We start from the raw sequence: 72,089 nt of genomic DNA, 5'->3' as shown, positions 1-72,089 counted from the left end.
TGGCTTTGCTGATTTTGGTTATGGTCTCCTTTGTTTCTTTTGCATTTTTTTCTGCCCTAATTTTTATGATTTCTTTCCTTCTACTAACCCTGGGGTGCTTCGTTTCTTCTTTTCCTAGTTGCTTTAGGTGTAGAGTTAGGTTATTTATTGATTTCTCTCCTGTTTCTTGAGATAACCTTGTATTGCTCTGAGCCGTCCCCTTAGTACTGCTTTTACTGAATCCCATGGGTTTGGGGTTGTTGTGTTTTAATTTTTTGTTTCTATGCATATTTTGATTTCATTTTTGATTTCTCCTGTGATTTGTTGGTTATTCAGAAGGAGACACAATTATTGATATATATTTTGATGTGCGTCCCTGACAATGGGTCCTCAGGTCTCATTTCTGAAAACCACTCCTTGAGTCCCCATCCCAGACCTCTCTCTGCGAGGAAAGAAGAAGGAGCTGAGGGTAGAGATGGTAAAGGATGTATGGGGCTGTATGGTCATAGGAAGGAGGGCACAGATTTCCCTGCATTTCTTTGACAATTGGAGACTAGAAGGAAATGAGGATGCATCAGAATCTGAGCAGAGCTAGAAGATAAAGACTAGATAAATGGAGCCTTAATTGTCACAGTAGATTCCATCGTGGATAGATTCTGACATCTGGATATCAGTCACACAGTGGTCACCATGTCTTTTCTCCTGGACTGTGGTAGAACATTTTGGTGTCCCATATCACATTCTTTTGGCAATCTTCAGATTAATTGCAACTCCAGCGGATCGTTCTTGTATGCTCAGCAAAACTACCCCAAGCATGCACACAAGATTTATACTTTATTGTCTTTTTTTAATTGACATTTTCTGAAGATATAGGGGTTTTTTCAACCTGCATGCAAGGTAGTGCAGAAGTACATGGCAATTAATACCTCCAGGAAAAATTTTAAACCAATGAGGAGTGAGCATTGAAAGATAAGTGTTCAACACCCTATTTTCCAGAGGCAATTATGGGTTGCATTCTAACCACCTATTAAGGGGTCACAGTGGGATAGAACCCCAATTGCCAACAGCTCAATAAAAAAATTCTGTACTGATTTTTCTTCTTCCATGTCTCAGTCGTTTTGCTCTCTCATTGTTAGTTTCCAAAGATACACCTCATATAAACTATTGGAATCCAATTCTTCATCTCCGATGTTGCTTTTATGGCACCCAAACTAAGAAATGTGAAAAAGTGGTAAGGGAGAACTCTTTTTTGACCTAGAAAATCCTGAATTGAGTGACTTACCTTAAATTAACAAACTCTGACTTTTTGCTATCACCAGAATAAAGTTTCAAAATAGGGATTTAGTTCAGTTATAGAGAAATAAAATGTATATTTTTGCCTACCTCAATTCATAGTCTGTAACTATTTTATCCACTGTATGTGCTAGTTGTCGCAGACAAGCCCACTATCTCTCTCTCTCCTTTATTTATTTATTTTTGTATTTTTAATGACTGAAATAAAACTAAAACCACAGCTTCTGGAAGAACCATTTATTCTTGCCAGTCTTGTATCTCTCCTTGAACTTGACCTTGGCCTCTCATTGAGCCTTCCCATTTGAAAGCAGAGTCTCTGAAGACATCCCTGTTGACAACAGTTTTGTCCAAGGGGCTATTGATAGAAAACCTTTTGGGCATGAGGTGATGATACAGTTTCACAAAAGACTTGATCTTTGATCTCTTTGAGATTTTCTTCTTGCCCATGGAACTTTGTAGGGATAGCTACAATTCTAGCTACCAGAGCATGGCTGTAGGGTCAATCTGAAATGCCATCATCAATGTTCTTCACGATGATCACTTTGTGTCCAGAATAGCAACTGGCCAGGAAGAGCCTCACCAGCATCACCTGGGGTCAGAGAAACCGCAGTAAGATGGTAGGTGCTGGAGTGGCTTTGAAGAGATACCCCTTGTCCAAGGGCAAAGGAGAAGCCCCAGCAAGATGGTAGGAGGGGCGAATTCATGTTTAGAATCAAATCCCATTCCCGCCAGAGATACTCAGAGGGCTCAAACAAACCTTGTTCACACCAGGACCCAGGGACCCCACAGAGACTGAGACAGAACTGTGTTTGAGCATCTCCTGTGAAGGTATGGGTCAGCAGTGGACTGCCGCAGGGACGGTGCGCTTGGTGCAGCAGACTTGGGTATGGCATAAGCCCTCTTAGAGGAGGTCACCATTAACCCCAACATAGAGCTGCCAGAACTTACTCAGGACTGGGAAATAGACTCTTGAAGGGTACAAATAGAACCTTGTGCACCAAGACCCAGGAGAAAGGAGCCGTGGCCCCACAATAGACTGACCCAGACTTGCCTGTGAGTGTCCAGGACTCCAGCAGAGGTGTGGGTTGGTGGTGGCCTGCTGCAGGGTTGGGGGCACTAGTGCAGCAGTACATGCATGGGATCTTTTGAAGGAGGTCATGATTATCTTCATTATCTCCACCATAGTTTGGCCCCAGGTAAATAGCAGGGAGGGAACACAGCTCCACCCATCAACAGAAAATTGAATTAAAGATTTACTGAACATGCACCCCTCCCCCCCAATAAGAACAAGACTCAGTTTCCCCCTCAGTCAGTCTCTCCCATCAGGAAGCTTCCATAAGCCTCTTATCCTTCTCCATCAGAGGGTAGACAGACTGAAAACCATAATCACAGAAAACTAACCAATCTAATCACATGGACCACAGCCTTGTCTAACTCAGTGAAACTATGAGCCATGTCATGTAGGGCCACCCAAGACAGACGAGTCATGGTGGTGAGTCCTGATGAAATGTGGTCCACTAGAGAAGGGAATGGCAAACCACTTCAGTATTCTTGCCTTGAGAACCCCATGAACAGTATGAAAAGGCAAAAAGATAGGACACTGAAAGATGAACTTCCCAGGTCAGTAGGTGCCCAGTATGCTACTGGAGATCAGTGGAGAAATAACTCCAGAAAGAATGAAACGACGGACCCAAAGCAAAAACAACACCAGCTGTGGATGTGACTGGTGATGAAAGCAAGGTCCGATGCTGTAAAGAGCAGTATTACATAGGAACCTGGAATGTTAGGTCCATGAATCAAAGCAAATTGGAAGGGGTCAAACAGGAGATTGCAAGAAAGAATGTCAACATTTTAGAAATCAATGAACTAAAATGGACAGGAATGGGTGAATTTAACTCAGATGACCATTACATCTACTACTGTGGGCAAGAATCCCTTAGAAGAAATGGAGTAGCCATCATAGTCAACAAGAGAGTCTGAAATGCAGTACTTGGATTCAATCTCAAAAATGACAGAATGATCTCTGTTCGTTTCCAAGGCAAACCATTCAGTGTCACAGTAATCCAAGTCTATGCTCTGACCAGTAATGCTGAAAAGCTGAAGGCAAAGAAGAAAAGGAAAGATATACCCATCTGAATGCAGAGTTCCAAAGAATAGCAAGGAGAGATAACAAAGACTTCCTCAGTGATGAGTGCAAAGAAATAGAGGAAAACAATAGAATGGGAAAGACTAGAGATCTCTTCAAGAAAATCAGAGCTACTAGGGGAATATTTCATGCAAAGATGGGCACAATAAAGGACAGAAATGGTATGGACCTAACAGAAGCAGAAGATATTAAGAAGTGGCAACAATACGCAGAAAGTGAAAGTGAAAATGAAGTCGCTCAGTCGTGTCCGACTCTTTGCGACCCCATGGACAGTAGCCTGCACAGGCTCCTCCATCCATGGGATGTTCTAGGCAAGAATACTGGAGTGAGTTGCCATTTCCTTCTCCAGAAGAACTATACAAAAAAGATCTTCACCATCCAGATAATCACAATGGTGTGATTACTCACCTAGAGCCAGACATCCTGGAATGCAAATTCAAGTGGCCTTAGGAAGCATCACTATGAAAAAAACTAATGGAGGTGATGGAATTCCAGTTGAGCTATTTCAAATCCTGAAAGATGATGCCATGAAAGTGCTGTACTCAATATGCCAGCAAATTTGGAAAACTCAGTAGTGGCCACAGGACTATGGAAAAGTTAAGTTTTCATTCCAATCACAAAGAAAGTCAATGCCAAAGAATGCTCAAACTACTGCACAATTGCACTGATCTCACATGCTAGTAAAGTAATGCTCAAAATTCTCCAAGCCAGGCTTCAATAATATGTGAACTTCCAGATGTTCAACCTGGATTTACAAAAGGCAGAGGAACCAGAGATCAAATTGCCAACATCCGCTGGATCATCGAAAAAGCAAGAGAGTTCCAGAAAAACATCTACTTCTACATTATTGATTATGCCAAAGCCTTTGACTGTGTGGATCACAACAAACTGTGGTAAATTCTTCAAGTGATGGGAATACCAGACCACCTGACCCGCCTCCCAGGAAATTTGTATGCAGGTCAGGAAGAAACAGTTAGAACTGGACATGGAACAACAGACTGGTTCCAAATAGGAAAAGGAGTATGTCAAGGCTGTATATTGTCACCCTGCTTATTTAACTTCTATGCAGAGTACAGCATGAGAAACGCTGGACTGGAAGAAGCACAAGCTGGAATCAAGATTTCCGGGAGAAATATCAATAACCTCAGAAACACAGATGACACCACCCTTATGGCAGAAAGCGAAGAAGAACTAAAGAGCCTTTTGATGAAAGTGAAAGAGGAGAGTAAAATGTTGGCTTAAAGCTCAACATTCAGAAAACTAAGATCATGGCATCTCGTCCCATCATTTCCTGGAAAATAGATGGGAAAACAGTGGAAACATTGGCAGGCTTTAATTTGGGGGGCTCCAAAATCACTGTGGTTGGTGACTGCAGTCATGAAATTAAAAGATGCTTACTTTTTGGAAGAAAAGTTATGACCAACTTCGACAGCATATTAAAAAGGAGAGACATTACTTTGCCAGTGATAGTCCATCTAGTCAAGGCTATGGTTTTTCCAGTGGTCATGTATGAATGTGAGAGTTGGACTATAAAGAAAGCTGAGTGCCAAAGTGTTGATGCTTTTGAACTCTGGTGTTGGAGAAGACTCTTGAGAGTCCCTTTGACTGCAAGGAGATCTAACGAGTCCATCCTAAAGGAAATCAGTCCTGAATATTCACTGGAAGGACTGATGTTGAAGCTAAAAGTCCAATGCTTTGGCCACCTGATGTGAAGAGCTGACTCATTGGAAAAGACCCTGAACCTGGGAAATACTGAATGCAGGAGGAGAAGAGGAGAACATAGGATGAGATGGTTAGATGTCATCACCAACTCAATGGACATGAGTTTGAGTAAGCTCCGGGAGTTGGTGATGGACAGAGTGGCCTGGTGTACTGCAGTCCACAGGGTTGCAAAGAGTCGGACACAACTGAGTGACTGAACTGTCTGACTGAGTATCACCTTCCCAAGTTTTGTGAACTTGTCCATTTTGACAGCGACCACTCGGGCCTACAGCAGAAAGCCCATTATCTCTTTTTGAGGAGAATCGCCTAACTCAATCCTCCAGCCTGAGGAAAGGCATCTTGGTGAACATTAGCCACTTAATGGCTAGAAATGCCTCAAGAACTGACAACCCTGGTTGGCTGGCTAGTAATATATGAGGAAATTTGTGGCCCAAAACTGTGCCTAGAAAAGTAGTGACAATTAATTGTGTCAATCATCGACTGTACCTTTGGCATCTCAACAAAGTATGGAAAGTATCAAATAATTGCTAGTAGAAAGAGATGTAATACAGAAAGATAAAGATAGCATGGAGTGAAAAGAATAGTGTTAGAACACTATTGCAAAGTTCCATAGAATCTTGTTGCTTGATTCTATGGGTTGACCAAGTGTCTTGATGCCTTAGGTCCTGAGTGGCAGCTATTCCTAGTTTTGTGTGAGATTCTTTTCTGCTACAATAAAAGTTTTGCAACAACTCCAAATACCTTAGGTGGACAGAATTAGTCTCCGTTTCCTGTAATCTAAAGGGTCTAATTTTACCTGTGTCCAAGAAATTGCAAGTAGTTCAGTAAGGGACTGAAGTGAGAGATAAGAATTAAGACTGGAGACCTAGGCAGTTAGAATAACAGTCTTGAAAATAATAGGGAGGTAATGAAGAATTTTAAACAATTGAATGATTCCCTCCAAATTCCCAAGTGCTGAATTGAATGTTTGAAAGTTGCACAACTGGACGTGGAGAGGGTAGTTTGGATTTTTTTTCTATAATCAAAAGAGAAAATGAAGGCCTGATGCTGAAGTTATGCCATGTTTGGTTGGGAAAATCATGAGATCAGTTTTAGACTCTGTGAGTTTGAAGTCCTTCTGGTACTTTCAGATGAGGTGTCTAGAAGTTGTTGGATTTATGGGTCTGAAACACAGAAGAGATATTCTGATTGGTGACATAGATGTTAGTCATTTGTCATTAGTATTGGTGGAAGCCTTGGGTGAAGGTAGAACCTCCCCAAAAGATTATCCAGTGTAAAAAGAAAAGAGGACAGAATGTGAATTTGTGGCAGCAGCAAAATCAAAAAGGGAGGGGAGAGGAGGAGGTACTCGTAAGGTAGAGTGAAGAGTTGCCAGATAGGTAGAAGGAAAACCAAGAGGTACTCTCTCTATGAGTTATAGCAAATGCGTAATATGATGATTGAATAAATGTCCCCCACATATCCTTGGAAATTATCCTTTGTAATTTATAAGTATTTGCATTTATTTGGTTAAAATATATCAATTTACCTTTGTAATACTTGGTAAACCTGTTAAATGAATGCAATGCAAGACAGGAATGAAACACAAGGATTATTTTTCTACTCACACATAGCAGTAGATGTGCTATACTTTGACTCACAGCTCAAATGGTTGATTCATCATTACAGTTCATGGGCCCATTGTACTGTCTGTTGCCACATATTCACAGCATCCACTTATTCTTCCAGTATTTATTTTTTAAATAAAAACTAATTGTAAGCTTTCACATATTGATAAATTATAAAATGCTGCTTCTGTCTCCTCCGTTCTTATGTTTGCTCCCTCTTCTCTATTCATATTGGCGTGTGACATTGTTGCTCTCACCAAATGAGTCATTTGAAGTGGGAATGTGAATTTAAAAGGTTAAGCCATCTCAAAAAGAACTCCATTCCACTCTCTTATATTGATGACAAATATAACTGTAGAATCAAGTGTAAATTCACAACTCTTAGTAGTTTAGACTGGTAATACAGTTCCGCCATTATAATTTTACAAGTAGAATTTGTTGATAACACTTTGCTTTGTGTTTCTCTTGTAAGTATCATCATGTTTCAACGAGATCTATCCAGGTAGTATAACTGTCAATTGAAATGTACCTCTCAAAAGATATGAAGTGGAAGTTACTCTACTTTTCAGGATTGGTTAAATGGTTGGATGCACAGCAATATAATGAAAATTAGGTAAATTAAGGATGTATACAAACCTCATCAGGGATGGTGTTGAGGATTTTTTTCTCTTCCTATTTTCTTTTGACCTTGCTTTTAAATGTATAAACTTTTAGTTTTAAGTTAAAATCCTAATACATGTTCACTGTAGAAAACTTGGAAAATATAAAATAGCGTAAAGAAGCAAATGAAATTATCTATAATCTCACTACCCTCTTGCCATTTTCTTCATATACACACATGTAATTGAAACAACAGATATTGCAATGTATATACATACAGCTTTTATATTAAAATTAATATATTATGCACATTTCCCCTTACAATATATATTCTTAGATACTGTTTTAGTGGCCTTGTGATTTGCCATGACATTGATTTACCATCTTTTATCTTCTCAGGCTGTACTGTGCAAATGAGTATTTTAAATGACAATACAAAGTTGTTACTTAATTGTTCTAGTTGCATTACAAATGACTGACAGCACTACAGGGGATCAAATGGGGGTAATACACATGGAACACTTTGAAAAGGCATGAAAGCAATTCTGAAAATATTCTTATAATTGATTCAGGAAAGTAAACATATCAAAGGTAAGAAAGGCAAAGTGGAATAAAGCTCCAAATTAAGTGAAGTTTTAAAAAGGAATAGTTCTCTATAACATTCTGTAAGTGGAATAAACATCCACTGAGGTTTCTGAGAGGACTTTGTCTTTATATACTTTATCTTTCTGACCCCCCATTAATCATCAAATGTTCAAAATTTTCAGTATTTAAGCAATCAAACTATCTCTCAGACTGCTTTTTATATCTGGAAGCAGCACAAACACCAAAGAATCTTAACACTGGGATTAGAAAATATGATTTTCATATAGGTATGGAACACCCCAAAGTTTACTGTGCTTCTATTTTCCTTATCAGATTATAAGTCCTGTTTAACGTTAAAAAAGAATTTCTACCTATATGTATTCAAAATTTTCAGCACTGAGTATATTATTTGTGCAATTTAAAAAATGTATATTGTTGGAGACTATTTTCTAATGATGGCCATAACAATATCTCTCATTCTACATTCTCTTCTTAAAATGTACTTTGCCATTCTCTCATAGAGAGGTGGTCTATATTCCCTCCTCCTGAAACCAGGTGAATTTCTATGGCTATTTGGATCAGTAGAATATAGCAGAAGTTAAGCCATGTTACTTCCAAGATTAGGTTATAAAAGGTGGTAGAGCTTTCATCTGGCTTTTTCTCTCTGGGATGCTTGCTCTTGGAACCTAACTGCCATGCTGTGATGGAGTCTAGGCAACACAGAGGGGTCATATGTTCATGTTCTGGCAAACAATTCCAGCCAACTGAGGTCTTAGTCAACTGCCAGCACCACCGTGAGACATGGGAGTGAGGAAAACTTTGAGATGAGTCCAACTTCCTGCATGTAGCTGAACAAGACACCATGAGCAAGAAGTACCTAGGTGAATCCAGTCAACCTCAGAAATGTGAAATAATAATAGTAATAATAATAGGTGATTGTTGCTGGTTTATACCACTAAGTGTGGAGTTGTTGTTATGCAGTAATGGACAACCAGAACGTATATCAACAATTAAATTAGACAGAGGGCTATAAAACATTATCAGTTTGCTTGCATTGATGAAATGCTTGGACTAATCTAGTCCTACTATACAATGGTAGGCAATAAACACTCAAACCCCTATCAAATGGAGAACTGAAGTAACCATAAACTGAGAAAGCAAAAAAGGAACCTTTTAAAAACCACTTTTATCACAGCTATAAGAGAGGACAACATTGCTGGGCATGGCTGGGAAACACTAGCAGCTGTTGGACAGGGCTGGCAAACATCTGAAGGATGCAGGAGAGCCCAGTTAGAACAATAGCTTGAGGACAACAGTGTCTATGAGAGGCAGGGTAGAGAACCAAGTGACTCTGCATACAGTGGTCACAGCTGCAAATCAAAGAGCCATTTCACATTTGGATTTTGGCAATATAATGGTGATTTTTTTTTCAATACTCATGCATATGAGCATAAAGAGACAGATATCACTGCTTGAACCAGTACTTCGACTGTTAACATTCCATCATGCATATTTCAGTAGTAGAGTGGTTCTCTCTATAACTTTGTTGTTGTTTAGTCACTCAGTCGTGTCTGACTCTTTGCGACCCCATGGACTGTAGCCCCACAGGCTGCTCTGTCTCTGGGATTCTCCAGGCAAGAATATTTGACTGGGTTGCCATTTCCTTCTCCTCTATAACTTTATCCACACTTTATTTTTTCTTTGTAACTGATTAAACAAGAGCACAACCTAAAACAAGTCAAAACTACTCTTGAAGGATCATACAAGTATGAGGGAGATTATGAGAATTGGGTCACAAAGCATCTGTCACAGGAATACTAGTTTCCAGTGACAGTAGGCTATGAGGAGGAACTTAAGGGTCTGTGAAATCAAGGGCCACAGTTGAGAGTTGGGAAAGTAGATGGATCTGGAGAGTGAATAGGGTTGGGCCACAAACTACAGAGAGAAAACAAACAAGGGGAATTTGGAAACTACTTGAACATTTGTCCATCGCTTCATCCTCTTAAATTTGGCACTAAGTGTTTTGTAACGCTAGGGATTAAATCTTAAAGGGCAAGTCTTGCCCTCCTGGCTCTCAGAGTCATGCTAGGCTTTCTTTGAGCTCATCCAGTGCTAGATTGCACACACTTAAAAGTTTGTTTGAGGCAGAATGAATAATCAGGTTGATTCTTCTGTCCACACTTTTCCATCTCATGCTTTGTTAGTCTGGGGAACTGTCCCAGGAAATTCACTGTGTGCTTATCCTAGTTCTAGGACATTGTAGAGGACTATTTCTTTCTAAAACTTCCCTTAATTCAGAACTTTATGCCACTATGGCTTTCTTTTCTTTGATTTGTTTGCTTCCCTGATCAACTTACAAGAACATTTTCAAGTTTCTTTCATGCCTTTTCAAAGTGTTTCACATGCATTACCCCCTGCACTGAATATTATTAGCTACCTTTTTAATTGCTGGGAACCAAGTGAGAGGTGGGCTTCCATGAGGTCTGGCAACATAGAGAATGTTGAAATGCAAAGTGTGTGCATACATGTGGTGGTGATAAGCTGGACATAGTGAATAATCAGGTTGACTGCCTATGTGACTCAGAGTAACAGGTTGGGCTCACTGGGAAGCAGACTCTGAGAGAGAAATTAGCTTCCAGAAGGTTTATTGGGGAGTGCTTTACAGACCAAAACCTGGAGGAGAAGGGAAGGAAGTGTACTGGGCAGAGGGAGAACTTGGGCGTTAATAGTCTTAAAAGAGACTTTAACCAATCCCACAGGCAAAGCTGCATCCTGAAGGATTGACCCACATTACAACAAAGGGGCTATGTGTATATAATTCTCCATTATGTTCATGGGATGCAAGTTGCCCCTGGGAAAGACACATGACTTTAAGCGTAGCAGCTCTTTCTAGCTGCAGTTTTTGGAGAGGGTTGACAACTGAAGACTGCCTCTTGGTTGCATTACCAGAAGCTGAGAGAATGAAAAAGGATCTAGATGGCACAACACAGTATCTACTATACTCAGAATGGAACCAAGGACATATCTTAAAATTTGTGCCAAATCTGACTGATACATTTGGACTGTGAGCAAATGCTTGAGAGGAAAGAGGAAGCAAAGAAATTTTTGCTGCACCTGACTACATTCTCTCAAAGTGGAATCTTTAAATGCTTCTCAAGACATAGCTATAAGTTGAAAAAATATTAGAAGAACTAGTTGGAAATACCTTAGGGAAAGACTAGTGTTCAGACCATGAAATGAGTAGAGATGGTAATCAAAGTGTGGTGCCTTGTATATGAATGGTCTGTAAAAGTAATTCATTTGAAATGCAAGAGGAGAACCACTAAAGAATTATGTCACAAAAGCCAAGGTAAGAGATAGTTTTAGGAAGGAAAGAATGTTCAGCAGTATCAAATTTCAAGTAAGAACCATGCCCACCCCCCCACCCCCCGATTAAAGGGCTCAGAAAGTAGGCTGGTACTGGTCACTTTGTACAAAATCATTTCAGATGAACAACTGGAGCAAAAATCAGACTGCAATAGATTAAAGTGTGAGAGTAAAACTAGGAAGAAATATGAGAGCTAATCACTTTTTTTTTTCCCCCTGAATTGCGGAGGAAGAAACTACAAGCTCATCACTTGTATTGAGATTTTGGTCTGAGGAAAGTTTTCTTTTGAAGATGGCAACGAAGTGAACATGGGTATAGACTGAGAGGAAGGAGCTAGGGGAAAAGAAAAGTTGAAGATAAAGACAGTTAAGGATAATCCATAAGTTCTGTTCCCGAAGCTTATGGGAAGCAATGCAATCCATGGCACATATGTAGGAGTTAGGTTTTAATGGTGACCCCCTTCTTCAAAAACAAAATAAAAAAGTGAAATATAATTGTTTTAAATATTCATGAATGATACCACAATAACCTTGTATTTTTTAAGGAATAAGTAAGGATGACCTTAAGCTAATAAGGTCATCCATACATCATACATCCACATGTCAAGGATGATCTTAAGCTAATAAGAAACCAATATGGCTGCTTCATGGTTCCTTAAGCTCATTTAAGAAGTAGGTGACTTATTTAGGATTATAATACTGCATCAAGCATACACTTGTCATTGTCCACATGCTTGGCTCGGATATTAATAAAATTATACAATTTTAAAGAGGAAAGGGACTATTTTAGGCAACTATCACTTCAAGTGTAAGGTTTACTAAGGAAAATGGTCTAGGCAGTTTCAGATGCTCAGATGACCTTGTTGTGTGCCATATGCTTGGCCTCAGCTGCCTGGAATGGGGAGACCATCCAACTCTAAAGCAGCCAAACTATAGGCTATCGAGTGATTTACTGGCCTAGAGGTCCTAGTAGTTCCAGTGGCCTGTGAGAAAATTGTCTATCAGGGATGATGGTGATGGATTGAATCAATTTAATCTCCTTCAGTTAGTTGGAGTAAGAAACAAAAGGGAAGAGCAAGGAAATTGTTAGTAGCAGCAGAAGCTGAAAGAAATACAAAGAGAAGCTGGTGAGAGAGGCCCTGAGACAACTTGGACTGTGAGAAATTCATGGATGAGAGGAAGCTAGGAATGAGGAGGAACTAGAAAACATACAGAGGAGAGTGTGAAGTCAGTGTAATTTTAAATGCTTGGCCCAAGGTCACAAACTCAGTGATTAGCAACATCTGAATCAGAATTCTATTTAGCCATTTTCTTTCTGCTTCTATAACAAACAGATACCTTTGACTGTCCCACAGTGCCTTCCAAATGTGGCTGTGAATCAGAATCACTGGAATTCTGATTTTGAAAAAATACATTGCTGATCCCTAGGCATTACTTCTGGTAATTCTTCTCCACTAAGTCTGGCTGTAACATATGGGTCTGTACATTTGACAAGCTCCACAGGTGATTCTGATGTGAGAGATCAACTGACCTGAGTCTAGGAATCACTTTCCCAGGACATAGCTCTGTGCCCAAGTGCTCTTAGGTACTTATTTTAAATTCAGGTCCAGGAAGACTTCATTGTTACTATGGTGATGGAATAGGCGTTAATAGGAATATTTATATTACTAAGATAGGAAATGAAGGGAATTACATTACTGGCATAACAATTACTCTTTCTTGGACTGGCATAAAACTTAGAAGCTCCTGCTTAGAAAGCAGATCATATATTCTTTCCCCTGACTCTATAGCAAAATGACTAAGCCTGAGTTTCCACTGAAGTTTTGTGAATTTTCACATCCTTGTAAGCATACCTGTACATAGGAAAGTATTTTTAAAGAGTGCCTTCCACAGAGTAAAGTCTTAATACAATTATGCTTGAAATTTATGGCACAAACTTGGGGCACATCAGAAGAGGGCCTGTGCATATGAAATGGATATTTATAGAATGGAGCCATTTTTTATTTTAAACACTGTACTCTATATCTTTTGTATCTGCGTGCCTACACAGCACAGTCAGAAAGCAGTAACTCACTTGTTGATTGATTGATTAGGACCTCAGTTCAAAGTCACGGTAGTGTTATTTTTATCTCATTTCTGCCATTACCCTTCACTCTTCTTCCTTCTCCTCCAGATAAAATGGAAATTAAGTGAACCAGTATCCTGTAATTTTCAAGGCCTCCAAGTAGTCCTTCAATTCCTCCAAGTAAGACATGCCTTCTCAATGGAGGTGATATCACCTCCAAGGGAGCAAACTGATTCTTGGTAGAGCCAAAAATATCTTAGGTATTATAATGCTTTGTGGCCCTACATAGTACATAAACAGGTGCAAAGTGACCTGGTATTAAAAATTTCACGGTGTTGAGAAATTACTTGGGCAAATATGTCTTAAAAAGTCTCCTTAGGTGGGGAGTAATAATCAAAAAAGTTTGAGAGGAGTGAGACACCAAGGTGTTTCATGGATTCCACACACACGGGGGTCTGCTGAGGTCTCCTGTGGGGCGGTGCCCATATGCAGGTTGATTATAATTAGCCACTGGAGGACCATATCAGAGCTAGCAGTTCAGCACCAAATCAAGAAAGATAAAAGTAATCAGAAGATATGCAAACAATTAGGATGCTGAATTTCAGGGTGAAGAGAGTCCCCAGTAAGATGCAGAAGCTGTCTGCCCCTCAACCACAAACTTCACCACAGACCTGGAAGAAACCTCGGTCCTCAGAGACTTGGAAAAGGCTGTCTTAGAACCTGTGTGGAGGTTACAAAAACCATCCCTCTGGTGGTGGCCTGAGCAGATTATCTCAACCCCAATGTTGCTCTGAACATTGCATTCAAGATTTGAGAAGATTAGGAGTGCTAAGAGATCAAGCCCAGAGCCTTTGGAGTGGGAACACTGACTCCAAGACCTAGACTACCAGAGAAGTAACCTGAGGGAGTATCAAATAGTGAGAACTCACACAAGGTAACCACTTGAATACAAGACCTGGTATCACCTAACAACCAGTAGCACCCTGTGCAGGATGCCTCATCTAAACAACAAACAAAACAAAAATACAGACCCAGTCATCAGCAAACAGGATTACCACCTCACTCAGCCTTGCCCATCAGAGAAAAAACAAACAAACAAAAAACTCAGCAAAAATCTCACCCTATATGAAGCTTATACAAACCACTGGACCAACCTTAGGAGGGCAGAAATGAAAATGAAGAAAGAATTCAACCTTGAAGCCTGGGAAAAGGAGACCTCAAACACAATAAGTTAAAAAAAAATAATGAAAAGGCAGAGAAATACTACACAAATGAAGGAACAAACTAGAAACCCAGAAGTCCAAATAAATTAAGAGGAAATAGGCAAACTACCTGAAGAAGAATTCAGATAATGATAGTAAGGATACTCAAAACCCTTCAAAACAAAATGGAGAACACGCAAGAATCAATTAACAAACACCTAGAAGAATTAAAGGATAAACATACAAATACAAACAACACAATTACTGAAATTAAAAATATGCTAGAAAGAATCAGTAGCAGAATATCTGAAGCAGAGGAATGAATCAGTGAGCTGGAAGATAAAATGGTAGAAATAACTTCTGAAGAGCAGAATAAAGTAAAAAGAATGAAAAGAACTGAGGATAGTTTCAGAGACCTCTGGGACAATATCAAATGCACCAGCATTCAAATTATAAGGGTCCCAGAAGAAGAAGAGAAAAAGAAATGGTATGAGAAAAAATTTTGAAGAGGTTATAGTTGAAAATTTTCCCAACATGGAAAAGGAAATCGACAATCAAGTCCAAGAGGCACAAAGAGTCCCATACAAGATAAACCCAAGGAGAAACATGCCAAGACATATACTAATCAAACTAACAAAGACTAAACACAAAGAAATAATATTAAAAGCAGCAAGGGAAAAGCAACAGCTGATCTTTCAGCAGAAACTCTTCAGGGCAGAAGGGAATGGCAGGATATATTTAAAGTACTGAAAGGGAAAAATCTACAACCCACGTTACTGTACCCGGCAAGGATCTCATTCAAAATTGATGGAGAAATAAAAAGCTTTTCAGACAAGCGAAAGTTAAGAGAATTCAGTACCACCAAACCAGCTTTACAACAAATGTTAAAGGGACTTATGTAGTCAAGAAATACAAGAGAAGAAAAAAAGATCTACAAAATCAACTCCAAATAATTAAGAAAATGACAATAGGAACATATATATCAATAATTACTTTAAATGTAAATGGATTAAATGCTCCAACCAAAAGACACAGACTGGCTGAATGGATACAAAAACAAGACCCATATATATGCTGTCCACAAGAAACCCACTTCAGACCTAAAGACACAGATAGACTGAAAGTGAGAGGATGGAAAAATATATTGCATGCAAATGGAAAGCAAAAGAAAGCTGGAGTAGCAATCCTCATATCAGACAAAATAGACCTTAAAATAAAGAAGATTACAAGAGATAAGGACGCTACACAATGATCAAGGGATCAATCCAAGAAGAAGACATAACAATTGTAAGTATCTATGCACCCAACATAGGAGCACCTCAATACATAAGACAAACACTAACAGACATAAAAAGAGAACACAGTAATAGTAGGAGACTTCAACACTCCCACTCACAACAATGGACAGATCATCAAAACAGAAAATTAATAAGGAAACACAAGTCTTAGATGATACATTAGATGAGATGGATCTCATTGATATTTTCAGGACATTCCATCCAAATGCAGAAGAATACACCTTCTTCTCAAGTGCACATGGAACATTCTCCAGGATAGACCACATCTTGGGACACAAATCAAACCTCAGTAAATTTAAGAAAATTGAAATCATATCAAGCAACTTCTCCTAACAGATCACTATGAGACTAGATATCAATTACAAGAAAAAGCTGTAAGAAACACAAACACATGGAGATTAAACAACACATTCCTAAATAACCAACAGGTTCCAGAAGAAATCAAAAGGGAACTCAAAAAATTTCTAGAAACAAATGACAATGAAAACACAACTGAAAACCTATGGGATGAAGCAAAAGCAGTTCTAAGAGGGAAGTTTAACAATATAATCTGTAGCTAGGACTTCGAGAACTATGTTGAATAATAGTGGTGAAAGTGGACACCCTAAAGAAAGAAGAAACACATTGAATAGACAACCTAACATTACACCTAAAACAATTGGAAAGAGAAGAACCAAAAAACCCCAAAATTAGTAGAAGAAAAGGAAAAAGAAAAGAAAGTCACTCAGTTGTGTCTGACTCTTTGTGATCCCATGGACTGTAGCCTACCAGGCTCCTCCGTCCATGGGATTTTCTAGGCAAGAGTACAGGAGTGGGCTGCCATTTCCTTCTCCAGGGGATCTTCTCGACCCAGGGATCGAACCTGGGTCTCCCACACTGTGGACAGACGCTTTACCTTTTAAGCCACCAGGGAAGCCAAGAAGTAGAAGGAAAGAAATCATAAAGATCTGAACAGAAATAAATGAAAAAGAAATGAAAGAAACAATAGTAAAGATTAATGAAACTAAAAGCTGGTTCTTTGAGAAGATAGACGCAATTGATAAACCTTTAGCAAGACTCATCAAGAAAAAAAGAGAGAAGAATTAAATCAACAAAATTAGAAAGAAAAAGGAGAGGTTACAACAGACAATGCAGAAATACAAAGGGTTATAAGAGACTATTATGAACAACTATATGGCAATAAAATGGATAACCTGAAAGAAATGGACAGATTCTTAGAAAAGTTCAATCTTCCAAGACTAAACCAGGAAGAAATAGAAACTATGAACAACCCAATTACAAGCACTGAAACTGAAGCTGTGATAAAAAATTTCCCAAAAAACAAAAGCCCAGGATCAGATGGCTTCACAGGAGAATTATATCAAACATTTAGAGAAGAGCTAATGCCTATCTTTCTAAAACTCTTTCAAAAAATTGCAGAGGAAAGAACACTTCCAAACTCATTCTATGAGGCCACCATCACCCTGATACCAAAACAAGACAAAGGCAACACAGAAAAATAAAACTACAAGCCAATATCACTGATGAACATAGATGCAAAAATCCTCAACAAAATTTTAGCAAACAGAATTCAGCAAATATATTAAAAAGCTCATACACTATGATCAAGTTGGGTTTATTCCAGGGATGCAAGAATTCTTCAATATATGCAAATCAATCAATGTGATACACCACATTAACAAATTGAAAGATAAAAACCATATGATAATCTCAATAGATGATGAAAAAGCCTTTGACAAAACTCAGCACCCATTTATGATTAAAACTCTTCAAAAAATGGGCATAGAAGAAACCTACCTCAACACAGTAACGGCCTGATAAGCTCACAGCAAACATTATTCTCAATGGTGGAAAATCTGAAAGCATTCCCCCTAAGATCAGGAACAAGACAAGGGTGTCCAGTTTCACCACTATTATTCAACAAAGTTCTCAAAGTCCTGTCTACAGCAATCAGAGAAGAAAAAGAAATTAAAGGAATCCAGACTGGAAAAGAAGATGTAAAGCTTTCACTGTTTGCAGATGACATGATACTGTACACAGAAAACCCTAACAATAGTATCAGAAAATTACTACAGTTAATCAGTGAATTTAGCAAAGTTGCAGGATACAAAGTCAATACACAGAAATCACTTGTATTTCTACATACTAACAATGAAAAATCAGAAAGAGAAATTAAGGAATCAATCCCATTCACCATTGCAATAAAAAGAATTAAATATCTAGGAATAAGCTTACCTAAGGAGACAAAAGAACTGTACACAGAAAATTATAAGACACTAATGAAAGAAATCAGATGACATAAACAGATGGAGAGATATTGCATGTTCCTGGGTAGGAAGAATCAATATTGTGAAAATGACTATACTACCAAATGCAATCTACAGATTCAATGTGATCCCTATCAAATTACCAATGACATTTTTCACAGAACTAGAACAAAAACGTTCACAATTCGTATAGAAACACAAAAGACCCCGAATAGCCAAAGCAGTCTTGAGTAAGAAGAATGGAGCTGGAGGAATCAACCTTCCTGACTTCAGCCTATACTACAAAGCTACAGTCATCAAGACAGTATAGTACTGGCACAAAAACAGAAATATAGATCAATGGAACAGCATAGAAAACCCAGAAATAAACCCATGCACTTATGGGTACCTTATTTTTTGACAAAGGAGGCAAAAATATACAAAGGGTCAAAGACAGCCTCTTCAGTACATGGTGCTGGGCAAACTGGACAGCTACATGTAAAATAATGTAATTAGAACACTTCCTAACACCATATACAAAGATAAACTCAAAATGGATTAAATACCTAAATGTAAGACCAGAAACTATTAAACTCTTAGAAGAAAACATAGGCAGAACACTTGATGACATAAATCAAAGCAAGATCCTCTATGTCCCACCTCCTAGAGTAACAGAAATAAAAACAAAAGTAAACAAGTGGGACCTGATTAAACTTAAAAGTTTTGCACAGCAAAGGAAACTATAAGCAAGGTGAAAAGACAACCCTCAGAATGGGAGAAAATAATAACAAATGAAACAACTGACACAGGATTAATTTCCAAAATATACAAGCAGCTCATACAACTCAGTACTGGAAAAACAAACAACCCAATCAAAAAGTGGGAAAAGGACTTAAACAGATATTTCTCCAAAGAAGACATACAGATAGCTAACAAACACATGAAAAGATGCTCAACACCGCTCATTATTAGAGAAATGCAAATCAAAACTACAATGAGATATCACCTCATACCGGTCAGAATGGCCATCATCAAAAAGTCTACAAACAACAAATGCCAGAGAGGGTGTGGAGAAAAGGGAACACTCTTGCACTATTGATGGGAATGTAAATTGATACAGCCACTGTGGAAGACGGTATAGAGATACTTTTAAAAACTAGGAATAAAACCACCATATGACCCAGAAATCCCATTCCTAGGCATATACCCTGAGAAAACCAAAATTGAAAAAGACACATGTATTCCATTGTTTGTTGCAGCACTATTCACAATAGCTAGAAGCAACTTAGATGTCCATCGGCAGGTGAATGGATAAAGAATTTGTGGTGCATATACATAATGGAATATTCAGTTCAGTTCAGTTCAGTCGCTCAGTCGTGTCCGACTCTTTGCGACCCCATGAATCGCAGCACGCCAGGCCTCCCTGTCCATCACCAACTCCCGGAGTTCACTCAGACTCACGTCCATGGAGTCAGTGATGCCATCCAGCCATCTCATCCTCTGTCGTCCCCTTCTCCTCCTGCCCCCAATCCCTCCCAGCATCAGAGTCTTTTCCAATGAGTCAACTCTTCGCATGAGGTGGCCAAAGTACTGGAGTTTCAGCTTTAGCATCATTCCTTCCAAAGAAATCCCAGGGCTGATCTCCTTCAGAACGGACTGGTTGGATCTCCTTGCAGTCCAAGGGACTCTCAAGAGTCTTCTCCAACACTACAGTTCAAAAGCATCAATTCTTCGGTGCTCAGCTTTCTTCACAATCCAACTCTCACATGCATACATGACCACTGGAAAAACCATAGCCTTGACTAGATGGACCTTTGTTGGGAAAGTAATATCTCTGCTATTACTCAGCCATAAAAAGGAATGCATTTGAGTCAGTTCTAATGAAGTGGATGAATCTAGAACCAATTATACAGAGTGAAGTAAGTCATAAAGAGAAAGATAAACATCATATTTAATGCATATATATGGAATCTAGAAGAATGGTACTAAGGAACTTATTTACAGGACAGCAATGGAGAAAGAGACATAGAGAATAGACTTATGGACATGAGAGGGGAGGAGAGGGTGAGATGTATGGAAAGAGTAACATGGAAACTTACATTACCATATGTAAAATAGATAGCCAATGGGACTTTGCTGTATGGCCCAGGAAACTCAAACAGGGGCTCTGTATCAACCTAGAGGTTTGCGACGAGGAGGGAAATGGGAGGGAGGTTCAACAGGAAGGGGATATATGTATACCTATGGCTGATTCATGTTGAGATTTGACAGAAAACAACAAAATTCTGTAAAGCAATTATCCTTCAATAAAAAGATGAATTTAAAAGTTCAGTTGACCTACCAAAAGGGTTAAAAGAAAGTTGAGAAACACTTTTAAGGACCCTACAAAACCCTGGCCACCTAGCACCTAGGCTTTGTCTCAATACACAAACAGATTACTATGAGGAATTTCAGTGGTGGATAGGCAGAATGAGTCATTTAGGAGGGCCAGCTCCCTGCCTGGCCATTAAAGACTCCTTGAGTAGTGTCACAGTATCAGCCAAGCAGCCAAATATTCTGTTTGAGGAGTACTTGAAGAGTTAGCACTCTTTAGAGGAGCCTGAAGGATTTAATATAATGAACCGGATTTCAAGGGATGACTTAGCTTTTATAGATGGAGTCCCCTAATTCAGTTCTACGAGAGGAAATGAGAATCAACTGATACTAATGGAAGAATTACAGTAGTAGAATAGCCAACTGGTGAATGAGTTATTCAAAATATTATTCATCCAGAAATGCTTCAAGCAATGGAAGAGACAAAAGTCCAGAAGTAGATTAACCCAAACATCACGACATGGTTGAATATGTTGAGTCCAAAAGTCATTAATGCAGCAGAAATAATGTGTCTGGATAGTGTTTGGAAGCATTTCTACTCAAGACTCCAATGGAGTATTTATTTGATTATTCAAGTAACTTCATGATCTAGAGTTAAGTGCACATTTTTTGTCAAATTATTGACAGTTTGTATTCAAGACTAAACCAGTTGTGTTAACATGAACAATCCATTAAATTAAAGGCATAATTACTATATATACAGTGACATTTGGGAAAACATAAAAAGAAATGAAAGATTAAGTTACAAATATTGTAAAGTTTTTCAAAATGTGTTAATGCAGACTCAGAACTGCACATTAATCTCCTGCAACAGATTATTTCACTTCATGAAGTTCTGATATGTTATTGATAAATACCTATAATCTATTAAACCAGTATAGCTCTGGGATGCTGAATTTTCAGAAAACAGTTTATCAGTGCATCATAACTATAGGCCACCACAATTACAATACAATGTACTATTTCTTATATAGTTTACTTAAATTATTATATTTATGGTTCAGCCGTTATCTCCAACTCTCTGTGACCCTGTGGACTGTAACACTCCAAGTTCCTCTGTCCATGGAATTTTCCATGCAAGAATGCTGAAGTGGTTTGCCATTTCCTACTCCAAGGGATCTCACTGACCGAGGGATCGAACCTGCATGTCTTGAGTCTCCTGTGTTGGCAGGTGAATTCTTTACCATGGTGCCACCTGGGAAGACTACCACATTTACAATACAGTGTACTATTTATTATAACTTATTAAGCCAAATTTATTATATAGTTTATTAAATTAATATATTTATGGTACAGTACATGCTGTATTAATCTTGCCTTTCACCCTGTGACATGAAGAGGTCTTGGCATTATCATTAGAGTAACGTCCAAAAACACCCAATGATAAGGCAGGGCTTCTTGGCTGAATGTCTTACATGTGCCCTTTTATGTCCCATATCCTTGTATTACTCTGCTTGCTACTCTGTGCCCAGAGACATTGACCTCTGCAGACTGCTTCAGTAAGTTCCCTTTGCCATTTGACTTCCCATTTGGCCAATATGAGGCACCTGCAAGAAATAGGAAAGTGAAAAGAATGAAAATATTTACCCCTGGTTCCATCTCTGCCTAGTCACCAGAAGCTCACTGCTTCCCTCTTAATGAAGGTCATAACTGTCTCCTTATAGATACTCTCTCCAGCTTCTAGTAATGACACCCTCCCCTTGTTTCTTCAGGCTTCAGATTCCCACACCTTTGTAAATGGTCCAGTCCTTAAATCCTCCTCAGTTATCCGGTTGAGTGTGCCATCTCTTTCTGCAGAAACCTAGGACACTATACCATAGTAGACTATAAGATTATGTCAAATCATTGACCTTTTACTCTATTATGCTCTCTGTAAGCTAAATTGATAGAAAAGGACATTTGACTTTCTAAGCCCCAGATATCAGTAAATGAATTAGTTATAGCCCAAGTGTGAAACCTGGAGTATTATGCAAAGGTGGGCATTGCTGCAGTGTAGAATATTGTTGCATGTCATTTAAGACAAATTGAGGTGCCCATTAGTTGTGAAGAAGATCTGTTGATAATGCAAACATTTTAAAACCTTCAATTTAAAACAAGCAGAATAAACAATGGACATTTTTGAAGGTACTAGTGAAACACTGGATCCAGAGAGCTTTGCCTTTATTACCAAGAAAGGTAACAAAATTAATTTCCTGTGGAAACAGAATAATTTTCATTACTCCCCTTAAGCCAGAATCAATAATTTAGAATGGTTCAAAATAATCTTAAAAAATGCCTCAACCTTGGTGTGGACTTGTATAAAAATATTCATGTCTACCTATCAATGTGCAAGTTTTCAAATATAGGAAATACAGGTAAGAGTTTATTTGCATTTATAGGTAGCTCTAAAGCTAATAGACTAGGCAAATTCAGGTTTGCTCTTTATCCTGAAAAGAATACAGAGGACTGCCACTGACTGTGCCTGCCACTGAGAAATATTAAGCAATAAATTTCAGAGCAAAGGAAACTTAGAAAATTGTCATCATTTCACACTTGGAAATCTTGTAACTCAGTTTTGTTTCATAGAGAGCTGAGAGAACACTAGGTTATCTCTTTATGCTTTCTCTTTTGTAACCAGATTCATCTGAAACTAGTTGCCAAATACATTCTAAGTGTCAACATTATTACTCTCCATTTTGTTTTTTGCAGAGAAAAATAAATGTGCATATTTTTCTATAGTTGGAATTGTGGTTTGTTGACATCCTCTAAACATCTTATTACAGGGAGTTGTATAAAAAGGTCCTTGGCACAGGCAAAGGCAGATCTATCAGACAGATGTACCTCTTACTTGCACTGGAATTCCTCTAGGGTCATATATGTCTACATAAGGCAGATGGCTTAATAATTACTTCTGAAGAGTTCATGTAGACCAGCAATTCAAGGTCAGTGGGGGTGCTGGAAATTTCCATATTGATGAATACATTCCACACTAGTAATATGGGCAGAGAGTGTGACTGTCCTTATTTGGTCCCCTACCCCCAGCTGGGCCTAACTTACTGTGGACACTTGATGAATATTAATTAAGGTAGAAATTAATTGAAGCAATGAACTCCCAATGAGGGAGAAGGACAAAGACTGACAAAGACATGTTATCAATTGACATGTGACGGATTTTCCTTTTTCCCTCAAACCTGGAAGAAATATAGATTCAAGACCTAGTCATTTTCTCCTACTGGCAGCTCCATCTGGCATCCACGTAAAGAGGTGTATAAAGCAGCCTTGTGTTTTGTAGTGATACAAAATCCGGCACTAGATTTCCATGGGGGTTAGTCAGTGGAGAAGCCCTCCAAGTGGACTCCCGCAGCTAGAGTGGCAAAGAGCTTTTGCTAATCTTTTTCATCTCTATGGGCTTAGCCCTTAGAATTATGGGACCAGGCCATAACACGGCATGCAAAAGCCATAATAATGATGATTTCATCTCAGGTTGTTTGTAGAACTCTGACTTCCCTGTGGAGTATGAGAGTTAGGGGAAAGACAGGTTACATAATAGGGAGAAGTAAACACATATTGGCTGGCTGTTTAGTATCTGGGGTTTTCATTGGTATGAGTAGAAAAATATTTGTTCTGTGAAGGATAGCAAGAGAGCCTTTTTCATTTATGTCATTTTGGCATTTTGTGCTCGGGTCTTTTCTAACACTCAAACTATTGTACAGCCAGAGTCTTTTTCCTCCAAAGGCAAAAAGCACTGTGTACACATTCTCTCTGTGTGTCTCTCTCCCTTTCTCTCTTGAAATACTTGGGTATATTTGTGATATACAGGTTTCCATAACGTTTTTATTTTATATATTTTATTTTTTTTCTCCTGTTTTCCTATATTTCACATGATAATATTTTGGACAATCCTTAAGCATACTTTATAGCCATTTATTATTGAATTATATTATCTCAGCTGACCTTGACTGAATGTGTTAAAATATGTAGACTCACCAAACTTCCTGTTTTGTGATGGTACCAAGTGAGGCATTTATCTTGTACCAATATCACACAATTAATAATGAAACAAAGTTTGACACATAAAAGGTTCAGAAAATCTTAATTTAAGTGTTATTATATGGGTTTATTAATAATGAAGATACATACTTTATTATTTTCTTGAAGGTAAAAAAAGATGGAACTATTTAAATTTATCCAGTCACCTGGATCATTCAAGTGAAAAACCTGTCTTATAGGTGACAAGACACTCTCAGGCCCCAAGATAATCATCAAAAACACTGAAGTCTTGTTGACTTACCAAGTGAGCTTAACAACACTCAGATTTGTCTTAATGGCTGGTTTACAGACAGTGAGAAGATGGTACCTTAGAATTTGAGAGTTGATTTCATGTTGAAGCAATTTACTTTGAGAGAATCAGAACTGAAGTGAGCCTACTCTCAAAGCATCAGATACTTTAACAGCTCCTTTTCAGCTTCCTCAAGTGCATAGAGCTTATTTTTAAAAGGAGATCTCTGAAAAATAAACAAGCAAAGAATCCCACCTCTGCCAGTCCCATGATTTGAAATTAAGCACAGCCATGCCAGGATAATGCTCACAGTCTCTTTCGATTGTGGATGGCTGTGCACTGTGTAATAATTCTGTTTTGAATAGAACATATCGTTTAGCTTTCGTGGGAAATCAATTTGCTTCCTGCTTTGGAATAATATTAAGTTGTATTTTTCCCATCTGTGCCTGTGAGTACAGACCAGTGGAGGATTCAATGGAAAAGTTTTCAGAGATTTGATTCAAATAAATCTTCTGCATGTTGCATACACATTTAAAGCTTATACAAGATTTAGTGCATGTGTGCTCAGTCGTGTCCAATTCTTTGCAATCCCATGGTCTGTAGCCCACTAGGCTCCTCTGTCCATGAGATTGTCCAGGCAAGAATACTGGAGTGAGTTGCCATTTCCTCCTCCACGGTATCTTCCCAACTCAGGGATCAAACCCACATCTCCTGCATCTCCTGCTTTGGCAGGCAAATTCATTACCACTGAGCCACCCAGGAAGCTCCAGGGGAACATAATAGCCAAAGTTGTATGTCTATAATCCTTAAAGATGTGCATAGACTGATATAGTGGATATTTCCCACAGGTAGATTGGTGCAAATGTAATTGCAGTTTCAGACCTTGAATTTTAAATCATTATAACTAGGAGATCAAACCAGTCAATCTTAAAGGAAATCAACCCTGAATACACATTGGAAGGACTGATGCTGAAACTGAAACTCAAATATTTTGGCCACCTGATGTGAACAGCTGACTCATTGGCAAAGGCCCTGATGCTGGGAAAGACTGAGGGCAGAACGAGGAGAGGGCAACAGAGGATGAGATGGTTGGATGGCATCACCAATGCAATGGACATGAACTTGACCAAACTCTGGGAGATAGTGAGGGACATGAAAGCCTGGTGTACTTGAGTTCATGGGATCATGAAGAGTTGGACACAACTTGGTGACTGAACAGTAGCAACAACAACAACAAACAACTAGACTCAAATATATCTTTATTAATCAAAATAAGAACCATTGTAATTAACACATTTCTGCCAATGAGAAATAAGTTAGTTTTTTCCTGTAGCATAAAAATCTGTGCTTCGATATTTGACAAACTCTTGGAAAACATTTTCTGCATCCTGCAGGTTGTAGAAGTGTTTTCTCTGCAAAATGTTGTCAAGATGCTTGAAGAAGTGGTTGTCAGTTGGCGAGAGGTCAGGTGAATATGGCAGATGAGGCCAAACTTTGTAGCCCAATTCGTTCAACTTCTGAAGCATTGGTTGGGCAACATGCAGTTGGGTGTAGTCACGGAGAAGAATTGGGCCCTTTCTGTTGACCAGTGTAGGCTGCTGGCACTGCAGTTTTCAGTGCATCCTGTTGATTTGCTGAGCATACTCCTCAGATGTAATGGTTTCCCTGGGATTCAGAAAGCTGTAGTGAATCAGACGGGCAGCAGACCACCAAACAGTGACAGTGACCTTTTCTTGGTGCAAGTTTGGCTTTAGAAAGTAATTTGGAGCTTCTTCTAGGACCAGCCACTTTAGCTGGTCATCACCAGCTGTCATATAAAATCCGCTTTCCATCACAGGTCACAGTCCAATAGAGAAATGGTTCGTTATTGTTGCATAGAATAAGAGACAACAACACTTCAAAACGACAATTTTTTTGATTTGCATTCAGCTCATGAGGCACCCACTTATCAAGCTTTTTCACCTTTCCAATTTGCTTCAAGCACTGAATGACTGTAGAATGGTCGACGTTGAGTTCTTCAGCAACTTCTCATGCAGTTGTAAGAGGATCAGCTTCAATGATGGTTCTCAATTGTTGTCAACTTCCGATGGCTGGCCACATGCTCCTTATTGTCAAGGCCCTCATCTCCTTTGTAAAACTTATTGAACCACCACTGCTCTGTACATTCATTAGCAGTTCCTGGGCCAAATGGATTGTTGATGTTGCAAGTTGTCTCTGCTGCCTTATGACCCATTTTGAACTCAAATAAGAAAATCGCTCAAATTTGCTTTTTGTCTAGCATAATTCCCAAAGTCTAAAATATGTAAGTCATTAGCAAAAAAATAATAAATTGAGAAATGCTCATTAAAATGATGTATAACATAACCACATTTATTTAAGAATGTTTTTCTATATCAAAGGCAAATTTCAACAATGTAAAAACCGCAATTACTGTTGCACCAACCTAATAATTCATGAGCATCTCTAACTCAGTAATGTTTCAGACTGAACTCATTATCCTGCCTCTCTCCAATCAAACCTGTATTCCAGTCATCTAGTTATTTAATCTGAATTCTGGGAGTTACTCTAAGATCTGTTCTTTCCCTCAGTGATCATGTTGAGAATTCTAGATGTTTTCCAAAATCCATTTTTCATTCTTTGTGGGCATGCAGCTAGACTACATTTCTCAAACTTCAGTAAGATATGGCCATGGTACTAAGTACTAGTGAGTGGAATGTGTGTGGAAATGTTGTGAGCCATTTCTTGGCCAGTTTTTCAAATGAGGGTGTGCCCCCTTCACATTCTCCCTCCCCTTTTGCTGACTATCATGAAGATTCTAATGGATATTGGAATCAGAAGATGGAAGGAGACTGGATTCTTGAATCATCAAATGAAGGAGAGTCTCCAGCTGACAAGGAACATCTTTCTTGGAGAATAAACAAGAAATAAACTTTTATATTGTTTATACCATTGTATATATTTAGGTGTATTTTTTTACTGCAGCTTAGCCTACCTTACTAGTACAATGCTGTTCCTAAGTTCATCAGTTCTATCTTATTGATAGTTATCGAATTTTTCCCATCACCTCCAGGCCAGCTGTCCTTTTTTTATCTATGTTCTCATCCTCCTTAGGCCGAGACTGTACAATAGTCCTAAATTAGTTTTCTGGCCTGCCTTTGGTCTTACTTCTCTACAAAGCATTATCTCAAACTCTCAATAATTACCTATTAAATGGGAATACATACCCGGCTTGAAAAATGTTCAATGATCCTTATCATCTATATTAAAAATTATATGCCCTTGGCTCAGCACTGAAGGCTCTCCCCTGCCTTTTCTGGTCAAACGTCTTGCCTCATTACCACCCAGTACTCTGGTATGTATCGTCATTGATCTGCTTTCATTTCCAAGAAGATGCTCCACGTTGCTCCTTCTCTCCAGAAGGCCCTTCTTTTCTCCATTCAGTCCTTTAGTTGGAGGGGCAGTTCATAGAATATCTCACTGCTCCCGCTCTCAAGGGGGAGGAGTATTGGTATTGTCACTCGGGTCTTTTTTATTTCTCTGGCTGTGTGTTGAGCATTGTGGGATCTTAGTTCCCCAACCAGGGATTGAACCTGCACCCTCAGCAGTGAAAGAGTGGCATCCCAACCACTGGACCACCAGGGAATTCCATGTCACTCAGGTCTTTTTGGGCTCCTCCAAACTGAAACTCCATTCACTTAAAATGATTAGTGAATAGTGAAAGTTGTATCAAGGATTTCAAAGGGGACTTACAGGAGAGAAGCTTTAGTTCACAACACACAGCAGTATTGAAATGTCTCCATTCAACACTTTGATTCTTCCTCTAAATCTTTCTTCAGGCACTCCAACAGTTAGGGGCCTCATCTCCTTGATCCTTCCCCGAGGAAACTCCCAAACATGTTCTTATTTAATAGGCTGTGACCCTCTCTCATTTCTGATGAAACTTCAGCAATCTGAAAATTATTTCTACCCCATAGTGAGCTTATCAAACCCTTTTTAATAAAACTGTTCTTTCCCTACAAAAATGTTCTTATACCACCTGCTAATAAAATGAAATGTTTTCTCACATAATTCATATATGTTGTTCAAGTATGCAAACTGAGACATGTTCAGAGAATGGGACTTTAGTGAGAGTAATAGAAATGGAACACTGTTGGGACACTCTTGTTGTTCTTCCTTTCAGGAACACCAAGAGTAGTCCTATCAATTTTTCACTCTTTTTCTTTCAATACTGCACCTACATCTATGATTTCTGTTACTATCATCTCATTATTAGCAAATGACAGCATTTAATAAGCTCTCATAGGGTGCTAGGCATTTTTCTAAGATATTTACATCTTATAATTTTATTGATTTTGTTTAGTCTTTCTTTAGTCTTAACATTTATATTTGTGGGGAAATGGATAATATGGTAAATTAAACTGAAAACTCTCCTACAATGTAATAGTTAGAAAATACAGAAATAGTTAGAAAATACAACTATTATGAAAATTATTAGAGTCATAGCTGAGCTTGCAAGAAATTAGGAAACCTTTAGGCAAAAAAATGAAAGGAAAAGAAAAACTGGTGGGCAGGCACTATGAAGTATATAGTATATAACTCTACAGGATAACTTATGTGATCTCCTAGAAATTGCCAGCAGGATTCTGTCCCAGTCATCCACCGTGGTCATTTGCTCAATAATGTACTCTTCATTAGCCTACTTCTGTTTCTTGTTTCCCCTCTCTCTTCCTGGAGCTTCCTAGAGTCAGTTCTCAAATAAACTGCTGCTGCTGCTGCTGCTGCTAAGTCACTTCAGTCATGTCCGACTCTGTGTGACCCCATAAATGGCAGCCCACCAGGCTCCTCTGTCCCTGGGATTCTCCAGGCAAGAACACTGGAGTGGGTTGCCATTGCCTTCTCCGTCTCAAATAAACTACTTACACTCAAATCCTCTACTCAGGCTCTGCTTCTGAGGGAACCAAAACTAAGACTTTCACTCATCTGTTCATTTTCAGTATATTGTGTTATCTTGTACTTTAAATGTGGCTCTAATCATAATTGCTTTAAATGTGCTCTAATCATAATTTTTCCAGTGGTCATGTATGGATGTGAGAGTTGGACTATAAAGAAAGCTGAGCACTGAAGAATTGATGCTTTTGAACTGTGGTGTTGGGGAAGACTCTTGAGAGTCCCTTGGACTGCAAGGAGATCCAACCTGTCCATCCTAAAGGAGATCAGTCCTGAATATTCATTGGAAGGACTGATGCTGACGCTGAAACTCCAATACTTTGGCCATCTGATGCAAAGAGCTGACTCATTTGAAAAGAGCAGACCCTGATGCTGGGAAAGATTGAGGGCAGGAGGAGAAGGGGACAACAGAGGATGAGATGATTGGATGGCATCACCAACTCAATGGACATGGGTTTGGGTGAACTCCGGAAATTGTTGATGGACAGGGAGGCCTGGGATGCTGTGGTTCATGGGGTCACAAAGAGTCGTACATGACTGAGCGACTGAACTGAACTGAATTATAGTCAAGATGATTGACTCTTTGTCACAAAATTGACAAATAGCCTAAAAGATTTCTGTGAAGAATAACAACAACAACAACAATAATTCAAGCACAAATGAATAAAAAGAAAATTGAAGTGCTCTTTAAGAATTAAATACAGGGAGTTCCATGGTGGTCCAGAGGTTAGGACTCTATGCTTCCACTGCAGGAGTATGGGTTCAGTCCCTGGCTGGGGAACAAAGATACCGCATGCCCCGTGGTGCAGTCAAAGGAAAAAAAAAAAAGAATTGAATACAATGATAATTAGTTTCAGCCAAAGCCAACCCTTAAAATTCTTTGATAAACTATTTCAAATACAGATTTAGGTACATCCTATCTGATGATGAAGCATGACTTAGCTATATTGTGTGCCTTGAGATATTATCTAATGGTAGCTGGGAATGTATAGTGTGTATAAGGAGGTTTGGTAAGGCAAAGGTTGTTTGCAGCCATCCTGCCTGAATGCTACTTTGCTTCTGTTACTTAAAGGGGGGCTGCCATTTAATGGTGTCCTGCTGCTGCTGCTGCTGCTGCTGCTGCTGCTGCTAAGTCGCTTCAGTCGTGTCCGACTCTGTGCGACCCCATAGACGGCAGCCCACCAGGCTCCCCTGTCCCTGGGATTCTCCAGGCAAGAACACTGGAGTGGGTTGCCATTTCCTTCTCCAATGCATGAAAATGAAAAGTGAAAGTGAAGTCGCTCAGTCGTGTCGGACTCCTAGCAACCCCATGGACTGCAGCCCACCAGGCTCCTCCGTCCATGGGATTTTCCAGGCAAGAGTACTGGAGTGGGGTGCCATTGCCTTCTCCAATGGTGTCCTAGTCACAGCTAAATGTTGTTAGGTAGCTATTTGATTATTCAGAAAAGTGACTTTAGAGAACAATAAAGGGACAACTAAGGACCATCCTACATTTGAGAAAAGCCAACCAGCACAAAAGTCAATAAACAGAGCAGATAAGTCTATAGTGGAATCAGATAATTCAGAGAAGAAAAGTTTAAAAAAAATTTAATGAGTATCATCAGAGACATTTGAGCTTGTATATAAAACAAAATTAATCTGCTAAGAAAAAAGAATTATCAGAGTACAAATAAGAACAACATTATTGCCAAAATATAAACTGAATAAAAAGACATGAATAAAGTAATCAAAGAAATCTGTGACAGAAGAAAAAGATGAAGAATGTAAAAATATGAGAAGAGAGATTAAGAAGGTGGATCCATGCTAAATTCTTAAAAATAAGACAGTGGTAATTGAGTGACTGAACTGAACTGAACTGAATGAGGGGATAAAATTATGGAAAATAATATAATATTTCTAGGAACTGAAGAAAAGTTGTAATGTTCAGATTGAAAGAAACCTTTCTAATGTCCAGCAAGACAAATTAGACATATTCTTATGAAATTTCAGAATGTCAAAGATGAAGAGAAGAACATAAAGTATTTTAGAGAGGAAAAAACATCTTAGCTACAAAAGAATCACAATAAAATTGTATTAGTCAATTATCAGGAGGGAATACAACAATACTTTCATATTTCTAATGGAAAATTATTATTATTATTTTCAGCATTAAAAAATTCAAATTGTATAAAATGCACATAGCACAAAATTTACCATCTTAAAAACTTACCATTTTTAAGTGTATGAATTAGTGATGTTAAGTTCACATTGTTATCCAACAAATTTCCAGAACTTTTTCATCCTGAAGCACTGAAACTCTATACCCATTAAACAATAACTCCCCATTCCCCTACCTTAGCTCCTGGCAAAGACTACTCTACTTTCTGTCTCTATGGATCCAACTCATTTAGGCACTGAATATAAAAGGAATCATACAGTCTTGTCTTTTAAAAAAAATGTTTATTTATTTGTTTGACTGTGTGGGGTCTTAGTTGTGGCACCCGAAGTCATTGCAGCATATGGACTCTCTAGTTGTGGCATGCAGCCTTAGCCGCCCTGCAGCATGTGCAATCTCAGTTCCCCAACCAGGGATCAAACCCTCATTCCCTGCACTGCAAGGAGGATTCTTATCCACTGGACCACCAGGGAAGTCCCTAGCATTTATCTTCATGACTGACTTGTTTCACTTAATAAAATATCTTCAAGTTTCATCCACATTGAAGCCTGTATCAGAATTTCCTTCCTTTTAAAGGCTAAATAATATTCCATTGTATGTAATACATATGACATTTTGTTTACTGATTTGTCCATTGATGAACAGTTGGGTTGCTTCCACCATCTGGCTATTGTGAACAATGCTCGTACGAACATGGGTGAATAGAGAGACCTTGCTTTCAGTTCTTTTGGTGATATATCCGGAAGTGAAATTACTAGATCATGTGGCAGTTTTGTTTTTAACTTTTTGAGGAACCACCATACTGTTTTCCATGGTGGCTGCACCATTTTATTACATTCCCAACAGTGTACAAAGATTCCAATTTATCTGCATCTTCACCAACAATTGTTATTTTCTTTCTTTTTTTTATATTAGTCATTCTAACAGGTACATGGTGATTTCTCATTGTGGTTTTGATTTGCATTTCCCTAATGACTAGTGGTGTTGAATCTTTTCATATGCTTATAGACCATTTATGTATCTTCTTTGGATAAAAGTCTATTCAAGTCTTTTGTTCATCTTTTTTCCCCCATTTTGGCTTGTGGGATCTAGTTCCCTGACCAGGGATTGAGCCTGGGCCATGGCAGTGAAACTGTTGAATCCTAACCACTAGACCACTAGGAAAACTCCCTCCCTACTCATCTTTTAATTGAGTTATTTTGTTGTTGTTGAGTTGTAGGAGCTCTTTATATATTCTAGATATCAACTCTCTGTCATGTATATGATTTGAAAATATTTTCTCCTGTTCCATAGGTTGCCTTTACACTTGGCTGATTGTGTCCTTTGATGCAGAGAAGTTTTAAATTTTCAAATAGTCCTAGAAAATTATTTTCAACCAAGAATTCTACACACACCTAAAATAGCAATCATTTATGAAGGCAAAATAAAGATATTTTCAGATGTGCTAAGATTCAGATAATTTTCCATTTTGGAAATGTGAGTTCACTTTTAACTAACATGAAGTTGAGGAGAGGGTGCTTCTAAGAAGCAATAGAATAATATAGTCTTATACTAAAAAGAAGCTCCCAGGATTCAGCCAACCCAGAAAGTAGTGGTGTGACTAAGAAATTGTATGATCTTAGTGATATAGTAATAAAAGTATATATTTTCTGATCATTAGGATAAAATAAGTTCTCCAGAAAGAAAAATATATACAAGAAAGTCACAACTCAAATATGGAGGAAACTGATTTGATTTTAAGCAATTGATACAGTGTAAGAAAAACTGGAGCAGTAGCACAGATTCTTAGTGCTTAAGGTTTTGTGACATATATTTATATGTCTTTATAAGGAAAGTTATGACCAACCTAGATAGCATATTCAAAAGCAGAGACATTACTTTGCCAACAAAGGTTCGTCTAGTCAAGGCTATGGTTTTTCCTGTGGTCATGTATGGATGTGAGAGTTGGACTGTGAAGAAGGCTGAGCGCCAAAGAATTGATGTTGGAGAAGACTCTTGAGAGTCCCTTGGACTACAAGGAGATCCAACCAGTCCATTCTGAAGGAGATCAGCCCTGGGATTTCTTTGGAAGGAATGATGCTAAAGCTGAAACTCCAGTACTTTGGCCACCTCATGCGAAGAGTTGACTCATTGGAAAAGACTCTGATACTGGGAGGGATTGGGGGCAGGAGGAGAAGGGGACGACAGAGGATGAGATGGCTGGATGGCATCACTGACTCGATGGACATGAGTCTGGGTGAACTCCGGGAGTTGGTGATGGACAGGGAGGCCTGGCGTGCTGTGATTCATGGGGTCGCAAAGAGTCGACAGACTGAGCGACTGATCTGATCTGATCTGATTGTACAAAAATGCACCTTGATTCAGAAGGAAATAAGGTTTACATTAATCATATCAATATAGATATGTTTATGCCTTTTGGTTGTAGAATCATTTCATAGTAAATTTGATTATAGTAAAGGTAAAGCTGGGCTTCTCCAATAGTTCAGCAATAAAGAATTCCCCAGCAATGCAGGAGACACAGGAGACTCAGGTTTGATCCATAGGTCAGGAAGATCCCTTGGAGGAGGGCATGGCAACCCACTCCAGTATTCTTGCCTGGGAAATCCCATGGACAGAGGAGTCTTATGGGCTACAGTCCAAAGGGTCACAAAGAGTTGGACACGACTGAGTGACAGAGCACAGAGCACAAAGTTGACAGATGTCTGGGAGGTGGAGGAAGGATGAAAGGTAGATAAGTGTAAGAAAGATTAAATTTCTTACTCTATACTGTGAAAGTCAATATATACCACATAAAGTTATGAACAACCTAGACAGCATATTAAAAAGCAGAGACATTACTTTGCCAACAAAGGTCCATCTAGACAAAGCTGTGGTTTTTCCAGTAGTCATGTATGGATGTGAGAGTTGGACTATAAAGAAAGCTGAGCACCGAAGAATTGATGCTTTTGAACTGTGGCGTTGGGTAAGACTCTTGAGAGTCCCTTGGACTGCAAGGAGATCCAACCAGTCTATTCCGAAGGAGATCAGCCCTGGGATTTCTTTGGAAGGAATGATGCTAAAGCTGAAACTCCAGTACTTTGGCCACCTCATGCGAAGAACTGACTCATTTGAAAAGACTCTGATGCTGGGAAAGATTGAGGGCAGGAGGAGAAGGGGACGACATAGGATTAGATGATTGGATGGCATCACCGACTCAATGGACATGAATTTGAGTAAACTCCGGGAGTTGGTGATGGACAGGGAAGCCTGGCGTGCTGCAGTCCATGAGGTTGTAAAGAGTTGGACAAGACTGAGTGACTGAACTGAACTGAACCACATGATGTGTCAATAAGTGAAAGTTTAGTTGCATTATAAAATTAAAATGGCAATCAATAGAGAACTAAAGACTAAAATAATGTTACAAAATGTTGAAAGGGAGAGCAAATTGTGTGCTAAAATTTCCCATCTTCAATATTGAAAAGTCACTGCTAATAAGTTGTTTGGTTAAAATATAGAGATATAAATGCATAATTTATAATTTATAATAGTGTCTTTCAAAGTTCATCCCACAAACTACTTGAGTCTAAATTACCCACTGTAGTTTTAAAAAATTCAGATTCCTTGGCTATACCCCATATGTTTTTGGAGTGATGCCCAGTAATCTGCTTTCTAAGCAAGCAGCAAGCTTTTCAGGTAATTCTTATGTACACAGATATTTGAGAACCACTAATTTATAGTAATGGAAGTAACCACAAGAAAAATTAAATATAAAAACTGCCTGTTACAATTGGAAATTAAGATTAGAGGTGGAACAAAGGTGGGAAGGAGAAGCATTTTAGGCTTTCCTTTTATTTACCTCTGTATGGTTTAATTTTTATTCCCACATGTAAATATTATATTTATAATTTTAAAAAGTGAGGCAGAATGGGAGTCTTTACTGAACCCTTTCATTTCATCCTCAGATTATTAGGAGACAAGAGAACCACTTGAGGAGGACCCAATATACATTGTTTAGTACTAAATCTGAGTCATCTGTGGAATCTGGGCTCTCCCTACTATTAATGGTAACAATATTTGTAACCTCTTACTTATCTCTTAGTTATGTATGTAATGTCTGAGATGGCATCTACATAAAGTTCATTGCTTAAAAGAGAGAGGAAGGGAGAGGGATAGTTATAAAATTATCTTCAATATACACTGAGTGTAGAGGCTGGGATAAAATAATTTTGTACTGATTCCATAAAGTCCTAAGAGTCCACAGAAAGTTAACTCTGCCCTTTTTCTCCTCCCCCAAGTCCCTTCAGATTCACCCAGCCCTGTATATCTCTGGAGAAGATGTTTAATTTCCTTCTGCTGTTGAGAGAAAAACACAGGACAAACACAGTTGTTTTTTTCCCTAATATTGAACTCACCTCGTCTTGTGATTTCTGTATCTTACCTCACTAGTACAGTTTCTGCCTCTTTACTCTATTTTGCTAAAGTTACCATCCAGTTCTACACTGTAGCAATAAAAGGTGCCATGCATTGAGTGTTGAATCTATGCCAGGAACTGTTCCAGATGCTTTACAAGCATTATTGCCCTTAATCCTCACATCAGACTTATTTAGTAAAGGCATTAGTTTCATCTTATAGATGAGATAAGTGGGTTTTAGAGAGATTTAGTGACTTGCACAAAATGACACAGAGAGAAAGTGGAAGATTGATTGAAATTCAAGTTGATCTGTCAACAGAGACCAAGTTCTTAATTCAACAACTTTCTGTCTCCCTAATTAGTCCCTATCTGGCTGCCATACTTTTAGTCATCATATCTTTTATTCCAACTCAGACTTTATCTCATAGAGGTATATGTGGCTCAAGACTAGCATCGTTTTGGAACTTGAGATGCTCACATGAAGGCATTAGATTTCTTTTATTAAAGTGAAAGAGTAGGACTCCTCCTTTCTCCCTTACCCCAAATGGAGTTATAGGCTCGCACTTCAACAAATACTCCAAATTTCAAGGGATATGGTCTAGAGAGGTAGTTTGAGCATTCGTTTTGGATTCAGACACACTTCAGTTCACCATTGATTAGTTCTGTGATCCTACACAAATAACATGAGCTACCTGAGCTCCTTGCACCTCATGGAAAAGTGAGACAATACAGTTATGTTTAACTTAAGGAATTATTGTGAGGTAAATCTGTGTAAAGCTCCTAGCATGATGCTTGCCAAATGGTAGCTGTTGCTTTTGTTAGAATGATTGTCTTTCATCATCATCATCAAATTTACTGTTGCTAGTTCAGCAGCAATATTGTTTTTCTTCTATAACAGCTTTAAAAGATATAATTCACACACTGTACAATTTACCCATTCAATTTTTTTTTGTATTTTACATTATTAATACTTTTAAACTGTGGTAAAGGTATACATAACATAAAAATTTTACATTTTCATAATTTCTGAGTGTACAGATTCAGTAGTATTAGTTATGTTTATGTTTTGCAACCTTCACTACTATTTCCAAAATTTTTCATCACTCCAAAACAGAAACTTTGAAACCATTAAGCAATAACTCTCTGTTCTCACTTTCTCCCACCCCCTGTAAACCTTTAGTATACTTTCTCCTTCTATGAATTTGATAATTCTAGATAACTCAAATAAGTGGAATCATGCAATATTTGTCTTTTTGTGACTGGCTTATTTCACTTAGCATAATGTTTTAAAGGTTCATAAATGTAGTAGCATATGTCAGTACCACATTCTCTGTTTTTTTTCCATTGAAGTATAGTTGATTTACAATGTTGTGTTAATTTCTGGTATACAGCAAAGTGATTCATTTATATATATACATAGTTTGTATTATTTTTCAGATTCTTTTCCATGATAGGTTATTACAAAGTACTGAATATAGCTTTCTGTGCTATACAGTAGGATTTTGTTGTTTATCTGGTTTATGTGTAGTAGTATATATCTGTTAATTCCAAGTACTTTATTCCTTTTAAAGGCTGTATAAGAGTCCATTGTATGATTATAGTACATTTTGTTTATTCATCCATCTGTTGATACACATTTAGGTTATTTTACCTTTTGGCTATCATTGTTAATGCTGCAATGAACATTATTGTTTAAGTATCTCTTTGAGCCTCTGCTTTCAATTTCTTTGGGTAAATATACTTAGGAGTGGAATTGTTGGGTCATATGATAATCCTATGTTTAACTTTTGAGGAACCACCAAATTGCTTTCCCATAGCATCTGCACCATTTTACATTTCCACTAGCAATGCACAATGGTTCCAATTTCTCCACTTCTTTTCACACACTTGTTTCTTTATTGTTTTTTTTTTTAATTATAGCTATCACCATGGGTGTGAAGTGGTTCAGCAGTAACTTTGTCATCCAAGATTCCCCATGAATGTGATATGTGACTAAGACAATAGGTAATGAAGATGGACTACACTTTTGTATACTGTACTCAATACTTAGCTCAGAAGGGACTGTTGGTAGAATTTTGCTATAATCTCTAGACAAAAAAGACAGCCTTCCCGTGTCTACAGGATTCTTGCAGAGTAATTTCATTGCCAAGAAGTTGCATTAATTTATAAGACTTTTGGTAGGTTACATGTATTTGGAGGCAAACAATCAGACAACTAAACAAGCTTTACAGATGAGGTCCAGTGTAGTAACAAAATAAGCAATCAAATTTTAAAAGTTTACTTAAGATACTAGTTAGAGTTTTGTGGAATTGGCAACTAAAACATGATTCTTGTAGAGACAAGCATATGATAATAGTGGCTGGAAGAACAACTGAAACAACATCAAAATGATCCACTACATATTTAATAGAGTTTCAAAATCTAGCAAAAACATTTAAAGTATGTTCATGTGATATCAGGTGGAACATGAGTTTTCTCTTATTTTCTTTTACTTTAGATATTATCCTCTGTGATGCTGAGAGTACATGCTGCTCTGGGTGGATATATTGGGTTGACTTCATGTCAAATCAATGTTTATCTGCCCCTTGGCACAGAGAAAGTGGAAAAGTGTAATTCAGGGTGTACTTGAGCTGAAACAAAGGATGGGTGCCATGGCCATAAAAGTGGGACATTTTCTTGTCTGCCAGTATGGCATGAACTGAGGGCACTCTTCCCTAGTGATTTCTAGCAACACTGGCAAAATATGTGCTTTCGTGAATTTAGGTTTTGTTCTTTTTGTTGTTTTTTTTTTTTGCTACTATTAGACATGCACACAGAACTAATGTTTGCAATACTACATAAAGCCTTGTGAGTGAACTTATCTGATCCAATGCAAGGAAATGTTTGCAGCGACTTTGCATGGAGCTACTCTCTTGATTTGGGAGGTGGTACAGACTAGTTTTTTGAGCACCAACTTAGGACCTAGGAAACTTGACTTTACCACTGAGCTGTATGACTCTGAACACAACTATGGTTTTCTTTGAGTCTCAGTTTTCTGATCTGCAATACAAAAATCATGACATCTGCATCATAATATGATTGTGAGAATTTTATGAGTAAGTATCCATAATGTGGTTAATATTATGCCTCAAAGATCTCCTAAGTGCTCAATAACAATAAAATAACTAATTTTTTTGATCTCTTATTATAATGGTTCAATAAACAGTACCTATTATTATAATTTTATATGTGGGGGAAATACTTGTCAAATATCTTGTTAGTAGATACACACCGTAATAAGTATAAAACAGTAATTGCTATAATGATAAAATCTAGTTATGGCAATATTAAAATAATAATTTATTACTATGAAGGGACTGGAAAGGAAGAAATGTTTCACTCTAATATGATGATGAGCCACCCAAAGATGGAATGAATCAACCTTGGAATCCAAGTATTCTCTGGAATGCTTTTAAGTATAGGCAATGACCAGTTGGTGGGAACATTGCAGGAGATATTTAAACATAAATGACTTCTGAATTCTCTTCCAACTCTGAGAGCCAATACTTCATTCTCATTTCCACTAATCCCTTGATATCAACAATGGCTTCCCCGTCATTCATCAACAGAACAGAAGGTTCAGAAAACTTCACCCCAAACCTTCCTTTAGAATAGCTGCAGAAAGAACTAGACTCAATTTTGTTCTAATTGGTGGGGAATAGAGTCCCTTGGGCTCCCTGAATGTCAGGTATAACTTGATCTGTTTCCTTTCTATTGAAAATGGGTTGTGTTTACTTCCTTTTCTAAGCTGAGGTTTCTCAACCCTCGATAGGTGGATGAAATATAGTTCTACTGCTAAGGAAATGAAGCAAAAACACCCACACGATAATCATTCCTCTTTTTCTATCCTGGGTGAAATAAGCCAACAGACAAATAGCAAAATATCAAGCTGAAAATCTTTCAAGGATAAGCAACCTTGGGGGCTGTGTTGTCCTTCCTAATTTTGCCACAGACAGAATGGCTGATGTAATAATAATTTGCAGTTAGATTAAGAAGTGCAGAGATGCATCAAAATATTAATACAAAGCTAATTAACTTTTAGGAGCTTTATGGTTTCAGAGGAATGTATAATTTTCGTTTTCATCATAAGCAAAAAATTAGTTATTGCTTTGGCTAACTTATTCCAATATTTCTTTTTTTGCCCCTTATTAGAACAAATATTTTTAGAACATCTTAGTTTCTGCTTATTGAATTACTTTCTCTTACATGTAAATCAGTGAAATTAGAACACTCCCTCATACCATACACAAAATAAACTCCAAATGGCTTTTAAACTTAAATATAAGACATGACACCATAAAACGCCCAGAAGAAAGTATAGGTAAAACATTCTCTGACATAAATCGTAGCAATGGTTTCTTAGGCCAGTCTCCCAAGGCAATAGAAATAAAAGCAAAAATAAGCAAATAGTACCTAGTCAAACTTATAAGCTTTTGCACAGCAAAGGAAACCATAAACAAAATAAAAGGACAACCTACAGAATGGGGGAAAATATTTTCAAATGGTGCAACTGACAAGGGCTTAATTTCCAAAATATACAAACAGCTCATACAACTCAGTATAACAAAATACAAAACAAAGAAAAAATCAACCCAATCAAAAAATGGGCAGGAGACCTACATAGATGTTTCTCCAAAGAAGATATACAAATGGCCAACAGACACAGGAAAAGATGCTCAACATCACTAATTATTAGAGAAATGCAAATCAAAATTACAATGAGGTATTACCTCACACCAGTCAGAATCAGTTCAGTTCAGTTCAGTTGCTCAATCGTGTCTGACTGTTTGTGACCCCATGGACTGCAGCACGCCAGGCCTCCCTGTCCATTACCAATTCCCGGAGTTTACTCAAACTCATGTCCATTGAGTCAGTGATGCCATCCAACTATCTCCTCCTTTGTCGTCCCCTTCTCCTCCCACCTTCAATCTTTCCCAGCATCAGGATCTTTTCAAATGAGTCAGTTCTTCATATCAGGTGGCCAAAGTATTGGAGTTTCAGCTTCAGCATCAGTCCTTCCAATGAATATTCAGGACTGGCCATCATCAAAAAGTCTTATTGCTGTTGTTTAGTCACTAAATCGTGTCTGACTCTTGCAACCCCATGGACTATAGGCCGCCAGGCTCCTCTGTCCATGGGATTCCCCAGGCAAGAATACTGAAGTGAGTTGCCATTTCCTTCTCCAAGAGATCGTCCTTCTCCAGGGATCAAACCCACATCTCCTGCATTGGCAGGTGGATTCTTTACCATTGAACCACCAGGGAACCCCCTCAAGAAGTTTTCAAATAACAAATTCTGGAGAGGATGTGGAGAGAATGGAACCCTCCTACACTGTGGTTGGGAATGTAAATTCGTATAGCCACTATGGACAACAGTATACTGCTAAGTCACTTCAGTCGTGTCCGACTCTGTGTGACCCCACGGATGGCAGCCCACCAGGCTCCCCTGTCCCTGGGATTCTCCAGGCAAGAACACTGGAGTGGGTTGCCATTTCCTTCTCCAATGCATGCAAGTGAAAAGTGAAACTGAAGGCGCTCAGTCATGTCCGACCCTCAGCGACCCCATGGACTGCAGCCTTCCAGCCTCCTCCATACATGGGATTTTCCAGGCAAGAAAATCCACCCACTGGAGTGGGGTGCCATTGCCTTCTCCGGAGAACAGTATAGAGGTGCCTTAAAAAACTAAAAATAGAACTACTATATGATAGAACAGTCTCATTCCTGGCTGTGTATCCAGAGAAAACCATAAATTAAAAAAGATTCATGCATGCAGTGTTCATAGAAGCACTATTCACAATAGCCAAGACATGGAAGCAAGCTAAATGTTCATTGACAGATGAATGGATAAAGAAGATGTGGAATATATAGACAATGGAATACTACTCAGTCATAAAAAGAATGAAATAATGCCATTTGCAGAAGCATGGATGGACCTAGAGATTCTCAGAGTGAGTGAAGTCAGTCAGACAAAGACAAATATATGATATTGCTTACATGTGGAATCTAAAATATGATACAAATGAACTTATTACAAAACAGAAACAGTCTCACATCATAGAAAACAGACTTATGGTTACCAAAGGGGAAAGGGGTAGAGATGGGAATAAATTAGCAGTTTAGGGTTTACAGATATAAACTACTATATATAAAATAGATAAATAGCAATGTCCTAGTATAGAACAGAAAACTATATTCAGTATCTTGTAATAAACTATAGTGGACAAAATATGAAAAATATACATACACACACATATATATGTATGTATGTATAAGTAAATCACTTTGTTATATGCCAGAAACTAATACAACAGTGTAAATCAATATACTTCAATTAAAAAAAATTTATAAAAGAAGTAGGGCTTGAGGATTTTTCTTGGAAGGTTGGAAAATTTTGATTTAGGTGGAAAGGGAAAGGTAATGATAGAAAAATGAGTAAAAACCCATAGATATAAATGGATATAGCTATTCTTGGTAGTTGCCAGATTAGAAAAGTCAGGATGTCTTGGTAGGAAGCGATGTTAAGTCATTAATTCTAGACTTGATTCTAGAGGCTTAATTACCAAATGTTGACTACAGTTCTGACTTCACATGTTCTTTCTGTTTAAGTGTCCACCATCTCTAATTGAAATCAACATTCACAGTCTTAATTTCATTCCCAGAAGAGATTTTGACTGTGGTCAAATCATCTGTGGTCTAATCATCTGTGGCCAGGGTTTTGAGTAATGAGGCATATTAAGTTGAAGAAGTTAAGAAGTAAGGCAATGATTAGCAAAGTAGACATCATTTTGCTTATATATGTGGGTTGGGGGCTGAGGCAGGACAGCATGAGCTATGAACAATTTGCATAGAGACTTTGTCTATTCAGGGCTTCCCCGGTGGCTCAGAGGGTAAAGCGTCTGCCTACAATGTGGGAGACCTGGGTTCGATCCCTGGGTCGGGAAGATCCCTTGGAGAAGGAAATGGCAACCCACTCCAGTATTCTTGCCTGGAAAATCCCATGGACAGAGGAGTCTAGTAGGCTATAGTCCATGGGGTCGCAAAGAGTTGGACACGACTGAGCAACTTCACTTCACTTTGTCTAGTCATTGTGGTCCCAGTGTTTGGCACATAGTAGTCACCTAAACAAATGTTCACTACATTGAACATACAATCAAAAAGAAGGACTATATTTAGAAATTCTCCATCTCCTTACTCAACTTTATGACATATATGCACAGACGAGCCTCTCCATTGGTGTCACACACAAAACAATGTCACTTAAACTGCTTGAGTGAACAAGAAAGCCCAGGCCAGGTCTATGAGTGCTTTTCAATTACTTTCTTCAAAGAAGTGGTCCATATAGTTTTTAAGTTTCAACTTTCAAATTCTTTGTAAAGTGTAGTCGTAAAAATGTATCCACAGTCAAGATTTTCTATATCGTTGTATTAAGACTTAAGAAGAGTCTCATTTGCTTAAATATAAAATCATTCAGTTTAACCATTTCTTAATCTGTAAAGTTTTTACTCTTCTGACAATTTGCCTATTATGGAAATAGTTTATGTACCAGTTAAGAAAAGTCCATTTAGAAGATCAAATAGCAGATGTCAAGACATCAGACATAATGTTTTAAAAAATACAATAAATAAATATTTTTATTTATAAAAGTTTTCCCTATTTTTCTTTAATTGGAGAAGGAAATGGCAACCCACTCCAGTACTCTTGCCTGGAAAACCCCATGGACGGAGGAGCCTGGTAGGCTACAGTCCATGATGTCACAAAGACTCGTACACAACTGAGCGACTTCACTTTTCTCCCTATTTTTCTTTAATAACTCCTTCAAATATATTCTAAATTAAATGCAAGCAATTTTCAAATTTTTTTTTGTTTCTTTTTATCTTAATTCTGTGTCACTTTTTATTCTCCTTTATCTAATTATATGTCTATGATGGTGTCACCCTTCTACAATGAAGCATATTTGAAGAGGTCTTTTGAATGATGAAAATTTTGAAAATTTCAAAATTTTGAAACTTTTGAAAATTTCAAAGGTCTTCATTAAATTCAGCTAAAGGCAGGGGGAAAAACTGTGGGCCATGATCCTCAAAGCCCAACTGGTCTCATGTATTCTAAATTTAATTCACATCCCATGACTTCATCACTTTTTACTCTTTAAAAGTATCCTGTTCATAAACTCAGTAATCTTATTAAGATCTGGAAAACATTTTTCATAGTTAGCTGCACTCCTTAAACACTTTTTGTCTATAAAAACTGGCACCACCTCAGTCCTAAAAAGGAAAATTCATTTCTAAAGAAGATTTCAGTGGCAAATTCGACCACTTTAAGTATTATGTTACCAATATTTTAAACTTTTTTTTCATTTAAATTGCATTCTGAATCATTTAAGGCCCTAAATTACTAAGAATAATAACAGTATAGCATGCTTTTTTCCAGAATACATTTTGTACTTGTTGGGCCTTGTGATATTATATGTATATGGAAACCCCTAATTCACTGTTTATTAGCCAGGCTGTCATTGACAGTCTTTTGGCCGGGCTGTCATTCTCTGTCCTTGTTCCCAATGGTCTTTGGTGAGTAACTTAATTGAAAGTCTGCCCTTGTATGTACTCCGCCCTTCATGCGTACTGATAGGAGCATTCTGGAATGAACCAAATACATTATCTTGTGGCAGGTCTGCAACTTTTTTCCTCTCTCCATAGCTTTACAGAGATAAAGCAACTAATATTTTGAGTGACCTTCTGCGCTTACAGTTCCCATCTGTTGTGGACTGAAATTACCATCTAAGTTCTTGCCATGTGAGGATCAGCAGGGTGCCCCTTGATCTGTCAACCAAGCACGAGCAGTTACACAAATAGCACACAATTTCAAAGGCAGACAGGCTGGTAGAATCAGGCTCCATTTGCCCATTCTTTTACCATGTTATAAAACTAAGCTGTTCCCGTCTACTGCTCACAGACAGAGGTCTTTTTAAAATTCTAGCAAACCTGATCACAGGCACTTGCCAACAAAGTCTTAGTCTTGTTAACTGATACTGGTAATGAAGAGCATCTGAAACCAAGCTTCTTATGATCAATAGGTATCTCCACTTTCAGATCAAGTTCTTTTATTTTTCAAATTGATTTTTTTCCTGATTATAATCATGACATTTGTGTATTATGCAAAGTTTGGAAAATACATAAAAGGATAGAGAAGGAATTAGCATTACTCTAAAGCCAATACCTGCAGATAACTAGTTACTAATATTTTACCAATATTATCTTCCAAATGAGATTTTATGCTATACATAATTTTTATAACATTATATCATAAACATATTCATTTAAATGAATATTTTAAAACATTGTTTTAATGAATGCATATCAGCATATTATCTGAATACACTAATTTTTTTAGTATGCTATTTTATATATTCATTCACTCAATATCAGACATTGTACATTTAGGTTTCCAATTATTCAGAATGATAAATAATCCTGTCAAAATATTCATTGGTCTCTCTAATTAATTCCTTAAGATAGGTACTCATGTTCATCTTTTAAGTTCTTAACAGTATCTCAGATTGCTTTCCAAGAAAGCTGTAATACTCCCACCTATATGCTAATTTTATAGGTGAAAAATTGTATCTTACTATTCCATTTTCTTCTAATTAAAATTTGGCTAGTATAGACAACATTATGGATACAAATCAAGAAGAAAAGAGTAGAATAAGTAGTGACTTTGACTTTTACATTGGTCCAACTATGGACCATGATTTCCACTGCCATCTTCTCTGAGTTCTTGTTTTGTGGCCAAGGAGCTGCAAACAGAGACCTTTCTGTAAGAAGACTTCTTGTAATAAAACCACAATTCACGTTTTATTAGCATTCTTCAGCTTATTATCCCTTCACATCTATCATAGATTCTCAAAAAAACCTTCTAAGGATGATGTTCTTATGGAGATACATGCTCCTGGGTTGCGGGGTCCTCCATTTCCCTAGCCTCTCAGACCATAGAAGTATTCTAGGCTGGAAGTAATAGATTAGGGGCTTGATGGTCATCATCAAAAAGTCTACAAACAATAAAGAGTGGGGAGGGTGTGGAGAAAAGAGAACCCCCCCCCCCACACTGTTGGTGAGGATGCAAGTTGGTACAGTCACTATGGAGAACAGTATGGAGGTTCCTTAAAAAACTAAAAATAGAACTACTATATGACCCAGTAATCCCACTGCTGGGCATATATCCAGAGAAAACCATAAGTTGAAAGGATACATGCACCCCAATGTTCATTGCAGCACCACTCACAATAGCCAGAACATGGAAACAACCTCAATGTTCATCAAAAGAAGAACAGATAAAGAAGATGTGGTACATATAGAGAACGGAATATTACTCAGCCATAAAAAGGAACAAAATAATGCCATTTGCAGCAACATGGATGGACTTAGAGATTCTCATATTGAATTCAGTCAGAGAAAGACAAATATCATATAATATCACTTATATGTGGAATCTAAAATATGATATACATAAACCTATTTACAAAACATAAATAGATTCACAGACACAGAAAACAAACATACGGTTACCAAAGTGGGGTGGGAATGGGATAAATTAGAAGTTTGGGATTAACATATAAACTACTATATATAAAATATATATAAAACAAGGACTTATTGTATAGTATAGGGAACTATATTCAATATCTTGTAATAACCTATAATGGAAGAGAACTAAAAATTAATATACATATATAAAAGAATATATATATATAACTGAATATATATATAATACATATATAACTAAATCACTTTACTATATACCTGGAACTAAATAACAGCATTGCAAATCAACTATATTTTAATAAAAAAAATTTTTAAGATAATATTTGGTGTAATGTATTCTGTATCATGTGGCATGGTAACTAAATGGCATATATCTAAAAGACAAGATCCAAGACTGAAAAGCCTGGGGAGCATGTCATATAAATAATATTTGGGATTTTCCCTCGTGGCTCAGTGGTAAATAATCTACCTGCCAAACAGCAAACACAGGTTCATTTCCTGATCTGGGAAAAACCTACATGCCTCCAAGCAACAAAGCCCACATGCCACAGCTATTGAGCCTGTGCTCTAGAGCCCTGGAACGGCAACTACTGAGCCCTTGTGCCGCAACTACTGAAGCCCATGTGCCCTAGAGCCTGTGCTCTGCAACAAGAGAAGCCACCACAACGAGAAGTCCTTGCACTGCAACTGGAGAGCAGCTCCCACTCTCCACAACTAGAGAAAGTCTGTGAGGCAATGAAGACCCAACACAGTCAAAAATAAATAAATAAAATATTAGAAAAAAAGTTGAAAGTAATTGGGAGATTCAGCATGGAGAAAAGATGACAAAGGGGAAATATAGTATCTTTACATATAAGTTTTAAAATGTACAATTTATTGGTCTTCTACTCTGAGGAACTGGATCTGGGGTTCCCTGGTAGCTCAATGGTAAAGAATCTGCCTGTCAATGCCAAAGTCTCAAGTTTGATCCCTGGGTCAGGAAGATCCTCTGGAGAAGGAAATGGCAACCCACTCTAGTACTCTTGCCTGGATAATCCCGTGGATGGAGGAGCATTGTAGGCTACAGTCCATGGGGTCACAAAGAGTCGGACATGACTGAGAGACTTCACTTCCCTTCTCTTTATTGTACTTTGCAGATACTGTTTTTTTTGTTTGTTTGTTTGCTTTCTTATATATATATAAATTGAAGTTTTGTAGCAACCCTGCATCAAGTGAATCTATTGGTGCCATTTTCCCAATAGAATTATTTTTAAATTAAGCTATGTACATTTTTAGACATAATGCTATTGCACACTTAATAGACTACAGTTTAAACACAACCTTTATATGCACTTGAAAATAAAAAATTTGTGTGAATCACTTTATTATGATATTCTCTTTATTGGAAATAAACCCAGAATATGCTCTGAGGTATGCCTGTACTCATTAAACAATAACTCCTCTCATTCCTTCCTCCTCCCAACCTCTCATAACCTTACTCTACTTTCTGTCTCTATGAATTTGCCTAGTCTATGTACCTCAGATAAGTGGAATCATATAATATTTGTCCTTTTGTGACTGGGTTCTTCCACTTAGATCTTTTTTAAAGTTCATCCATGTGGTAGCATGTGTCACAACGCCATTCCTAAGCATTCTTATACACATACTTTGGTGAACACATATATTCTTCCCTATTGGGTTCCACCTAGGAATGGGATTGTTGGGTTATATGGTCCAACATTTTCCCAAGGCTAGCACAACCTGCTTCATTTCTCCCAACACTTTTTTTCTCCTTATTCTTTTTCCTTGCCTTACATCCACAATCATCGCAATACACCTTCAGTATGAAAAAAAGCTTCCCATTACTTTTTCTCTTCAATCTACTAGATCATTATTGTTGTTGCCTTTGTTGTTTATATGTATATATGTGTGTGTGTATATATATGTGATGGTGGTGGTTTAGTCACTAAGTCGTGTCTGACTCTTGTGACCCCATGGACAGAGGAGCCTGACAGGCTACAGTCCATGGGATTCTCCAGGCAAGAATACTGGAGTAGGTTGCCTTTCCTTCTCCAGGGGATCTTCCTGACCCAGGATATCCTGAACTGGGATATCCTGCATTGTAGGCAGATTCTTTACCAACGGAGCTACAATTGGAAGCCCATATATATAACAAAAAAATAACACAATGAACATTATATACCCATACCCAGCTCAAGAAATAAAATACTAGTAGTATGTTGGAGCTCCTCTCTAATCACATCCTCCCCCTTCTCCTCCTCCTAGCTCCTCCTCACAGAAATAACTACAATCCTGAATTTTGTGCTAATCATTCCCTTGCTTTTCTCTATATTTGGCCACCTATATATCCCTAAACAACATATTGTTTAGTTTTGCCTATTTATTAACGAGGCAAGGGAGCTGCGGTATTTATAGTGTTGTACTTGTCAGTCATTACTTAAGGGCTGTCCCTAAAGGACATCAATTTCCAGGCCCTGCCAGCTCTGAAAACAGGCGACAGGAAGGCTCTGGCAGCCTGGAGGCAGTCCTCAGACCAAGAGATGCAGGTGCTGGCTGTTGGGAGGGAAAGCACACTGGGGGTCAGTGTGCTTCAAATTGTAACAGAATGGAGTGGACAGAAGAGGAGTCTGCTCTGTCTGTTGACTGTGATAGCTACCTGCCTTGGTTTCTCTCCCATACAACTCATTTTCCAGTCACAGTTATTCATTAAAAAATTCAACAAATATTTATTGAATACTTACCACATGCCAGGCATGGTCCTTGCTTGGTGAATCTTACAGTTTAGCAGGGCAGAAAAATTCTAGACATATAATTAAACTGGGATGCACTGTATGAAATAGGAAGTAAGATCACGATATTATGGGATTATATGTCCAGAAAAAGCCTACCAGAATACTTCACTGGAGTCCTGAAGGAGTTGTCTAAACAAAAGAGGGAAGAGGGCAGGGTGGGAGGGTAAGGGATGAAGGTGGTGGGAGAGCATTCTAAGCAGAGGGGACTGCTGCTGCTGCTGCTGCTAAGTCGCTTCAGTTGTGTCCGACTCTGTGTGACCCCATAGACAGCAGCCCACCAGGATCCTCCGTCCCTGAGATTCTCCAGGCAAGAACACTGGAGTGGGTTGCCATTTCCTTCTCCAATGCATGAAAGTGAAAAGGGAAAATGAAGTCGCTCAGTCGTGTCCGACTCTGTGCGACCCCATGGATTGCCGCCTACCAGGTTCCTCCGTCCATGGGATTTTCCAGGCAAGAGTACTGGAGTGGGGTGCCATTGCCTTCTCCAAAGCAGAGGGGATATTTTGTGCCAAATTTCAGAACTGAAAGAGAGCATTTCAAAGAACAGAAAGTACCAAGCTCAATTCCGTGGCTGTCTGGAGGAACATATCTCAAAAATTCTGTCACAAATAAAACTTATGAACTGGTTTGTGGCTAAAATGAGGTTTGAGAAACAACTGGGAAGTTTGAGCCTTCAGATCTGGATTAGGAGAACAGAACAGATTCCTCAGCTTGAGCAATGTTTCAGAAACTGCCTTGTCTGTTGAATTAAAAAAAGCATAATCAATGGAAGTAGCACTTTGTATTTATTGGCCTGATTTTTATCTATATTTAAATCTATATATTTTAGCCAATACCTGAAATGTGACCTGCCTGAAAGCAGGAAAGGTGAATTACCAAATTAATTATTTAGGGCTCTGGTCACTATTCTAATCATTTCTCGATGTGAAGCCAAAACGTCTTCCTCTGTTAGAGTCATCATTACCTATCATTGAATGCATTTGGATTTCAACATATTTTATGTGCCAAGTCAGGGAATGGAGCCTCGTGTAAATTTTAATATACTAAATTTCATATCAAAGTCAATAGCCTTGCTTAGATTTCAAATGTGTATCTGTATGTGATCTCAGTAGCACCTCAAAATGCCTCACTCCCTTGACCTACAGCCCAGTCAATCTGGGCACTTCCCAGCTCTGGGTAAACTTTCTTATCCATTTTCTCACCTCTCAAAACTCCCAAGTATTGCTTGAGAAAGTCATGTAACCCTAATGATTAGTTACACTTGAAATGCCTTTTATACGATCTCAGGTAAAAGCTATTTAATTCCTTTGTTTGAGTCTTTTATTGCTTTCCTTATATTCACTTTTCCAATCCTACCCTTTCACTTTCTTCAAGCTCCCCCTTATTACTCTCCCATAACCTATCTCAGCTTCTCTGGAAAAAAAAAAAAAAACAAAACCTTTCCTCTTTCATTAAAGGAAAAATGTCACTTTCCTTTCCAAAAATGTTAGCTTTTCTTTCTTCTTGAATACCAGACTCCTATCTTTTCTAGGACCCCAACTCTCTCACTTTTATCTGCAGTTCTCACATCCCATGGGCCCCTTTCTTTCAGCTCACAGATGTTCTCATTTTTTTATCCTTCCAAAGCATTTTCTCAATCTACAGAACTCCTGAGTGGCTATCGACCTCCCTTCACCTCCATAGTGATTACTGTAAGAATGGTCTACATTCACTTTCTCTGTGTCCACTTCCAATTTACTTTTCAACGCACTTGAAACCTGTGTCACTCAAACCTGTTCCCCTTTGCTGTAGTGTTCCCCTATCAATGTCTCACTTCACCACTTGCTGCCTTTGTAGCCTAATTTCCTTTCATTCTTCAAATCATTTTCCCCCTCTGCTGACATAGCACATACCACAGTGGTTCTCAACCTTGGCTGCACATTGGAACTACCTGGGAAACTTTTTTAAAAGTCCTAATCCCCCAGCTGCACCTCAAACCAATTACATTGAAAACTCTGAGAGTTTGACCCAGGTATTAGCAGTTTCCATATCTCCATTTCTGTTACCATTGTGCAGCCAGAGTTGAGAACCCTTGCACTCTTATCTTTGGCTTCTGTGTCAAAATCCTTTCCTAAAACTCCTGGCAGGGAGGCAGGGTGATGTTGGAACCAGACAAATCTGGCTTTGAATCCTGGTCCCATCATTTATTATTTATGTAACTTTCAGAAAGTTATTTACATGTGTTCCCAATCCTGAACCTCCCTCCCACCTTCCTCCCCGTACCATCCCTCTGGGTCATCCCTGTGCACCAGCCCTCAGAAAGTTATTTAATTAATATTTATTCATCTCATTTTTCTCAACTGTGAAGTTCAGTTCAGTCCAGTCACTCAGTCGTATCTGACTCTTTGTGACCCCATGGACTGCAGCACACCAGGCCTCCCTGTCCATCACCAACTCCCAGAACTTGCTCAAACTCATGCCCATTGAATTGGTGATGCCATCCAACCATCTCATCCTCTGTCGTCCCCTTCCCCTCCTGCCTTCAACCTTTCCCAGCATCGGGGTCTTTTCTAAGAAGTCAGTTCTTCACATCAGGTGGCCAAAGTATTGGAGCTTCAGCTTCAGCATCGGTCCTTCCAATGAATATTCAGGACTGATCTCCTTTAGGACTGACTGGTTTGATCTCCTTGCAGTCCAAGGGACTCTCAAGAGTCTTCTCCAACACCACAGTTCAAAACCATTAATTATTTGGTGCTCAGCTTTCTTTATAGTCCAACTCTCACATCCATGGGCTTCCCTGGTGGCTCAGCTGGTAAATAATCCACCTGCAATGCAGGAGACCCCAGTTCGATTCCTAGGTTGAGAAGATCCCCTGGAGAAAGGATAGGCTACCCACTCCAGTGTTCTTGGGCTTCCCTGGTCACTCAGCTGGTAAAGAATCCGCCTGCAATGTGGGAGACCTGGGTTCAATCTCTGGACTGGGAAGATCCCTTGGAGAAGGGAAAGGCTACCTACTTCAGTATTCTAGCCTGCAGAAGTCCATGGACTGTATAGTCCAAGGAGTCACAAAGAGTCAGACATGACTGAGTGACTTTCATTTTCACTTTCACTTTCTCATATCTATACATGACTACTGGAAAAATCATAGCTTTGACTAGATGGACCTTTTTTGGCAAAGTAATGTCTCTGCTTTTAAATGTGTTGTCTAGGTTGGTCATAGCTCTTCTTCTAAGGAGAAAGTGTCTTTTAATTTCATGGCTACAGTCACCATCTGCAGTGATTTTGGAGCCCCAGGAAATAAAGTCTGTCACTGTTTCCATTGTTTCTCCGTCTCTTTGCCATGAAGTGATGGGACTGGATGACATGATCTTGGCTTTTTTTTTTTTTTAATTTATTTATTTTAATTAGAGGCTAATTACTTTACAGTGTTGTATTGGTTTTGCCATACATCAACATGAATCCACCTAGATGCCCATGATCTTAGTTTTTAAATGTTGAGTTTTAAGCCAGCTTCTTCACGCTCCTCTTTCACTTTCACCAAAAGGCTCTTTAGTTCCTGTTTGCTTTCTGCTATAAGGGTGGTGTCATCTGCATATCTGAGGTTATTGATATTTCTCCCAGCAATCTTGATTCCAGCTAGTGCTTCATTCAGCCCAGCATTTCACATGATGTACTCTGTATATGAGTTAAATAAGCAGCAGGGTGACAATATATAGCCTTGACATACTCCTTTCCCAATTTGGAACCAGTCCGTTGTTCCATATCTGGTTCTAACTGTTGCTTCTTGACCTGCACACAGATTTCTCAGGAGGCAGGTTAAGTGGTCTGATATTCCCATCTCATGAAGAATTTTCCAGTTTGTTGTGATCCACACAGTCAAAGGCTTTGGTGTAGTCAATAAAGCAGAAATAGATGTTTTTGTGGAACTCTCTTGCTTTTTCTATGATTCAACGGATGTTGGCAATTTGATCTCTGGTTCCTCTGCTTTTCTATATCCAGCTTGAACATCTGGAAGTTCATGGTTCACGTACTTTTGAAGCCCAGCTTGGAGAATTTTGAGCATTACTTTTCTAGTGTGTGAGATGAGTGCAACTGTGCAGTAGTTTGAACATTCTCTGGCATTGCGTTTCTTTGAGAGTGAAATGAAAACTAACTTTTTCCTGTCCTGTGGCCACTGCTGAGTTTTCCAAATTTGCTGGCATATTGAGTGCAGCACATTCACAGCATCATCTTTTAGGATTTGAAATAGCTCTGCTGGAATTCCATCACCTCCACTAACTTTGTTCATATAATGCTTCTTAAGGCCGACTTGACTTCTCATTCCAGGATGTGTGGCTCTAAGTAAGTGATCACACCATTGTGGTTATCTGGGTCATTAAGATCTTTTTTAGAGAAGGCAATGGCACCCCACTCCAGTACTCTTGCCTGGAAAATCCCATGGACGGAGGAGCCTGGTGGGCTGCAGTCCATGGGGTCGCTAAGAGTCGGACACGACTGAGTGACTTCACTTTCACTTTTCACTTTCATGCATTGGAGAAGGAAATGGCAACCGACTCCAGTGTTCTTGCCTGGAGAATCCCAGGGACGGGGGAGCCTGGTGGGCTGTCATCTCTGGAGTCGCACAGAGTCGGACATGACTGAAGCGACTTAGCAGCAGCAGCAGCAAGATCTTTTTTGTATAGTTCTTTTCTATATTCTCGCCATCTCTTAATATCTTCTGCTTCTGTTAGGCCCATACCATTTCTGTCCTTTATTGTGCTCATCTTTGCATGAAATGTTCCCTTGGTATCTCTGATTTTCTTGAAGAGATCTCTAGTCTTTCCCATTCTATTGTTTTCCTCTGTTTCTTTCCACTGTTCACTTAAGAAGTCTTTCTTATCTCTCCCTGCTGTTCTTTGGAACTCTGCATTCAGATGGGCTTATCTTTCCTTTTCTCCTTTGCCTATCACTTCTCTTCTTTTCTCAGCTATTTCTAAGGCCTCCTCAGACAGCCATTTTTCCTTTTTGCATTTCTTCTTATTGAGGATGGTCTTGATCGCTGCCTCCTGTACAATGTCACAAACCTCCATCCATAGTTCTTCAGGCACTCTGTCTATCAGATGTAATCCCTTGAATCTGTTTGTCACTTCCACTGTATAATCATAAGGGATTTGATTTAGGTCATACCTGAATGGTCTAGTGGTTTTCCCTACTTTCTTCAATTTAAGTCTGAATTTGGCAATAAGAAGTTCATGATCTGAGCCACAGTCAGCTCCCGGTCTTGTTTTTGCTGACTATATAGATAGGATCAGTTCAGTTCAGTTCAGTCACTGAGTCGTGTCCGACTCTTTGCAACCCCATGAATCGCAGCATGCCAGGCCTCCCTGTCCATCACCAACTCCCGGAGTTTACCCAAACTCATGTCCATCGAGTCGGTGATGCTATCCAGCCATCTCATCCTCTGTCGTCCCCTTCTCCTCCTGTCCCCAATCCCTCCCAGCATCAGGGTCTTTTCCAATGAGTCAACTCTTCGCATGAGGTGGCCAAAGTACTGGAGTTTCAGCTTTAGCATCATTCCTTCCAAAGAAATCCCAGGGCTGATCTCCTTCAGAATGAACTGGTTGGATCTCCTTGCAGTCCAAGGGCCTCTCAGGAGTCTTCTCCAAGATCACAGTTCAAAAGCATCAATTCTTTGGCACTCAGCTTTCTTCACAGTCCAACTCTCACATCCATACACGACCACTGGAAAAACCATAGCCTTGACTAGATGGACCTTTGTTGGCAAAGTAATGTCTCTGCTTTTCAATATGCTATCTAGGTTGGTCATAACTTTCCTTCCAAGGAGTAAGCGTCTTTTAATTTCATGGTTGCAGTCACCATCTGCAGTGATTTTGGAGCCCCCAAAAATAAAGTCTGACACTGTTTCCACTGTTTCCCCATCTATTTCCCATGACGTGATGGGACCAGATGCCATGATCTTTGTTTTCTGAATGTTGAGCTTTAAGCCAACTTTTTCACTCTTCTCTTTCACTTTCAACAAGAGGCTTTTGAGTTCCTCTTCACTTTCTGCCATAAGGATGGTGTCATCTGCATATCTGAGGTTATTGCTATTTCTCCTGGCAATCTTGATTCCAGCTTGTGCTTCTTCCAGCCAAGCGTTTCTCATGATGTACTCTGCATATAAGTTAATAAGCAGGATGACAATATACAGCCTTGACGTACTCCTTTTCATATTTAGCAATGCTTACTATTTGTAGAAATTAAATGAGTTAGCTTATGCAAGATACTGGGCACACGATAGGCCCACAGGACATGTGCTTTCCATGGTTCTCTGCTTCCTCCTTCCCTTCTCTACATGTGCTCTGTGTTCTTGTTCCATCCTCCTTCCATAACAATGCCATTTCCTTCCTCCCTCTTTTCTCTATCTGTATCTGTATTTTTTTTCTTAGTTTTACTTTTCAGTCCTATTCAAATAATTACCCTGTTTTGTTCTCTACGCCAACTGTCCTCTTATGCTATGTGCTCCTTTTCCAAGTCTTTGTCAGACATCTCCTGATATATGTCTTACCACTCTGGGTTCTTACTTTGCAAACCACAGAAATTGACTCTTACAGATTTAAGCCAAAAAACAACCTATTTAAAAGATATTGGCTATCTCCCAGCATCCCTGGGAAAGCTGGAAAACAAGGGTAGAAAACAGGCAAGATTGTAGAGAGGTTTCATACCTGGGACTCTGGCCAAAATCTCTCAGCAAAGCCAGAGTGGTGAAGACAGCACTGCTGAATGCTGGAGACTGCAGCTTCTAATGGACACTGGAGCTTTACATTTTTGCATCACTAGCTCAAGATTCAACCCACAAGACAGGCATGTCTGTTTAGCTAAATCTAGTCTCAGCTGTACCCTAGCAGGAAGAGGAGCGAGAAAACAAATATTTGGCTTATTAAACTGCTGTAGTAGGAAGTGAGTTTCTACCTTCTAACCAGACTTAGACAGTGGGGATATTCTCTGGTGTGGGATGAGCACTGAAAAATGGCAAATGCCTACTACAATGTCCTGTGAATACCTCAAACTTAACATACCCTACCCAGTCTGTATTTTACTCCACCCTCACTCTTCCCTCCCTCTGCTCAAACTGGGCTTGCCAGTTGGTTTTCTTATTCAGTGATATCACAACTCTGATATTTCTTGAGCAATTTTCAGACTCCTCTTCTTCAGGTTAGATCCTATTCCTTCAACCTTCTACATTTATATCTACTTACACCAAATGTGCATAATGAGACTTTCTCATTTTTCAATACTCATCTCAAAAATCACCTCCTCCATGGTTTTCTCTGATCCTTTAATCAAGATGACTTTCTCCTTCCTTTGTGTTCCCATAGCACTATAATTTGCACTTCTTTAATTGCTTTTCTGTGATTCTACCTTAATGTGCTGTTAACTCTGAAATCAGGGATATATTCTATTTATCTTTGCTTCCCCATTGCCTAAACCTAATGCCTTGTACTTAGTAAGTCACTCAAATTATGATTTGTTAGTTGAAATGTTTCATGCTAAAGCTCTTTTTGTTGTAGATAATTATGCATATTACCAAATCAAAGACAGCATTGAGTATAAACCATATTGTTATATGAGCTGAATAAAATAACTAAATTTTAAAAATTGTCAACAAATTCACAATATGATACATCATTGACTGTAAGATGCATCCTGATTTTTTAGAGGTAAAAATGTATAAAAAATTTGCACCTTAGAATTTATGAAGGAAGTAGTTATCATTGTTGTTTAATGGTTTAATAGCAATATAATTTATTCTACAAAGCCATTAGTTATGGATAATTTGCAGTATATTAAAAAACAGAAATAACTATTTTGAGTTAGACTCTCTCAAAACCCCAGAGAATGGATACTTACACTAATCCACTTATGCTTCATTTATTCTTGATGCTTATGCATTTGACAAATGTCTTCTCTGTTATCAGGAATGTTTTCTCTAAATATTATAGTATTTACCATATTATGATATTCTTTAGGTATATGGCTTGGATATAAAACTAATGAGGCTTCATTTAAATTACATGATTTGAATGTCAGGGTCCCTGCATTTGAGAAGGTGGCTTTTCACTTGTTTTTGTTTATTCTTGCTCTCTCTAATCTGAGATTCTGGGAGAGGCTTGGGAAAGAACAGGGCTCTGGACTCATGACCTGGGATAGGGAGGTGGGAAGCCACAAAGAGGGGACTTTGTACAAGTGGCTAGACACACAGAAGTTCTGGCTTGGGCAAATTTCCTAGGAGAGATCACCTCACCAAGAGATCCACAAATAGTATATAGTTTTTTATGTAAGAAGAAAACGTTGCCCAGAGTGAAATCTGTTGCTTCTAACTCAGATTGACTTAGGTTGCTCTCGATCATACCTCTGACAGCCCCAATTGCACAGATGATAAGAGCTGCAGAGACATTTCAGCTCAATTTATCAAGAGCACAGAAACAGGAAAGAGATGAATGATCGGTGATGTATTCATTAAAATGAAAAAAAATTTTTAATGTCCTACTGCTTGCTGTGTGGTTTTTGCTTCAAAAATTATGGACAAATGGAAATATTTTAAATTTAATGTTCTCCTTTTCTTCTTCCTCCTTCCCTCCCTGCCCCAAGGCCAAATCTAATGGATTCCACTTTGTGCTGTATAAATAAGACAGCCTTGTGCCCAGAGTTCCTCTCCTCCAGAGGTAGGTAAGGGAATTTATCAAACTTGTGTCCATCCCATCCCCCATCCCTCCCACGTGGATACTTAAAATAACTGTGGAGTCATTGTACCAGAGGCTTCCTCAGCCAGCAGAGTTTCGTAACAAGGCAAGTGGAGAACAGGCTCTTCTGGGTGAAAATGAAGCTTCATTGCTTATGTTTTGTTTAACCACAGCCATTTTGTCATTTTGAAAAACCCGAGGCTACTTTGAGGCTTGGTTCTCTTGAAGGTTTCTGTGAATGTTCTCAGTTGATATATTAGCAAAAGTTCATTTAGTCAAAATGCCATATACGTTTTGGGAAGCAAAGAAAGCTTTTTTTTTTTTTTTTAAGACAAACGTGTCCTTAAAATATTTCATTATTTAAATTCACCTACAAGTATCTAAACTTTCAGGCTGGTATTTATTTTGCTTGATTTCCTATTCACCAGAAACAGAAAACATTAAAGATTGCTCTGTACACTTTCAGGAGCAGCTTTCACAAGGGTAATAGCTGTTGACATCGTTTAAATTTGGGAGTAATTTGTTCCTTATGTAACAAAATATTTCAAAAAGCATCAGAGTACAGGAGAGAGTGCACTTGTCAAAAACAAGGCTTTTAGTATGGGAATAAATTATTTAAATCATGTTGCTTCTCAAAGCCCAGAGGACAAAACTAAGGAAGTGGGGGCCTGGGGATTGAATGCTATTTAAGGTCTCTAGGCTTCAGTTAGAAAACATCTTGGGTGCAATCTGTTATTTTGAAAACATTAAACTGATTTATGGTTAACGTATAAAGTCCATGTGACTTGCTATTTTCAGTTCTATTGATTGCAATGACTTCAAAGAAGTCTGTAGACCAGTTTCTCCAAGTATGGTCCCAGATCAGCAGCGTAAGTATCTTGTTAGAAATGCAAATTCTCACCCCTACCCAGAACTGATGAATCAAAACTCTGGAGATGGGGCTTGGCAGTCTGTGTCTTAACAAGGCTTCCAGGGGAGTCTCATGAATGCTAAGCTTTGAGAACTACTGGTCTAAGAAAGGTCTTAGCTAAATAATTTTCCTAAAGAATATATCTTTTTCCACCCATACTGATAATTTGAAATTGGCTTACCAGATAAGTAACCTTCTTGTCTATTCCTATCAAATGCATCTACAAACAAGTACCACTTGAGAGTATTCAAGTGCATGGAGTTTTAAGTGATCCTTATATGCAGGCATATACTGTTTTGTTATATGTTATTCTCACAATGGTCCATATCACAAATTAATTATTTGGGAAACTCAAGGCAAGCACACCCATTGCAATCTTGAGCATCCAGGTGGATAGAGGCCTTCCTAAAATGTAGCCACTCCCACACATAGTTTATCCTCTGGTGTCTATGCCTTTGCATATGCTGTTCCCCTTGCCTGGAATACCATTCTTGATTTTTAACCTGTCTTGTTCCTCCTTCTTCTGTCCTGAAGAGGCCTTTCCTCAACTCCTAAACTGGTATATTCCTTAGCTTGTCCATAACTTGTAACAACATGTGGTTTTATATATATATGTATATATATATCTTTGTCTCTCTGTGCACCAGCTTAGATACTACTTGAGTGAAGGGTTGTCTTTAATAACTGTATACCTCAGTACCTAGCACAGTACCTGGATCAGATTGGGGCATAATAACATTCTGAATAAATGAATGACTTAAAAACCACCTGTCACATATACAAATTGTCAGTGCTCAGAAAGAAATTAAAGAATTAACTATGCTCTCAAATATCACCCTTGTGGGATAATTTCTCTTCTCCTTTAGATTTTGTTCGTTAAAGATTAAAAGAGTCCAGAGATTATATTAGCAATGTATTATGTTTTATATAGAATATTCAGAAGACATGAATGAGGGGTTAATAAACTCCCAGCAGAGCTAATTTCAAAGGACTTTATTTTTTGAAGAACTGTCACACCCCATTGTTTCATTTTATGGAACTGTATTCATCTACCTCAGGCTAAGCATGCATATCAGGAATATTTCACAATTTTAAACAGTGAGAATGGTAATGAATGTTTCAAAAGCAAGTTGAAGGCAGAGGTATTGTGTCAGTTCCTAGTAAGGTGATTGAATGAATAAGGATTAATGCTAATTGTTTGGAAGCTAGATAAAATGTAGGGAAAAACTCAGTAGTCTAATAGGAGCAAAATGAATGGAATAAGCACAATTAGATTAAACAAATTAATGAAATGATATGAATGAATAGAGAGGGCCAGGTGTTACTAGGGTCTATTTGCCCACTAAATATGTTGGGGAAGCTGCTATGGTGAATATTTAGAAGAAATTTGCACCACGAGTTGCAAAATACTCACAACTTGGTACTGCATTTCCTTTTTTTTTTTTTTTTTTGTATCCTTCAGGTCTAGTGGATTAGAAGACATCTTTCTCCCCAAATGTGTGTGAACTAACTTGTAAAATGGACATTTTTTTCAGGATGTTGATAATAAATAGTAATGTGTAGGAAGGATCGACATCCCCATCTCTGAGGTCATTTTAGAAAATCTTCTCTTAAACCCGAGACCAGATGTAGAAGGATATCCATTGTCCTTCCCTGAAAGAATAGTGTTGGTTTAAAAAGATGGCATGCAAATAGAAGCATGGTGCTAACACACATAGGGAAGAAAACAATTTGATTTTACTATTTCCAGCTCTTCATTGTCAATATTCTTAGGTGACAAACCTGGGGAAGCAAATGGAGGAAGAAGTGATTGTATTAGAAGGGAAGAAGAAAGTTCTTGTTGAATGCTTAATAGTAAAGTCTAAGAATGATTCAAGTACTCTCTCTTATAGGGCATCACTCAGGGAACTTGTGATGTTTATTAAAATGCAGAATTTTCTTATCCAATACCTGCTGAAAGGCAAAATAATTTCTTAACTCCTTATACCAGAACTAGAGATAGGGACAATTTTATCAAAGATTGGTTTCTAATCTGGAAATCAGCATGTCAAATCAAGACATTTCATCAGCTAGAAATACCTCAGCCTGCTAAGGCAAATGTTGGCTTTAGCTGGATTTCATTGACAGATAAATCTCTCACTGCCACCATGTTTCTTCCCCATTATTTGTGCCCACCTACTCTTAGTAAATCAGGATACAAACCTGCTCATGGAAGTCAAATGTCACTGTGTGCTCATCAGTATCATCTCCCACACTCTTCTTCATACCCTAACCTAGACATACAGGGGATTTGGGGTTGAATTTTAGCACCAATGTTTGACCTGGGTCCTAACACAATGTTTTGAAACATAGAACCAAAGGTTTACATATGGAGTTGAGGTCCATGTATTAGTTATCAAAGAAGAAGTTGTAGAAAGGGTGGATTCATACTTCCAGGGTTAGAGAGAAGAGATTTCATTTTCATTTGATTGCCCTAAATGTGATCTCATCCAAAAAAAAAATTGCTACCAAGAACCTGTAAAATAAAAAGCCTGTTTGTAGGAGTGTGTAAAATCAGATGGGTTTATTATTTAGGATTTGATCTCACCAAAACATGAAAGCTCAATGACTTTAAGGAAATTAGAATTTGACTTATTCTGTAGTCTAACCTTCCTGATACACTATAAATGTGTTTTCTTTGATGGGTTTATTCCTTCAGCTGTTTTGAGTTTAATTGGGGTCCTCTGTATAAACCATGGACAGCTTTGGGAAATGTGGTTGTTATTTATAGAACACCACAAGCCTACACTGTACTTTCAATAAAGCTTAAATTGGACTGAATCTCTAATGCTATCAGCTCTGGGTTCTTTTTGGAGTGAGGGAAAAAACTCATTGCATTTTTTTTTCTCTGTTTGTAACATTAAAAAATGGAAAGAAGCTCTAAAATGCATTATGATTTAATGAAAGAAGTGGGAGAAAAAGAAAGGAAATAAGATAGAATATGGAGTTTTGAGCTTTTTTCCCTAAGAAAATACAGTACTACTAAATTACACAGAACAAAATTGTTACAACAGACTCCTGTGTGAGAAAACTGGAGACTAGGGAACAGCCAGACACCCAGCTGCGAGAGTGTTTCCTTTTGGAGAATTTGGAAGGCCAAGAGGAAACAATGAGTTATATGGAGTGTAAGATATGTTTCTGGATGTGGGGGATGAAAGATCTAGGAAGAACAAGGAGACAGCATTAGGCTGTGGTAACATCAGGGAAATAAGGCACAGTGGAGTCACAAGTGGGCGAAGAGAAAAAGGGAAGCATGAAGAGGAAAGCACCAAGGGAAGAGGTGGGCGAGGAGGAGGAGGTAATGATGGAACTTACCCACAGACCGCAGTTGTGACTATGAAGGCATTTGAATCATCAGTACAAGGGCACATTCTCTGCAGAGTCAGAGACAAGGTAGCATGTGCTTCAAATATACAAATAAGTCTTGAATCATGACAGGTCTCTACTTGGAAAGTCCTAGTTGGATATTTCCATGTATACCTGGATGGGACTGTCAGGCAGGGCTGGAATGAGCTGAGGATCACAAAGAAATGAGGACCACCAGGCCTGAAGCCTCAGCTGTGTTATGGCAGAATTTTCTTGATCCCCACTGAAAATTTTTGACAAGCCTCTAAAATATTGCTCCATTTTCCAAGAGTGTCTGGGAAATACTATAACAAAAGCACTGTAATCCATCTGATATGAGGCTCCAGAGAAACCTTAACAAATGTCTATTTGGGAGAGAATGAAGATTAAAAACTATGTTCAAGGCCTTAATTAAACACCATGTTAATTTTATGAATTCTAGGTTTTAAGTATGAAACCACTGGACTTGTAATGATAACTGACTTGAGGAAACACTGTACTTTACTTTCTATGAAGCAGGATGATTATCATAACCCTCTTTGCTTTATCTCCCCTGCCCCCCAAATAGGCATGCTTGTTAACATTGAGGAGACTTCTGGCATTCTGCACAGCCATATGTAGGCAGATGAATTTTCAGAGCAGGCTTCAGAAGAGGAAATTTCATGAGCTTGGGACATATATCATTACAAAAACTTGGACCTGGTGTTTATCACAATTATCTGTTAACTTTCTTCTTCTCTCCCTCCCTTGATTCCTTCCCCATACCTAGAGATTCAGAATCTCCAGTGATGCATCTCAGGCATTCGGATTTTGTAAACACTCCTGTCATCCTAATGCAGTCAACCCAGCACTGGTTTTGTGAATACCTTAGAGGTTTCCAGTGTTCCTAGAGGTTTCAAAACAGGACTTGCCTTCTGTGTAGGTAGCTGACTAATCATAGGTGATTTTAAGGGCAAAGAAAGCACACTCCTGCCTCCATATATCTCACATATCTTTGGGTTGATTTTTAAAATGCTTTTGACAGTGGAGAAGATCTTTCAATTCACATCATGATAAAGAGATTTCTTTTTTTCTTTTAACATGTCCAAGGTGTAAATGATTCATAAAAGATCAACCAGTAAGAACAGGTGAATAGGGAAGAGTAAGAAGTCACCTGATGTACAATGATGGGCAAAGGAGGCATCATCTTCCAGAGAGAATGGGCAGATTTGGTACAGTCTTCCCAAGGGTTGCTAAGGGTTGAGCTTACTCAAAACCCAATGGTTTGTTTTTAAATAGAAAAGAGATGTTATAATAAGTCCAAGGGACACATACTTGGAAAAGTTAACAGTAAGGACACTTTGCTGTTAGTTGTGTTAGTCCAACAATTTTCTAAGACCTTAACAGAAAGCCAGGAAAACAAAATTCTTAAGATTACCCTCTCCAAAATGACTATCTTGGACATGGCACAAATGCCCAGTGCACACCCGCAAGATGAATAAAAGATGAATTCATTGTAAAAGGCTTAGAGATGGATAGATGACATTTACATAATGATGTAAATTTGTACATAATGATGGAGAGTAGTTCATTTCTTTGAAAGCTGATAATGCCAGCACTTACGAAAGAAGTAGTTTCATGTTAATTTTGAGTTCTTCAAATTTGGACAGTTTTTTCAAAGGAAAAAGACATACTTTCTACTCTTAGAAAGATCACAGAATTAGACAGCAATCATGTTCCTTTTTTCCCAGGATCTGGGTGCTTTTCATCATTGCCAAACCCTAAAATTGAAAATCCCATAAAAATGAATTTTAATATTTTACTGCAAATTGCCATGCCATAGATGAATTCCAATTAGCCTTCTTTTTCTACTTTATAATTAGGAAATAGAACTGTGGGTGGGGGGAAGGGGGGTATAATTCTGGGTGGTTGCCAGGAAAAAAAAAAGTGTTCAAATTTATATTGAGCACAGATTTACATAGTTTTACCATCTGTCTTCAATGACTTAGATCTAGCCTTGCTTCAGGAAGGGGGACTATGTCAGGTAACTCTTAAAAGGTATTTCCAGAGTTTTGATTATCTCTTAATCAGGTCCTTTACATAAGTAAACATTGGAAAAAACGGAGTGAGGAAGACTTGGGGAGGACTGGAAAGCTGTCTTCAGATATGCAAAAGGCTGGCAAGTAGAAGAGGAAATACGCTGCCTTAGCTCTAGAGGACTGAGCAACAATGCAAAGTTTTCAGTTACACAAAAGAGTGGCTTTACTCAATTCAAGTAAGAAATAAGTAAAATAAATTGTTGTGCTGATATTCAGCTCTTTTTTTCTGGAATTCTATAAGCAAGATCTGATGGTTGTCTGTCAGTGATGTTGTAGAAAACTGCAATATTTGGGAGATGCAGCTGGCTGACCTTTCAGGTTACTTGTGAACTAATGCTGGGAGGGAAAGCAAGGGCATGTGGTATTAGGCTGGGTTGCACCATAAGTAGACGCTCAGGGAAGGATTTAAATCCAAGTGATTTATTGTGGAGGTGATCCCAGGAAGTATCAGTAGGATGGTAGGGACGCAAGTCTTGCTAGGGACCTCTGGAACAGATTTCAGAACTGTCCTACTCAAGGGGTAAGTGAGCAGGGGCATCTATCTTCCATCCTCATCCCTGGCTGCACACTGTTCTGTGGGACATTAAATCCCCAGTACCCGTGGTCTTTGCTGTTCAGGTGGAAAATCATGGGTCCTTGCAGTGGAATGCTGTGGGCAAGCATGGATATGACTGGAGCATGATAGAATCTGCTACAGTTGTTGAGCCCTAGCTGTGGAGTTAGGCTGATCTTAAGAGCTTTGGTGCTTACTTCTCCTTTTCAGTAGCTCTTTGACTTTAGACGATTTATGTAGCCTCTTTGCATCTATTCCTCATGAACAAGTCAGAGAGGACATAGATACCACGTAGAGTGATTGTCGAAAGTCAGTAAAATAACAAATTTAAAGCACTTAATGTTTGTGTGTGCTCAGCTGCTTCAGTCGTGTCCAACTCTTTGGAACCCCATGAAAGGTAGCCTGCCAACCTCCTCTGTCCATGGGATTTTCCATGCAAGAATATTGGAGTGGGTTGCCATTTCCTCCTCTGGGGGATCTTCCTGACCCAAGAATCAAACCCATGTCTCCTGTGGCTCCTGCGTTGCAGGCGGATTCCTTACCACTGAGCCACCAAAGGACCTAAAAAAGATAGCTTTGGTTATTATAAGAATAAATCTTGCTTCTCAGATCTAAATTGAGCTCATTCCCCAAATAGTAAGACTTTATAATCTTACATGCTGGCAAAAGATTTTACAGGTAATACAAATGCTAAAGAAAGACAATTTAAACTACTATAGAATTTAGTCAGAAATTATTTTTCTTTCTTCATATAGCAACTAACAAGTATTTAATATTTATTGACTATCAAGTAAATGTCAGGTCAGTTCAGTTCAGTTCAGTTGCTCAGTCATGTCTGACTCTTTGCAACCCCGTGAATCACAGCATGCCAGGCCTCCCAGTCCATCACCAACTCCCGGAGTTCACTCAAACTCATGTCCATCGAGTCGGTGATGCCATCCAGCCATCTCATCCTCTGTTGTCCCCTTCTCCTCCTGCCCCCAATCCTTCCCAGCATCAGAGTATTTTCCAATGAGTCAACTCTTCGCATGAGGTGGCCAAAGTACTGGAGTTTCAGCTTTAGCATCATTCCTTCCGAAGAAATCCCAGGGCTGATCTCCTTCAGAATGGACTGGTTGGATCTCCTTGCAGTCCAAGGGACTCTCAAGAGTCTTCAACACCACAATTCAAAAGCATCAATTCTTCAGTGCTCAGCTTTCTTCACAGTCCAACTCTCACATCCATACATGACTACTGGAAAAACCATAGCCTTGACTAGATGGACCTTTGTTGGCAGAGTAATGTCTTTGCTTTTTAATATGCTATCTAGGTTGTCAGGCACTACTAAATTCACAAAGAACATAAATGACTATTTATTCATCAAAACTTGGCTTAAGCAGCATTTTCTCTAGGCTACCACCTTTGTAGCTGCAAAGGATAGAATTATCTTACAGCTAGACTGGAACACTGACTGACACTGACTCTTGGCCAAGATAAGGACAGTGGGCTAACTAATGATGTGTAACATGCTGTTTGAAGTTGGAAACTGCCCTAGCAGCACCTGCTGCTCCTGCTGCTAAGTCGCTTCAGTCGTGTCCGACTCTGTGCGACCCCATAGACGGCAGCCCGGTGCTGCCGTCCCTGTTTCTCCAGGCAAGAACACTGGAATGGGTTGCCATTTTCTTCTCCAATGCATGAAAGTGAAAAGTGAAAGTGAAGTCGCTCAGTCGTGTCCGACTCTGTGCGACCCCATAGACGGCAGCCTACGAGGCTCCCCCGTCCCTGGGATTCTCCAGGCAAGAACACTGGAGTGGGTTGCCATTGCCTTCTCCTAGCAGCACCTAGGACTGGTTTATTTTAATTTTTTTTCTTCTAGCTTTATTGAGATATAATTGACATATAGCGTTGTATAAGTTTCACTTTCATGCATTGGAGAAGGAAATGGCAACCCACTCCAGTGTTCTTGCCTGGAGAATCCCAGGGACGGGGGAGCCTGGTGGGCTGCCGTCTATGGGGTCGCACAGAGTCGGACACGACTGAAGCGACTTAGCAGCAGCAGTTGTATAAGTTTAAGGTCTAAAACATAAGACTTGATATGTGTCTATATTGTGAAATGATTACAATAAGTTTAATTAAATCCACCACCTCATGTAGTTTTTTTTTTTCTTGTGATGAGAACTTTTAAGATCTATTCTCATAGAAGTTTTCAAATATGCAATACAGTATTTTTAACTATAGTCACCATGCTTTACATTACATTCCCCAGAACTTCAATTTATTTTATAACTGAAAGTATCTACTTTTGACCACCTTCACCCAGGCGTCCTTCCACCTCTGCAACTCCCTGCCTCTGGCAACCACCAATCTGTTCCCTGTTTCTATGAGATCAGTTTTAATAGATTATATGTATTAGTGAGGTCATACGGTATTTTTTTTCTATCTGACTTATTTCATTTAGCACAATGCCCTCATCCGTATTGTTGCAAATGGCAAGATTTTATTTTTTTAATGGCTGAATAATATTCATATGTGTGTGTGTGTGTGTGTGTGTGTGTGTGTGTTCACAGTTGCCTCAGTCATGTCCAGCTCTTTGTGACCCTATGGACTGTAGCCCACCAGGCTCCTCTCTCCATGGGATTCTCCAGACAAGAATACTGGAGTGGATTACCATGCCCTCCTCCATGGGATCTTCCAGACACAGCGATTGAACCCCTCTCCTGCGTCTCCTGCATTGCAGGCAGATTCTTTACCGCTGAGCCACCAGGGAAGCATATATATATATATAAACATCTTTATCAATTCATGTGGATGAGCACATAGGCATTTTCTTGTCTTCGCTATTATAAATAATGCTGCAATGAACACATGGGTGCAGATATCTTTTTGAGATAGTGATTTTATTTCCTTTGGATATATATACCCAGAAGTGGAATTGCTGGATCATAAAGTAGTCCTATTGTTATTTTTAACAGTTCCTTATTTTTTAGAGAAGTCTGTGTCTTTATTGGCCAAGCAGGCTTCTTGAAGAGGTTGAAGCTGGATAAGTGGGTGCCCCTGGTGCCTGAGCAGGGGCTTCAGGCTTCACAGGCTGGTAGGTCATTGAGAACCTGCCTGCACAGTGTCTAATCATCCCAGGCTTGATTTCCACCTGGGTGAATGTCTTGCTGTTGTAGCCACCTGCCATCTTGGATAGGATGATCATGTCCCACAGGTATGTCATCACAACCTTAGGCTTCTCTGTGGGCGGTGCCTCATTCTGGCCTTGTGCAGGCGCTTCAGCCATGGGATGCTGCTTCCTCTGCAGGCCCAATTCAGCCATGGTTGCTGCCAGGTGCTTTACATTTGCATCAGTGGCTTGTAGGACTTGTCCAGCAGCTGGTCAAGGTCCACACCTGAAGTAGGTGGACTTGGGGAAGGTCTGCTTCTTTTGCTTCACTTCTGCCACCTTGTCAGTTATTGAAAAATGTTGGTAGTCCATTTTTAATTTTTTAGGAACTTCCATACTGTTTTCCATAGTGCTGTATCAATTTAGATTACCACCAACAGTGTGCAAGGGTTCCCTTTTCTCTGCCTCCTTGCCAACATTTTTATTTCTTATCTTTTTGATAATAGCCATTGTAACGGATGTGAGGTGATGTTTCTTTGTGGTTTGGAATTGCATTTCTCTGCTAATTAGTGACATTGAGAACCTTTTCATGGGCCTTTGTATGTTTTCTTTGGCAAAATGTATATTTGGGTCCCTCACCCAATTTTTTTTTTTTTTGCATTTCTTTTTCTTGGGGAAGTCTTGATTCCTGTCTCCTGTAAATGTCATGTACCTCCATCCATAGTTCATCAGGCACTCTGTCTATCAGATCTAGTCCCTTAAATCTATTTCTCACTTCCACTGTATAGTCATAAGGGATTTGATTTAGGTCATACCTGACTGGTCTAGTGGTTTTCTCCACTTTCTTCAATTTCAGTCTAAATTTGGCAATAAGGAGTTCATGATCTGAGCCACAGTCAGCTCCCGGTCTTGTTTTTGCTGACTGTATAGAGCTTCTCCATCTTTGGCTGCAAAGAATATAATCAATCTGATTTCAGTGTTGACCATCTGGTGATGTCCATGTGTAGAATCTTCTCTTGTGTTGTTGGAAGAGGGTGTTTGCTATGACCAGTACGTTCTCTTGACAGAACTCTATTAGCCTTTGCTCTGCTTCATTCTGTACTTCAAGGCCAAATTTGCCTGTTACTCCAGGTGTTTCTTTGCTTCCTACTTTTGCATTCTAGTCCTCTGTAATGAAAAGGACATCTTTTTTTGGGTGTTAGTTGTAGAAGGTGTTGTAGGTCTTCATAGAACTGTTCAACTTCAGCTTCTTCAGCATTCCTGGTTGGAGCATAGACTTGGATTACCGTGATATTGAATGGTTTGCCTTGGAAATGAACAGAGATCATTCTGTTGTTTTTGAGATTGCATCCAAGTACTGCATTTCAGACTCTTTGGTTGACTATGATGGCTACTCCATTTCTTCTAAGGGATTCCAGCCCACAGTAGTAGATATAATGGTCATCTGAGTTAAATTCACCCGTTCCATTCCATCTTATTTCACTGATTCCTAGAATGTCAATGTTCACTCTTGTCATCTCCTATTTGACCTCTTCCAATTTGCCTTGATTCATGGACCTAACATTCCAGGTTCCTATGCAATATTGCTGTTTACAGCATTGTACCTTGCTTCCATCACCAGTCCCATTCACAGCTGGATGTTGTTTTTGCTTTGGCTCCATCCCTTCATTCTTTCTGGAGTTATGTCTCCACTGATCTGTAGTAGCATATTGGGCACCTACCAACCTGGGAAGTTCATCTTTCAGTGTCCTATCTTTTTGCCTTTTCATACTGTTCATGGGGTTCTCAAGGCAAGAATACTGAAGTGGTTTGACATTCCCTTCTCTAGTGGACCACATTCTGTCAGACCTCTCCACCATGACCTGGCCGCCCTGGGTAGCCCCACATGGCATGGCTCAGCTTCACTGAGTTAGACAAGGCTGTGGTCCATGTGATCGGATTGGCTAGTTGTCCATGGCTGTAGTTTCAGTCTGTCTGCCCTCTGATCCTCTCTCTCAGTGCCTACCATCTTACTTGGGTTTCTCTTACCTTGGACATGGGATCTCTCTTCACAGCTGCTCCAGCAAAGCACAGCCACTGCTCCTTACCTCTGATGTGGGTTAGCTCCTCTCAGCCACCGCCCCTGCCTTCTGGCACGGGGTAGCTCCTCTTGGACTATGCCAAAGCCTTTGACTGTGTGGATCACAATAAATTGTGGAAAATTCTGCAAAAGATGGGAATACCAGACCACCTGACCTGCCTCTTGAGAAATCTGTATGCAGGTCAGGAAGCAACAGTTAGAACTGGACATGGAACAACAGACTGGATCCAAATAGGAAAAGGAGTACATCAAAGCTGTATATTGTCACCCTGCTTATTTAACTTATATGCAGAGTACATCATGAGAAACGCTGGGCTGGATGAAGCACAAGCTGGAATCAAGATTGCCGGGAGAAGTATCAATAACCTCAGATATGCATATCTTATGGCAAAAAGTGAAGAAGAACTAAAGAGCCTCTTGATGAAAGTGAAAGAGGAGAGTGAAAAAGTTGGCTTAAAGCTGAACATTCGGAAAACTAAGATCATAACATCTAGTCCCATCACTTCATGGGAAGTAAATGGAGAAACAGTGGAAACAGTGGCTGACTTTATTTTTCTGGGCTCCAAGATTGCTGCAAATGGTGATTCCAGCCATGAAATTAAAAGATGCTTACTCCTTGGAAGGAAAGTTATGACCAGCCTAGAAAAAATATTAAAAGGCAGAGACATTACTTTGCCAACAAAGCTCCGTCTAGTCAAGGCTATGGTTTTTCCTGTGGTCATGTATGGATGTGAGAGTTGGACTATAAAGAAAGCTGAGTGCTGAAGAATTGATGCTTTTGAACTGTGGTGTTGAGAAGACTCTTGAGAGTCCCTTGGACTGCAAGGAGATCCAACCAGTCCATCCTAAAGGAGATCAGTCCTGGTTGTTCATTGGAAGGACTGATGCTGAAGCTGAAACTCCAATACTTGGGCACCTGATGTGAAGAGCTGACTCATTTGAAAAGACTGTGATGCTGGGAAAGATTGAGGGCAGGAGGAGAAGGAGACGACAGAGGATGAGATGGTTGGATGGCATTACTGACTCGATGGACATGGGTTTGGGTCGACTCTGAGAGTTTTTGATGGACAAGGAGGCCTGGCGTGCTGCGGTTCATGGGGTCACAAAGAGTTGGACACGACTGAGTGACTGAACTGAACTGAACCCAATTTTCAATCGAATTGTTTTGTTTTTGCTGTTTAATTATATGAGTTCCCTCTATGTTTTGGATATTAATCCCTTATCATGTGTGTGGCTTGCAAATAGTTTTTTCTCATTCTGTAAGTGGCCTTTTCATTTTGCTAATTGTTTCCTTTTTTACGCAGAAGCTTTTTAATTCGATGTGGTCCCACCTCTTTATTTCTTACTTTCCTAACTGTGCATATCTAACAAATCATTGCCAAGATCAATATTAAGGAACTTTCCCCCTGTGTTTTCTTCTAGGAGTTTTATGGTTTCTGACCTTACATTTGCCTTTAATCTATTTCCCATTCATTTTTGTGAGCACTGTAAGGTAGGGATCTAGCTTCATTCTTTTGCATGCAAATATCCAATTTCCCAGCATTATTTATTGAAGAAACTGTCTTTCCTCCATTGAGTATTGTCAGTTCCCCTGTCAAATATTGCTTATTTGCATATGCAAAAGCTTATTTCTGGGCTCTCAATTCTGTTCCATTGATACATGTCTTTTTTATGCCAGCACTATACCAATTTGCGTATTA

At 38.9% G+C, this 72,089-nt stretch overlaps 2 pseudogenes; both read right to left on the bottom strand.

The window, feature by feature from the left end:
• Nucleotides 1–1,481: 1,481 nt before the first annotated feature.
• On the bottom strand, nt 1,482–5,384 carry LOC147339879 (large ribosomal subunit protein eL27-like; annotated as a pseudogene).
• Nucleotides 5,385–25,849: 20,465 nt separating this feature from the next.
• LOC147339878 (histone-lysine N-methyltransferase SETMAR-like) lies at nt 25,850–61,474 on the bottom strand (annotated as a pseudogene).
• Nucleotides 61,475–72,089: the final 10,615 nt, after the last annotated feature.

Source organism: Bos grunniens, chromosome X (assembly GCF_055505025.1).
Source record: "Bos grunniens cultivar Pamir isolate PY7600 chromosome X, Bosgru_T2T1.0, whole genome shotgun sequence".
NCBI lineage: Eukaryota > Metazoa > Chordata > Mammalia > Artiodactyla > Bovidae > Bos > Bos grunniens.
The sequence above is the reverse complement of the archived record's forward strand: the minus strand, read 5'-3'. Positions and strand labels throughout refer to the sequence as shown.